Source organism: Lucilia sericata, unplaced genomic scaffold (genome assembly GCF_015586225.1).
Source record: "Lucilia sericata isolate MDLA Ls3-8-SP2 unplaced genomic scaffold, ASM1558622v1 Contig000616F_arrow, whole genome shotgun sequence".
Classification (NCBI taxonomy): Eukaryota; Metazoa; Arthropoda; class Insecta; order Diptera; family Calliphoridae; genus Lucilia; species Lucilia sericata.
Genome location: NW_023994622.1, coordinates 79,323 through 138,953, shown reverse-complemented (window position 1 = coordinate 138,953; position 59,631 = coordinate 79,323). Strand labels below are relative to the sequence as shown.

The window sequence follows — 59,631 nt, the reverse complement described above, 5'->3', positions numbered from 1 at the left end:
ACTAGTCTATAGTCTAGTCTATAGTCTAGTCTATAGTCTAGACTATAGACTTGACTATAGACTAGACTATAAACTAGACTATAGACTAGACTATAGACTAGACTATAAACTAGACTATAGACTAGACTATAGACTAGACTATACTAGACTATAGACTAGACTATAGACTAGACTATAGACTAGACTATAGACTAGACTATGGACTAGACTATAGACTAGACTATAGACTAGACTATAGACTAGACTATAGACTAGACTATAGACTAGACTATAGACTAGACTATAGACTAGACTATAGACTAGACTATAGACTAGACTATAGACTAGACTATAGACTAGACTATAGACTAGACTATAGACTAGACTATAGACTAGACTATAGACTAGACTATAGACTAGACTATAGACTAAACTATAGACTAGACTATACTGACATAGACTAGACTAGACTAAACTATAGACTAGACTATAGACTAGACTATAGACTAGACTATAGACTAGACTATAGACTAGACTATAGACTAAACTATAGACTAGACTATAGACTAGACTATAGACTAGACTATAGACTAAACTATAGACTAGACTATAGACTAGACTATAGACTAGACTATAGACTAGACTATAGACTAGACTATAGACTAAGACTATAGACTAGACTATAGACTAGACTATAGACTAGACTATAGACTAGACTAGACTAGACTATAGACTAGACTATAGACTAGACTATAGACTAGACTAGACTAAACTATAGACTAAACTATAGACTAAACTATAGACTAGACTATAAATTTGAGTGAAATATTAGAAAACCTTAATAAAAGGACCTTTTTATCCTTTGATCAGTTTCTTATTTTTCTCCATACAAACGGGGCCATCCTAATGTACAGATGTACGTAGTAAAAATAAAAATATTGCTGTTTTAATTTAGCTTATTTTACTAAACTATGTATTTCTTGTTATTTTTTGTACTAATTCTGCCTAATTCCCTTTAATCTGTCTAAGTACGGCAACACCTCTGTTATTACTATGGAATTTATGTTTTTTATATTTTTCTATTCATAAAAATAAAAAAATTGTTACTGTTTTTCTATATGTTTTTCTTTAGCAATTGGTAATCGCTGTTTTGGTATATTTGAAAAAAAAAAACAACAAAAATATTTTGATTGAAATTAAATCTTCCTTCCAGTTACACCTTTTTAGTAAAAGAAAAGTACTGAATGAAGATAATAAAACAAAATTAATAGTTCTAAGTTATTTTAGAATTTACACTTACTAGTTTTTGGCCTTATTTGTGCAAATACTACATTATTTATAAAATTTTTTTGTATCATCTGAAAGTCTAATCCAAGTCAACTCCAAAATACCGGTTTAACCTCTATTATACATTCTTTCTTCCTTAGTAACTTATCTTAAAGTCACGTTTACTCGAAACAGATTCAGATTTTGCTCAGTTCAATAATTTGCAAAAGTATAGATTGATTTCTGGGTTCAAAATTAGTTGGTTTGTGTAACTTATGAACAAAATATATGACTTTAACAACATCATAAAAACACTCGATTTTTTTCAAGTACTGTTTCTGATTCAGTCTTTGTTTTATGAATGAACAAAATACTCACAACTCAAAGGAATATATCGTCACCTAAAACGCAAACGGCCCTATCTAACATTTTTAAAATTTTACAGGAGAAGCAAAAAACTATTGATTGAAATTGAAAAGTTTGTTTCTATCAACGCGATTTATTTGTAGTAAATAAACAAATGGTTTAATAGTGAAACTTATCATTTGTTATGATAGTTGACAATGGCGTATATAGAAATGGATAAATTGGACTTTTTTTACCATTAATATTTAAATGTTTTTGTAGATAGGGCCTTTTGTTTTTTGTCAATAAAATCGCTAATTTTGGTCGGAGGAGCCCAATTTTTTGTGTGGACATTTGTAATCAACAATAAAATCGCTTTTAAATTTTTCGTTAGTTAGGGCCGTTTGCGTTTCCGGTGACGATATTTATGTATGTAGTAATTAGTGTTTTTCTGCTAGTAATTCGAACGAATCGTTTTCACGACAATTAGACCTCCTTTAGAAAAGAGCTAAAACAAATTTGAAAATATTACTTCCATATTCAAACATAATATTGCATTGTCATCAGCACTCAAGACTGCCAAATATCAGCTACGGCAACTCAAGCTTTTAAAAATTTTCTCCTATGACGCTCGTTTTTATGTTATAAACTTTTGCTTAATAGTCCATAGGCAAGTTAGTAGATTATCTTATATAGACTAATCAATTGGCTGGTTCATAAACATATTAATTACCCCTATTCTGCATTTCGATTACGTTTACGCATTCATTCAAAAACTGAATCGTAAAAAATAAGAAGCAATTCCACTTCGTTTCAATGCTTTACGATTGTGTGCAAGTTGTCGAATCTAAATGCAGAATATCAAAGTTGTAAAACGGAAAAAATTTCGATTCGAATTGAAATGCAGAATAGGAGTGCATAGACCATCCAAGAGATTAGTGTAGACTAATCTTTACAGTAATCCATAGATTAGTCAATAGAACCGTCAGCAGACTATTTAATGAACTAGACTAGTACATAGACTATTAAATAAACTAGTCAATATAATAATTTATAGACTAATGCGTTGACTATCAAAAAATTCGTCCACACACTATTTCATAGACTAGTTCTTACACTAGAATAATAAGACTAGTCCGTAGTCAGTCAGTATATTAGACTGTGGACTAGATAATCAATTAAAAAGAATTGAAAAGCAATTAGTACTTTAAAATTACTACCTACCTACCTGGAAATAGTTAGTAACACTTCAGAATTCCAATTTTGCATGGCTGTATAATTCTACGCTAAACAAAAAATAGTTGAGCTTAATCCAGTGTATTACTAGTCTAGCATTAGTCTCGTAATAGAAAACGATACAAAACTTACAAATTTCAGCTTTCCATTGGGAACTCTCTCCCTTAATGAATACACGACCATACATATTTGCAAATTCAAACTTTGAACCCATTTTCAAAGATGTTCCATTTTTTACAAATAAATTCAAACTATTAAAACTACAAAATTTAATGAATAATGCAGACTACACAAAATCGTAAAGCATTGTAACCGAAGTGAATTGCTTCTTATTTTTCTTACGACTCCATTTTTTGTTGAAATACCTTTTTTTCTGACTGATAATTCTGTATCACTATGATATTAATAACTTTCTAGACTTCTATGAAACCTATAACGATCTAACATCATTATGTTCTTGTACAACCCCTCTCAAGCTATATAATTTTTTAAAAATTTTAATATTTTCTCTTGAAATCATTATTTATATAACTTCTATGTAATTTCTTTTTATATGTATCACTAATAGTGTTCAAAAATATATCAACACCTCTAACTAAACACTTTTGCCATTTGCTTTAAGTATTTTTTCTGTTATATTTTATTTCTATTTTAATTCTGTTATTCTTTCCATTTTAAATTTAAATGTAAACGCCTTTAAACTTGTGTCTTCTTTTTCTTTTTGCTAAATATTATAATTGTTATTGTAAAAATCCTTAAGATTATAAATCTTATATTATTTTTTTTCTTATAAGTAATTATTATTTTCATTATTATTGTTTATTTTGTTAAAATATAATCTAAATTTATAACGAATTTAAAAAAAAAGAAGAAAATTAAAAAAAGCTACTTAAAAAAAATTACAATAATTTTTTTGTTTATAACAAACTGCATTATTAGTATAATGTTTATAAGATAAAATGTAATAAAAAAATTGTTTTCCTAAAAAAAAAAATATTAAAAACCATACAACAAGTCGCAAATAATATTAGTTAAAGTAACATGCAGCTTTAAAACTAAATAACGAACAAATGCTGAACATGGTTTTAATTTTTTTTCGTTACATTTAATTAAACATTTTTTAATGTATTTTAAATAAGATTTAATAAAAAAGAAAATAAAAACTAATAGATATTTGTTGCCTGCGTTAAGTATATTTAATATTAATTTAAATAAAAAAACAATGTTTAATTCACAATGAAACTATGACTTTTATTTAACACTAGTGGTGCGTTGCAGACTTATGATTAGCCATGTGGATTCTACATATTAAATTTTAAAATAACCGATTTAGCGGTTTCGGTGTGATTGAATAAAAATTCGGCGCTATCTATCAGACAAATATAAAACTTTACAGGAAAACTCCTAACAATCCTGGAACATATATTTGAAATTTTGTTCTTTCAGGTGCCTTAGTTCCTGAGTTTATCGATTTCGAACAAACATTACTCTTTTATTTAGATAGATAAATAGATAGATAGATAGATAGATAGATAGATAGATAGATAGATAGATAGATAGATAAATAGATAGATAGATAGATAGATAGATAGATAGATAGATAGATAGATAGATAGATAGATAGATAGATAGATAGATAGATAGATAGATAGATAGATAGATAGATAGAAAGATCGATAGATCGATAGATCGATAGATCGATAGATCGATAGATAGATAGATAGATAGATAGATAGATAGATAGATAGATAGATAGATAGATAGATAGATAGATAGATAGATAGATAGATAGATAGATAGATAGATAGATAGATAGATAGATAGATAGATAGATAGATAGATAGATAGATAGATAGATAGATAGATAGATAGATAGATAGATAGATAGATGGATAGATATAGAAGTAGATAGATAGATAGATAGATAGATAGATAGATAGATAGATAGATAGATAGATAGATAGATAGATAGATAGATAGATAGATAGATAGATAGATAGATAGATAGATAGATAGATAGACAGAGATAGATAGATAGATAGATAGATAGATAGATAGATAGATAGATAGATAGATAGATAGATAGATAGATAGATAGATAGATAGATAGATAGATAGATAGATAGATAGATAGATAGATAGATAGATAGATAGATAGATAGATAGATAGATAGATAGATAGATATCTGATAATACTTGATATTCCATGATATTTTGAGCAAAATTTATATGAAGTTTTGTATTATCAGAGATATATCTATCTATCTATCTATCTATCTATCTATCTATCTATCTATCTATCTATCTATCTATCTACGATCTATCTATCTATCTATCTATCTATCTATCTATCCTATCTATCTATCTATCTATCTATCTATCTATCTATCTATCTATCTATCTATCTATCTATCTATCTATCTATCTATCTATCTATCTATCTATCTATCTATCTATCTATCTATCTATCTATCTATCTATCTATCGATAGAACACTAAACCGGAGCCCACACTCATTCTTCCTAAAAAGCATAATAAAAAATCGTATGGAAAATTATTATTGGTTTGTAATTTTATTTTATTATTTTTTTATTTCTATTAAGTGGTTGACATAAACATTAATAAATCGAAATATGTATTCGAAAAGTAATCTAATGTATTAAAATTGTTTGCAATTGCAGTTTTTGATGTACTTTATATTTATCTATACATCATTGTTTTTTTTTTAAGATGTTTTTGTTTGTAATTTGTTAATATTTTTTCTGTTTTGATATATTATTACATATATTATTTATATGTATACAAATATTTAATTCAGGATGTAAACTTTGCAGTCCAACAACTCGGTTATTACTTTTTTTGTTTAAACCAAATGAATACACACAATGGACTTTGCAGTTTAAGGTTTATTTCAATTAATTTGCTGAATTTGCTGGTTGATGGATGATTTAGCGTAGTATAGAAGGCTGCTGTTGAGAATTTATAGAATATAAGTGTGTCCCAGCGTTAACGAGGCAACATAGGTCGTGACAAACGTGGCTGTTAGATTTTTAGATAAGGTTGGCAGATCGGGTTATTTTTATATGTGGAGGATGCTAGAAAAGTTCTTAAGATCAATTTTTTTAATAAAAGAAAAACAAAAAATATTAAAAACAAAACACATTTTTAAATAAATGTAAATTAAAATAATATACTACAAAAATTGTAAAGAAAAAAGGAATTCTTTTTTTTTTAAATTAGAAAACCTAATATTTGTTAGAGCGCAACAATAAGAAAATATTAATTGAAATATTTTTAACGTAATGTAAGTATACAAAGAAAATTTTGAAAAATTTTTTGTTTCTATATAAAATAGAAAATATTTCAAAAAATATTAATTATTGTTTAATTTTTAAAAACGAAATTTGTAAAGAATTTGCTTAAAGTTCTCAAATAATAAGCAAAATGTTTAAATTGTTTATACATGTGTATAATAATTGTTGATTTTTTAACATCTCGCAATTATTATTCTTTCCTATTGAGAGGTTTGGACTATGTATGTTTTCTTCTAAAAAAAAATGGGAGAAAAACGAACGATGTTACGGTATATGTGTGTGCATCAGCCTAAAAAACCATATTTGATAATTATCATAAACATCAAGTAGAAATTTTGATGATAAAATGTGATCTGCAATAAAAATATATACCGCCACCTTAATAACGACGTCGATCACGGCTACGTGAACGTCGTCTATCACTGGATCTGTTGCTGCGACGATGATCTCTATCCCTATCACGATCACTTTGTCGATTGCGTTCTCTTTCACGCTCTTTTTCACGTTCCATTTCCCGTTGCTTAAGACGTTGTTTTTGTTCTTCTAAACGTTTTTGACGGAATGCTTCCTTTTCAGCAATCTAGTTAAAACAAACGAAAATTAAAGTAAATATTGAATACGTTTCAAGTTTTTGTAACTTACCTGTTCTGGTGTTAATGGGAGCCAATAAATACAGGGTGTGGCTTTAGTCTTACGGAATAGATCGTCTAATAGTCTTAATGGGGGATCTTCCTTTTTCTTCTGTTTACGTACTAAAATTGTAAATTATTTTAAATTTACTTCAAAGTTTATGGTAAACATTTTAGATCAATATACCTGGTGATAGACTGCTACTTCGAACATCTCTTTCACGTCTTTGTCTACGTTCCTTTTCCCGGTCAATTCTTTCGTTTTCACGATTTCTTGACATATTACGATCTCTGCTACGGTCCCGACTACGATCCCGACTGCGATCATGGCTACGGTCACGGCTGCGTTCCCGACGTCTATCCGCATCCCTAGTTACCTTCTCACGATCCAAGTTCTCCTTCTTACCAACATCCCATTCGCGCACTGGACGAGAGCCCTTTATGAAAATGATGAAATACAAGTTTTTTAAATACAGTTTTTATTTTTTCTCTAAATATTCTGAATCTGTTTTGATTTTAAATTGATTTATTATATTTGTTTTTGTATATACCTTTTTATCATCTTCCTGACGCTCCCTACTCCAGCCCGATCCAACCAAAAGATTGTCTTTATTGGTTTCTTGTCCAAATTTAGGTGCATCTTCCTTTGTTAAATCTATAGCTTTAAGCATATCATTTTTAATACCAAAATCAACGTTTAAGCATTTTGGATTTGATGCTGGCCAGCGTACACCATGTAATGCATGACGGGTTTCAATGGCTTGGCTAAAAAGATAAATTTTTTATTAATATTATGCAAAATTTTAATTATAAAAAATTCCCCTTGATTTATTATCTAAACTGAACTAGAACAGGACTAAAACTAAACTAAACTGAACTAGAACTGAACTAGAACTGAACTAGAACTGAACTAGAACTGAACTAGAACTGAACTAGAACTGAACTAGAACTGAACTAGAACTGAACTAGAACTGAACTAGAACTGAACTAGAACTGAACTAGAACTGAACTAGAACTGAACTAGAACTGAACTAGAACTGAACTAGAACTAGAACTGAACTAGAACTGAACTAGAACTGAACTAGAACTGAACTAGAACTGAACTAGAACTGAACTAGAACTGAACTAGAACTGAACTAGAACTGAACTAGAACTGAACTAGAACTGAACTAGAACTGAACTAGAACTGAACTAGAACTGAACTAGAACTGAACTAGAACTGAACTAGAACTGAACTAGAACTGAACTAGAACTAGAACTGAACTAGAACTGAACTAGAACTGAACTAGAACTGAACTAGAACTGAACTAGAACTAGAACTGAACTAGAACTGAACTAGAACTAGAACTGAACTAGAACTGAACTAGAACTGAACTAGAACTGAACTAGAACTGAACTAGAACTGAACTAGAACTGAACTAGAACTGAACTAGAACTGAACTAGAACTGAACTAGAACTGAACTAGAACTGAACTAGAACTGAACTAGAACTGAACTAGAACTGAACTAGAACTGAACTAGAACTGAACTAGAACTGAACTAGAACTGAACTAGAACTGAACTAGAACTGAACTAGAACTGAACTAGAACTGAACTAAAACGGAACTAGAACTGAACTGAACTAGAACTAAACTAGAATTGAACTAGAAATGAACTAGAACTGAACTGAATTTCATTGGTTGCTGTCCTATTTTCAACGGATTTAGATTAAAATATTTTAATAAAAGCCAATTAAATTATCTGAGATAATAAGTATACTCAACGGTATTTCCTTTAACCATAACAATCTTGATAATTATTTAGTTTCTTGTTTAAAATATAGAAAACTGTTAATTAATGAATTTGAATATTATGAATATTAAACAGTTTTATGTATTAATTACTACTAGTAATATATTTAATTTCCCTCATAAAATGAATCTTTAATTCTTATTGCCAATCTGGATAACAAATTATTAGTTAAGCCATATTTAGATAATTATTATTTTTTATGATTAAGTTTTTGTAATCATTTCATTATCTATTAAATAAATAAATAATAAAAATAAAATTATTTTAAGTCCAGTTTTTTTTAATACAAAGTTTGTATTACAAACTATATTTTTAAAATCGTTGTTTTCGATCAATTAAACTTGCTTTTAAAAATGTATCTGATTACGACATGTGTGAGGTGTGTTATTGTCCACCAAAACGTGTAGTTTTTTAAATTTAATGCAAATATACAAACCACAGTTTCGAAAATACTAAAAATATTTTTAGCGGTAATTTACTAAAGCATAAAGAGAATAAAAATGGAGGAAACTGGGAAAACTAATACAAATAAGTATAAAATTAAAGGAATAATTTAAAAAGTGTCTCAGATTTGCTTGACTGAATAATCATTTAGTTTCGCCAGCAACACGGAACGGATAGTTTATAACTAGTTTACAACAAGGCTTTAGGGGAGTTTATATTATTATAAATAAATAAATAAATAAATATAGGTACTTACTCCTCCGTTTCGTATTCTACATAACATTTGGATTTAATGCGATCGATCCAAAAACCATTCTCAACAATTTTACCCGTACGAGCAAGTAAACCCTTTAACTGTAAAACAGTAAAAGGACGTACTAGATTTGTTATGAATAAAACACTGCTGGCCTGATTTCGGGCCGGACTAGGTGAACGTTGTATGGAGGCGGGTACAGCACCAACAACTGGAACCACTTGATTAACTTGACGACTATTTTCTTTTAAAGACTTTGTAATTAGTTTGGAGGTTTTTTCCAGTTTATCAATGGAATCACGACGTCGTTCCGGCTCCGGTGTTGGTGACTGTTCGCCTTCTTCGCGTTCTGATGCCAATTCTTCAACTTCCGAAGAAGACTCTAACTGCACATCGCTCAACGGCACAGGATGAACGTCGGCAATAAGAGTCTTCAACGAATCTGTGGAAATGGCCAGAATCTGTTCTTTGCTCTCAGTGGCTTTCTTAGTAATCCAACGGCGTTTGCGGGTTGTTGTTGTTGATGCTGCTGTATTTGCGTTGATATTGTGGCGACCTGTATCAGCTGCTGCAGTAGTATTAGAGGATTCATTAGTTTTACCGTCTTGAGTGTTGTTTACCTCCTCCGACTTGTGATGATCCTTGGTGTCCTTCGAAGCTGCTGTTGAACCTTCTAACGAGTGTCGTTTCAAAATGCGTTCCCTCACCTGAGTTCTCGTATTGTTTTCGTCATCAGATTTATTGGCTTTCTCAACAACTTCACCCTCTTCCGTTTCGTCCTCATCATCATTATTTTCGCATTTCTTTGCGGCTTCATGTTGTTCCTTTCGCTCACTACTATTGCTACGTGATCTTGGTGAATTATCACGAGTATGAAGTTTTACTTCATCTTGGTCATCCTTGTCATGAATTTCATTCTTGTCACTTTTAACAGAAGAATGAGATTCATCATCGTCATCAACATGCTTTTCCTTGTTATTTGTGTTAACTTTGTTGATTTCAATGACATTTTCCTTGGTATCTTTCGGTTCCTCCTCTACCTTTGTAGGACTGTTATCATTAGCCGTTTCATGTGAATTTGTTTGGTTACTTTCTTCCTCCTTAGCAATATCTTTGTTGCTCTTTTGTGGCGAGGCTTCTGCCGCTACATTTTCTTCTTCCTGTTTGGCGTTTTCATTACCTGCCTTCTTTCTGGGTTGACTGTCGTCAACGCCCTCTATATTGGATTCATTTTCATTATTAACCGCACCATTTTCTTCTTCGATAATTGTATTTATTTTATTTTCCGGTGTAATTTCACGTCTGGTACGCCGCTTAGCCGGACTAGTACGCATCTCTTTAACCGGAGTTCTCATTCGCGAGCTACGCCTACGTTTAGTTTCTGAACGATCCTCACTAGAATCTCGTTCTCTTTCACCACCACTCTCCTCTGCATCGTCGTCCAAAGGTTTTTCATTTTTTAATTCATTATTCGATTCGGCACTCTTGTCCTCCTCTGATACGGAGTGAGACTTGCGGCGACGATTTGTACGACGCGATGCCGGGGCTGGTGAAGAGACATCTGTAGATTTTTTTCTTTCACTCCGTCTACGCATTATTTTAATCAAAAATTAAACCACAAACTACAAATATTACCAACAATGTTTCAGTTCTAAATATGCGAAAACTATATTAATTATTTACTTCACGTTTAATAAACAAAACTTTAGTTTATTTTTCGTTTTTTTCTTGTGAAAATTCAATTAATGCTTTCACAAGCGGGGAACCATCTTTTTTTGCTCGGTACGTTCAGTGTAGGAAAAAACGATTATTTCATAGTGTTGCCACATTGCACGAAAACTACATTTGTCATTTTGTACTAAAAAAATAATAATAGTTACCAGATAATATGTGTGCAAAATCGTCAAATATTGAGAAAAGAAGATAAACACTTCCGAGTTTAATCAATCTATAGTAACATGAATACTTTTGATTTTTATATTTCGATATTTATATGTATTTCTTTACATACAACTTAGTTCCACAAATAAAAGGGAGCATCAGAGGATTTAAGATTCAGCGAGGTACGTAAAATGGTGAAATGATTCATAATTTATGTAATACTATATTAATAAAATTAAAAAATATATATCTTAAAATATTAATAAATTGTGTTTTATTATAAATTGGTATAGCCGCCGGATATATTCATCAAGTATGATTAGTCAACAATAACCGATTAATACATAATTTTTTATTTGTTAACAGTGATGGATACATCCATCAAGCATGATTAGTCAACCCTGACTAATATTTCCATCATCATTGATTAGTATACAACAAAAGAGTGAGCGGCTAAATTATAAAAATGTCATGGTATACTTAACAAGGTACCCACCCACCTTGTATTCAGTACACCCTGATATGTAGATGTTTTAAAGTCGATAGAATTTATAAGTGCGAGGGAGAAGGAAAATCACATGTACACAAATGTTTCCATCAGTTTTGTCCATTTGCCTTAAGATACTGATAGAAACTTTGTTCTACGCTATGATAGAAATAATACATCAGTAGTGTCAGTCAAATGACCTCACCAATGACTGCCACTGTTCTTGTAGGGTTGTTATAAACAATATATTTGTTTCAAAATATTTGTCGGCGCAGGTCTCTGAGAACCGGCGTAATGTCAACGGCTTTTAGGCACTGTGTTTACCAACATTGGTTAAGAAACCGTAATTTAAGTAAATTTATAAGAAAACAAAATTATTGTTCCACAAAAACGGTGACTATAGATGCCGGGGAGACCGTGGAGGACCTTAAATACTATGCAGACTTTAAGAAGTTGATAAAATCCTCGAACATAGACCATAAAGATGGACACACGTGCTTGCAAGTACCATGTAAGCTTTGCAAAAATTCCACCGTAGATAAATGGGCTTATGTAAATAAACGTACTGGAAGTTTTAATTGTCCAAGCTGTGATGTAAGAGTGTCTTTATTGCAAGCCAAAAACGCTTATGAAAAATCTAAACATGTTATAGATTATCAAAAAGAAACTTCTAAAGTTTATAAGACAAAATGCCGCCAACTAACTGCTGTACCCAGCAATATATGTGAAAGTTTGCAAATAAAGGGTTTAAAATTGGTGGATTTTGAAATGTTAAACTCGTGTTATGATGCCGAACTAAATGTTTTACAGTTCCCATTAACAAATGCTGGTCAAAGAATAGTGGGCGAGAAATGGTTGCATTTAGAAGATGGTAGAGAGGAATGTTTTCAAAACAACAATTCATCGGGAGTCTTGATATATGGTTCATCGAACAAGCAAAAAGCCATAGTAGTGGCCAACTTACTGGACTTTTTGGTTTTAATAGCTCAGCGTATTGATACATGTAACTATTTTCTTTTGATCAAATTTAAATAGAGTTTTATTATGTTTAATATTTTCCAGATGCTGTTGTCTGTTTACCGTATGGTTTAAAAAGTCTGCCACAAGAATGTTTACCTGCTTTGGAACATTTTAAGGAATTGGTATTATGGTTTAAGTGTGATTCTACGGGTTGGGATGTTGCCAAAACGTTTGCCAATAAAATGGATGAAAAACGTTGTCTTCTCATACGGCCCACCGTTGCTGAACCCTGTCCGTTTGAGGCACAAAGAAAACGTCTAAATATACGTAGTATTTTGCAAAGAGCTACACCAGTGCGGCACAAATCAATTACCACCTTTAATTCTCTTAGAAATGACGTCCTAAGCGAGTTGCAAAATATAGAAAAAGTGAATGGTGTTAAATGGAAACGGTTTCCCATACTTAATAAACTACTTAAAGGACATCGCAAGGGAGAATTGACTATTATAACTGGTCCTACTGGTAGTGGTAAAACTACATTTATGAGTGAATATTCATTGGATTTGGCATTACAAGGCGTTTCAACACTATGGGGTTCTTTTGAAATTAGAAATGCCCGTTTAGCTTCTACTCTGTTAAGGCAATTTGTGGGCTACTCGCTAGAAAAGAAATTACATGAATTCGATCATTGGGCTACAGAATTTGAAAAGTATCCCATGTACTTTATGACTTTTCACGGACAACAACCGCTGAAAATCGTAATGGAAGCAATAGAACATGCTCACTATGTCCACGATATAAGTCACGTTATAATAGATAATTTACAATTTATGATGGGTATTTCAAATACCTATCGTACGGATAAATTTTGGGAACAAGATAATATAATTGCGGCATTTCGTGCTCTTGCTACTAAACACAATGTTCATGTCACCTTAGTAATGCATCCACGCAAAGAAAGGGAAGAAGATGATTTGACTACTAGTTCTATATTTGGTTCGGCCAAGGCTAGCCAAGAAGCGGATAATGTTTTAATTATCCAGGATAAACGTTTGACCAGTTTAAAGGGTAAAAAATATTTACAAATTGTTAAAAATCGTTATAGTGGCGATTTAGGAATAATGCCACTGGAATTTAACAAGGAAGCTTTAAGTTATGCCTACTCGGGACAAAAGAAAAAGGCTAAGGAAAAGGATCCGGAAACACAAACCCAAACATTGTCATGAGAGTCATAGTATTTATATTTTGTTAAACATTACACATTACTATTAATAATTGTTATTGCTAATTTTTACTAAGATTTAAGAACACTGTTAAAAGTATAAAAAATAATTTTGATATTGAATACAACAACTTTTTGTATTTTACGTTGAACTTTGTTTATAATTTTTGGTACTCATTAGCTTTTTACCACACATGGCACATATAGCTTTTTTATAGGCACATGCTTGACAATAGTGCGATCCAGCTTGGTGAACTTTTTGGCGGCAAATTCTGCAACGAAAAAAATACAACGTTTGTGATTAGAAATGCAAGTTAAATTGGGTAGACAGCCAAAAGGAAGGTCATTAAACAAATTTTTTTAATTATTTTAACGAATCGAACGGTGGAGTATGCTAAAAATATTTTATTTAAACTCAATTATATACACATTTTTGTATTAAAAATGTTTCCAACTTTAACATATTTGAACATAACCAATTATTTAAACAACATACCGGCATGGAGGAAGTGTTTTTCCAATGGGGTTAAATCTATCCTTGGCAGAAGACAATGCTTTGTTTTCATTAATTTTTCGAGCGGGTCCTGTTTTCCAGGGATCTGGCGTTGCAATTTTAGCCAGTTTTGCTTCACATTTTTCACAAACCATTTTATAAAGGTTTTAAAATTTTTTTTTTTTTTTGAAAAATAAGTTTTTGTTTGTTTACAATTTATTAATTTTGGTACAAACATTCAAAACAGATTGATAGCCAGAGCCCTGCGCCGACAAATATTAACGGCGGCGGCGACTGACACTAAATATGTCGGCGGCGGCTTAAAATCGACTGTAAGCCGGCTAAGTTTTCAACTACGTTTAGTTTTTAATTTTTCAACGATTTTAAATAAAAACGGAATCCGAGAGATCAGAAGTAGGATTTTGGAAGCAAATATATTGTTTATAACAACAAAACAGAGCAAACTCAAAAGTTGCATGAGAAATTATGCAGGGATGAATAAAAAATTCTTAAAAATTAAAAACAAATCCTTTCTCCAAGTTTTACTAGGATCTGCCTATATATAAAACTATCTTCCATATAAAACATCTTGCAGAAAATCAGTTTCTAAAAAATTTTGCATTAAGAAAATGATCAATAACGTAAAAACAAAGATATTTTATTTGTTTATTTACTAGCTATACCCAGTGTGCTGTGCTACCCTAAAAGCAATATAAATAAGAAGCCTACTTAACAATTTTGATGATTCTAACTACAATGGTTTTCCAGATATACAATTTGTTACATATGGGAGATTCCACGCAAATTATTGCAATTTCGCCAATTATTCCGAACGTTAATTAAGATTTTAATTTAATCTATGAAAAATTTTAATAATCTAATAGTTTCCAGATATACAAAATTTTGTATTTAATTCATATGGGAAGTGCCAAGCCCCCCATTGAAAGTCCGCCCGTTATTCTCTAAATGTTCTTCAGTAAAATTTGAAGATTCTAGCTCTAATAGTTTCTCAGATATACGAATTTTTATATTTAATTCATATGGGAGCTCCAAGCCCCCCAGATGAAAGTCCGCCCTTTTTTCTCCAAAATGTTCAGATGAATATTAAAGTTGTTCGTGCAAAATTTGAAGAATTTAGTTATATTAGTTTCCCAGATAAACGAATTTTTGTATTTAATTCATATGGGAGGTTCCGCTCCCCTCATTGGTAGTCCCCCAGTTTATTACCCAAAATGTTTACATGGATGTTAAAGTTCTTCCAGAACAACATCATTTAAAGGGATCACAAAGAGATTGAAAAATATTCCAAAAGTTTCACTTTGAAAACATTATTAGAATGTATGAAAACTCGCAACTCTTAAGGAAGACTATTCCTATTTTAGTGGACGTAAGCGAGATAAATTTTCGTTCAGTTAGGATACTGCGTGTTTAATTTTATGTTTATATATTCAATATTTTAGAAAATTCAAAAAGTACCAGTTAAAGAACGAAAAATTACCAGAAATACTCCAGTTTAAATTTTCATTCACTCAAGTCCCTGATTGCTTAGTTTTATGTTTTATGTTTTTAGGTTCATTATAAAAGAAAATCCAAATAGTACAAGTTGAAGAACGAAAAAGTACCAAAAAGTCCCGTTTTATATGTTCTCACTTACTCCATGTTCAATATTATAGAAAATTCAAAAAATACCTTTTGAAGAACGAAAAAGTACCAAAAAGTTCCCTTTTATATGTTATTACTTAATCCGGGCTGTACATTCCTAAATTCATGGTTCTAGGTTCAATATTATAAAAAATTCAAAAAGTACCAGTCGAAGAACGAAAAACAGAAAACTCAAAAAATACCTTTTGAAGAACGAAAAAGTACCAAAAAGTCCACTTTTATAGATTCTCAAGTGCTTAATTACATGTTTCTAAGTTCTAAGTCAAAAAAGTACCAGTTGCAACATCGTATTGGGAGCCCGTTATTATGTATTCATATGTATAAGTTAATAAACCAAAAACAATGTTTTATAAAAAAGTACCAAAAATAGGTACAATTTTCACCCCTTAAACGTTCGAATATCCAAAAAGTACTAAATTTATATTTTTATTTGTTCGTCAAGTTATGAAGGATTCAAAAATATTTTTTGAATGTTCTCTGGTTTAAAAGATACATGGGGTGCAAAAGAAGTACCAAATTACAGTTTCTACCCGTTTATTCCCCAAAGGGGCCGAATTTGAAAAAAAGTACCAGACAACTGTCCGCTTATTTTTTAAATGAACGACGATAAGCTTTAAACTGTTTTTGTATCTTTTATAGTTTAGGAGATATGAGGTTACCGAATTTACCCGTTTTTACCATTTTTAACCCCCTAATCATTCGAATTTCCAAAAATCCCGTCTAAGTGGATCTATTTGGTGGAAGACCAACCTCTTGTCTAAATTTCAGCTCTTTAACTAAAACCGTTTAGGCTCTACGATGATGAATCAGTCAGTCAGTCAGTAACGTTAGAATTTTATATATGTATGTATTATGTATATAGATTTCGTGCATTGAATTATACTGTAAAAACATTGTAATGTTCGACTTGAATTCAAGTTTCGTTTTCACAGGAGAATGCTATTGAATTAAGGTGTATTTCAACACTTGAAATTTGAATGTTTGACTGGAATTAAACTTGTTTTAAACTTTAATTCTAGCAAGAATGCTTATTTGGTATAGTGTGACAACTATAAGGGACCTAAAGTCGACATAAAGCCCACAATGGTTAGTACCAATATTTGGCCAAACAACATCTACATACCTAGCCAGGTTATATCCTTTAGGTCCGTGAAGACATTCTCTACAAAGCTATAAATTTTTATAAAAGGCGGCTTAACAATTGTTTCTTGTAAATATTCGGCCACCATAGTGTTTGGAGACAACAAGAGCTTCACTGAAAGGCACACCAGACAGACATCGCGCTCTATTATGGGTGTATGGTAGTGATTCTGCTGAGATTAATGGTATAATAATAAGTATGTATCCCAAGGATACCCCCTGAATACGGCAATCAGCTTCCGTCCATTGCCTCTAGGTGATAATATACCATGTCACCACTAGCCGACCGACCACCACTAGCCGACCGACCACCACCCGCCTAGGTGACTAGGGAGGTATATATGTGGGCATTCTTCCAGGAGACCATCATGATGCTTCCTCTTTCTTGAAAAGAAAGACGTTCTTTATAGACAAATAAATAATTAATTAACACCATTACTTACATTTTTTAATCTTCTAGATCTCACAAATATGCCAAATATAGATTTCGATAAACACTTTTGGGTATTAAACGAAAACAAACCCCGCCTTAAAACAAGTAAGAAATTATAGTCGGGCGAGGCCGACCATATAATACCCTACACCTGTTACAAAAATAAAATGTGATTTAGTTTTCATAATAGAGCATTTAAGTTGAATTTCTCCTTGCCTTGAATTATACTTAAGCCATTTATTGCTGAATAAAATTGTGGACATTTAAGTCAAATTTTGAAGGGGGATTTGTATAGGAGCTATGGTCAAATGAGACCCTATAATTATAAAATTCACGAGAGTCATCAAGGCTAGTATAGAACTTGGTTTTGCAGCTTTTTGTCGAGATACGAGTATATTAAACATAAACAAGGTTTATAAGCCCTATTCGGGGGTTCAGTTGTATGGGTGCTAGGTGAAATAATGAACCGATGTTAACCATTTTCAATAGACTTCGTCCCTGGGACAATAGAAGATCGTGTGCCAAATTTCATTGAATTATCTTCAAAATTGCGACCTGTAGTTTGATTACAAGGTTTACAAGCCCTATTCGGGGGTTCAGTTGTATGGGGGCTAGGTGAAATAATGGACCGATATTAACCATTTTCAATAGGCTTCGTCCCTGGGACAATAGAAGATCATGTGCCAAATTTCATTGAATTATCTTCAAAATTGCGACCTGTAGTTTGATTACAAGGTTTACATGGACGGACAGACGGACGGACATAGCTAAATCGACTCAGAAAATGATTCTAAGCCGATTGGTATACTTTAAGGTGGGTATAGGACCAATATTATTGTGCGTTACAAACATCAGCACAAATCCAATATACCCTCCCCACTAAAGTGGTGTAGGGTATAAAAATTTCATCATAATTATTAACAATTTATCTAAATTCAAACACTTGCTGTTTCTTTGTACAATGACCCTCGGTATAGTAGTATAGCATACAATCTTATTAATTTCAATTTTTAGTAAAAAATTATTTTTTTATCATTTCTGTTATTTTAGATTTTCGCACACACACAACAACAGATTTTTTTCAAATAAAAAATGCAGAAAACAGTTTGGCGCGAAAAATTCTAGCAGAATTTCTTTTCGCAGTCGGCAGAATTGACATCAACTGCACTTCCCATTTAAAATACACATGTTTGATACCCTAGCCCATTACGGTATGACATACCAGCAATGTAAAAAGGTGTAGCTCCGTTGACGTCAACGAAGCTGGTTTGAAGTCAAAGCAGCGACTCGAATTAGGCGCGAAAATATCTGAGGCGAAGCATGTACATCGAACGTTGAGCAAAGTTCTACACCGGCCAAATTTCAATGAGCGGCTTATTATTAGATAAAAGAAAACTTGCTTAAATGAAAACAAATTAATTTTATATTATAAAATTCCACAAATTTAGCGAAAGTATTCTGTAAATTGTACAAAATATTGGCGAAACTTTCAAGCCGTATTAAGCTGAAAAATTTTCGGCGGCGGCGGCTTTGACATTTTGTTCGGCGGCTAGGCTTAGTCGGCTTAAGCCGAATCGGCGCAAGTCTCACTTTTAGTACACTTTAATAAATAAATGTCCCTATAAGAACAGTGACAGTCATTTGACCGGTCAATTGACTGTCACTACTGAGAATATACCCATCATTGCGTAGAACAAAGCTCCCATCACTTTCTTAAGGGCAATATGTAAAAAGTGATGGAAACATTTGTGTACATGTGATGTTGCATCACCCTCGCACTTATGAATTCTATCGACTTTAAAACATATATTTGAGCTGCTCACTCTTTTGTTGTTTACTAATCATGGATGATATAAATATTAGTCATGATTGACTAATCATGCTTGATGGATATATCCATCACAGTTAACAAATAAAAAAATGATGCATTAATCGGTCATTGTTGACTAATCACACTTGATGAATATATCCGTCAAATCTGACGGCTATACCAATTTATAATAAAACACAATTTATTGATATTTTAATATATATATATATATATTTATATATTGTTAATTTTATTAATATAGTAATCATATACATAAATTACCAGTCTTTTCACCATTTTACATATCTCGCAGAATCTTAAGTCCTCTGATGCTCCTATTAATTTGTGGAAATAAGTTGTCTGTAAAGAAATACATAAGTATTCATAAATATCGAAATACAAAAATCATAAGTACATATTTATGTTACCATTGATTGATTAAACTCCGAATTGTTTATCTTCTGATCCACTTCCTGAACTTTTTTCAAATTTAGTTTATAATAATTCTCTTTATTTTTAATAATTTAAAGACTTTGTAATTTTTTTATTTTTTCGCTTCTTGATCTTTGGCTTTCGCAGAAACAATTAATTTGTAACGACGAAAAATACAACTCTGTAACACAGTGACAGTCATTTGATCGGTCATTTGGCTGTCATTGTTGATCAAAATATAAATTTTAATACATTTTAATCAAAATGTAGTTGTTTCATTCTTTCATATGCAAATTCAACCCTATACCACACATTGGGTCAAGTAACGGTCATTTTACCGGTCATTTGACTGTCATTGTTGATGGAATCATCCATTAAATTTTTTTTTCGACAATTCTATAAAAAAAATGTTGCGTGTGTGTTAGTAAAATCATTTTGTATGTGTTAGTTTCGGTCATTCATTTCTTATAGGGGTTTTTACTAAAGATTTCTTGAATGTGGCAATACTATGTTTTGCAGCTTTCCAACGTAATGAAAATATGCTGTTTTTTTTTTTTTGGAAATTTTGCCAAATTACAGATAATTTAAAATATCACAGTTTAAATCAAGGCGAATTCATATAAGGTGGAGTATTTGGTACGCACTGATGTCAAAAACTCTGAGTACGACGATTTCATTAATAAAGTTTGTGAAATTTTTATATTTTATAAAAAATTTAAGAAAATATCCTGAATGGAATAAAGTTTGTTTGAAATGAAAAACATTTTTTCGGCAGATTAATTAATTTTTTTGTGGAAAATATACATAGAAATGTAAAAATTTATGAACAAATTAAATTCCGAATGAAAAAATCTTTGTTGCAAAGATCTACTTCGGCGTATTAATTTTCAAAATTTGGCCATAACGTAAATACATCATATGGGTTTCGCTTTATAGAGATTGTCTACACAATGTAAATATAAAATATAAAACAATATTGTTTAATTAGTTAACATTTAATAGAAAAAATATTTGTCTTATATATATTTAAATATTTATTATTTATTTAAATATTTATTATTTATTTAAATAAAATGCAAGTTTTTCTCTGTTTTAACTGAAATTTTTAACTATAAATGTGTGTAATACCGCTTATGTGAAGTCGCCTTGCATGCCATTTTTATAGCGATTTCTTTAGTGTTGCCAGAAGAAAGAAAGAAAAAGTAGAAGAGAAGAATGTTTAAATTATCTAAATTATCATTATTGTTTCTGCTATTTTATTCGCATTCGGTTTTTTGCGCGTTGTTGCAGCAGAAGAAGAAAAGAAAAAAGCAGAACAGAACAAGATTTTCATTTTCCGATTTTTTCATTTGTGAGCATGTTTTAAGAATTTATTAATTTAGATAATAAAATAAACATAAAATAACTATTACATTAAAACTCTATAAAAATATAATTTTTTGAAAATGGTAAGTGAAAAACTTTCAAAGAATTTAATGCATTAAAAAAGGAATCGATTTTTTATCATTTTCTTTTTAACCCTTGTAAATTTTATACAGGGGGTATTGGCTGCAGACAAAAGAATAGATAAAAATTTTGTGTTTACTCGTTTTGTTTTACTTCCAAAATGAAAACTATGCATTCAAAATTGGCTTGCATATTTGTCTCATTTTTTGTTCTCATTTTAGTCGAAGAAAATGTCTCGTTATCCCAGTGATCGTAAAGTTTATATTGGCGATCTGGGAAATAGTGCTCGAAAGAATGAATTGGAATATGCATTTGGTGCGTACGGTCCATTGCGTAGTGTTTGGATTGCACGCTCTCCACCAGGATTTGCATTTGTAGAATTTGAAGATGCACGTGATGCGGCCGATGCCGTAAAGGGTTTAGATGGTCGTACTATATGTGGCCGCAGAGCTCGTGTAGAATTGTCTACCGGCAAGAGCACAAAAACTGGTGGCGGCCGTAGTGGTGGTGGAGGTGACCGTAGAGGTGGTGGTGACCGTTACGGTGGCAGTGGCGGCAGAGGTATTGGTGGCGGTAGAAATGGAGGAGGTGGTGGCGGTGCTGGTGGAGGCGGTGGTGATAGCAAGTGTTATGACTGTGGAGACCGGGGACACTATGCACGTGATTGTCATCGTCATGGTCGTAGCAGAAGGCGGTAAGTAGTTTTCTTTATGTTTTATGAATTTATTTTAATAGTTTATATACGCTATTTATTATTAGTTTGTTCAAATTCTTAGTTGTCGTTTATTTAGGCAACTATTTCTTTACATATGTCCTATTTTTGGAATTACTCTATAAAATTTTATGTTAAAAGAAGTTTTAAGTTGACCTACATACATACACACTATTCACAAATGGTAAAAAAGGTTACAAATTAAATATTTATTATCAAATAATAGTTCGGTATTTTTTTATGCAAAATGCTCTAAAACAAAAACTCAACTCTAAAATTTCCGAAAGATACCTATCAAACACTTGGTAATGAATAATTCTCACTCGAAAACTTTCTTTTTAATCACTATTTTATACCATCTAATATTACTTTTAAATAATTAATACTTCATATGAAATAGTGATTAAATAGATGCTGACATGTAATCTGTTATGTAAGTGCTTATTTAAGTTTTTTTTTTTACACAAACAGAAAAAACAGTATTTCTGTGTTAAAATCATAAAATACGACACCCATGTTCATATTCCTGCTGATTATTTTTATAACTTTCAAATTCAGTACACAAAAATATAGGTTCCCAGCAAAAAATAATTGATGTCATACTTTACAAACGACATCTTATTCACATCCAAAAATGCGATTACATATGTTTCACTTTTATAAATCAAATATTTCCTTACAAATGAAAACCAAGTTAAAAGTGAGATGTAGTTCAAAGTTGTGAAAATTAAATGAAAACCAAGTTAAAAGTGAGATGTAGTTCAAAGTTGTTAAAATTGAACATCATCCCTCCAATGACACGCTAATGTAAAATTCATAGGGTTTTCATCAAAATTGGAAGTACTTCAAGTACTCAGCAAAAAAAAGTGTGGAAAAAGATGTATTTTCGTCACAATTAGTAACCCGAAGTGCTTCAAATTCGGATGAAAAACCTAAGAAATTGTGAGCAGTACTAGAAGCGAAATTTAATAAATTAGCATTTTGTCTGCATTATTGTCCCTTTCCCGCAGAATTTCGATTCAATGTCGCATTTCCACACAAATTTATTTCAGTACAAAATAACTAACACTCTATTTATTTAAAATTTATGTTCTGAAATCGTATGAAAATCGTACTAAAATTTATTCTAAATATCAATAAAATCTATATCAATGAAAAATTCGAAGAAAAATAACGGTACATAATAAATTTACACTTGAAATGTGCCAAAAACTAACATGTACAAAAGTGTTCGAATAGACCAGAGACCAATATTTTTTTATTAATTCATTACACTATAACGTAGTCTACTAAATATAGAATAAACATGTGAATTTTCTTGAAAATATTTTAGATAGAAACAATTATATGGCCATTTTATTAGAAAATTTACCAATATGAATACACTTTATGTCTCTCTGCAAAATATTTTTCGGATTGGTCCATAATAGGACAAAGCTCCCATATAAGGTCCCCTTCCGAAAATCACTTAAATGCACACAATTAATTAAAAAATATAGATATTGGAATAACATCCCTCTGAAAAATATTTTTCGGATCGGTTAAAGTACATATAAAACACCCTGCGTAATTTGTTCCGGGTCGGTGCATATTTGGTCACAGCTCCCATATAAGGTCCACTTCCGAAAACCACTTATAAGCACATAACTAATTAAGAAATAAAGATATTGACATAAATATGTTTTGTGTATACATATGTATATGACCCTACCAAATGTTTTCCGGATCGGTCAGCAATTGGTCATAGCTACCATATAATGGCCCACTTACAATAACCCCTTAAACGGATATATTTAATTACTGAATGAAGATATCGGTATAAATTTCGTAATTAATGTGTTTAAAGTAGATATAAACTACCCTAAGAAATGTTTTCCTTATCGATCCATAATTGGTCATAGCTCCCATATAAGATCCTTTTCCAAAAATCGCATATTTCATTGATTAATAAAGATCCCGGACTAAAATTTCTTATAAATAAGTTTTTGATATATTCAAATCACTCCGAAATTTTTTTCTGTATGGGCTTTAAAATTTGACATGAGTATTTTTTGTATATATAAATCATTCTGAAAAATGTTAGGATCAGTCCATCATTGGTCAAAGCTCTCATATAAGATCCATTTCCTTAAGTCACTTTACCCCATATATTTCATTAACATACCAAGCATTTTAACAAAATCCGATATGTGTATCTGTAAATCATTCTATTGGACAAATTTAAAACTTCACTGGAACACTTCTCACGATTCCTGAGACATATATTTGAAATATTGTCCATTCAGGCGACGTAATTCATTAGTTTACCGATTACGAAGAAACATTACTCATTTATTTATATAGATAGATTTACATTTTATGTAATTTAATTTTTCTAAAATTATTTGCATTATACTAAAATATTTCGCACAATTTCGTATATATTACGACACAATTTCGTGGTGCGAAATAACGAAGCATTCTTACAAGCTAACGAAAATGAGTTTTTAGATTTTGTAAAAATTTTAATATATCCACTCCAGGAAAATGAATGTGGTACAAAGGTCGTTCCCCGAAATATTTTATTGTATTGGATAATTTGAAAGGAACCTTTGTCATCTAAAAATTTGATTTTTTACGCCGTAGGAATGCTGAAACAAAATTAGACAATTTTTTCAAAATTCAGATGATTCATATCTCGGCAGTTTTGTTCAAAAACTAACAAGTGGACTGAAAAATATATTCACAGATTTTAAAAAGTCGCATGTCCTAACAAATAGCTGGATCATCAGCTACGTGCGCTTTTAAAATACCCAATATTCTATATTTTAAACTGTACCGTATTTCGTCCCACTTTATGCTATTCGGCATTGGTTAAAAATTTAGGAATACAATAAAAGGTCAATTCAAAATGTATAGAAGAAATTTTTCAAATTTCGTTGTAAAACCAACTAAATGTGTAAAAAAAACTGAAAAGAATCGAAACTGAATTTTACGTTAAAAATTGGTATAAAATCAACAAAAAGATATTTGTTGATAATAAATTTAAAATGATTCACTTCTTAGTTTTAATTTTATTACAATAAACACACGCACCAATTTTTTCGAACCCACTCCTTATTAGGTATGGATTACACTTTTTAAATAATTTTCACTAATCCCAGTGTTATTTGGTGTGCTGATTCCGAATATGAAAAAAAACGTTTCACCCACCAATTTTTCACAATTTTATATTTTAATCTTTCTGACTGTATACTTGAGTCCCAAATATAAAATTCTCTAATTTTATAGAAGTTGCGAAGAGTGGTCGTCTCTGCCTCAAGACTTATACGTAAAGTTATAGAAATGTATTTTGGAAAAATTAAATGCGATAGGACCTCGTTAACAGGTGGCACCACCAGATAGATAAAACAATTATCTTTGTGGATTTTAATAGTAAATCATTGGAATATATAATCGATTATCGTTCCAATAAGATATAAAACACAAAAATCGGTCAAAAATTATTAAAAATTTCTAAAAAATCGCTTAAATGAGAAATAAAAAAAACAAGTTAGAGTGCTATATTCGGCTATGCCGATTCTTAAATACCCTCCACCAGCAAGCTACTTTTTATTAAAACCCATTTAACTATCTAATTTGTAGATAACTTGACAACATTTTTGTTTCCGTAGTAAGGGTACTAACATTTATGCATATGTGGAACTAATTTTGATTAGGTTCATAAAATTTTATACTAATAGTCCAGTTGCAAACACTTTATTATAATGATTTATCTATACATAAACATACTCATGTCGAATATTATCTGGATATAATCATTTAATAATGAATTAAGTGGTATTAAGTGATTTTCAGAAGTAAAATTCCGTATAACGATTGATATATACAAAATACACATTTATGTCGAATTTTATACCGATGTTTTTGATTGTCAATGTGCGTTTAAGTAATTTTCAGGAATTATCCTTATATGGGAGTTGTGACCAATTATGGACCGATCAAGAAAAAATTTCGTTAATGATTTATATGAAAAAAAAATTAAGTCGAATATTACTCCAATAGATTTATTAATTAATTAAATATGTGAGTTTAAGTGTTTTTCGAAAGTTGACTTTATATAGGAGCTATGATCAATTACGGGCCTCTCCAGGAAAATTTCGTAGAGTAATTCATATGTATGTACACAAAACATATTTGTGTCAAAATAGCTTTATTTGACAAAAAATATGTGAGTTTAAATGATTTTCGGAAGAGGGCCTTATATGGCAGCTGTGACCAATAATGGACCGATCCGGAGAAAAATTGGTAGAATGATTTATATGTATACAAAACATATTCAAGTTTTTTTTATCAATGTTATAGCTTTATTTATCAATGAAACATATGAGTTTAAGTGATTTTCGGAAGTTGACCTTATATGGGAGCTATGACCAATAATGGTCCTATCCGAAAAAATTTCGTAGAGTGATTCATATATAGACAAAACATATTTGTATTAAATTTTATCAAGATACCTTTATTTGACAATCAAATATGTGCATTTAAGTGATTTTCGGAAGTGGGCCTTATATGGGAGCTATGACTAATAATGGACCGATCCGTAAAGAAATTTGGTAGAATGATTTGTATGTACACAAAACATATTCAGCTCGAATTTTATCACAAAAGCTTTATTTATCAATGAAATATATGCGTTTAGGTGATTTTTGGAAGTGGACTTTATATGGGAGCTATGAGCAGTTGTGGACCCACATAGATCTACGTTGGTAGTATGATTTCTATTCATATTATATTTGTATGTACAAAATTTTGTGCTGATACCGATATATTTGAGGGAGTTATTAACGATAAACTAATTTACGGGAATATACACCCTTTTTATGGGGGCTATGGGAAATATTGGATCAATTGTTATGAGTTTGAACATACTTGATCCCTGCCACAAAATAACGTGCGACAAAATTCATCGAAATATCTTTGTTAGTTTCTGAGAAAACTACTTAAGAATTAGAAAAAAACGTTATTTTTTTCGAGGTAGTCTGAAATTTTTACTCATAACTTTTTACGTCGTGAACCCATTTTACTGATATTCAATACCAAACTGTACCGTATAATAAAGAATATTTTGGGCGAATTTCGTGAGCGTGATTTACACAGACAGATAGACAGACAGACAGCTAAATCGACTCAGAATTTCATAAGGATCAAGAATATATGTATGTATATACTTAGTTGGTCTGAATATTTCTTGGTGTTACACACGGAATGACAAAGTTATATATACCCTATATCACCACTGATGGTGGTGGAGGGTATAAAAATTTGGGAAATATTCTAATAAAACTACGTCATTACGTTTAATATACATATTCGTATTAATGTGAGTTTTTATCCTCATTACACAGCGTAGACGGCTGTTTCAAAAATCCAGTTTCAAACTTTTAGCGATTTTGTTAAGCTAATTTTAAAGAGAATCTCCGCGTGACTCATGGACAATAAAGAAATTAGGACGATATCTCTCACAGATTAGCGGTACCTGGGATTTGAATTTTGAGGATTTCGGAGTAAACAATTTTTGTTTAAAATTTTTGAAAAACAGGCGTTATTCTTTACTGTTATGCATTTTATATAAAACTTTAAAAGAAAATATATTTCAAGATAATAGGAAACATACATCTGAAGTTTTAGTAAAATCCAATAATGTTAACCCATAAACTGTGAGGTCAAACTCAAGCTATGTAATATTGGAAAATTCTCTTGAAACCATAGTGAAATATTATTATGTTTTCAACTGATTTAAATGAAACATATGAAAAATATATAATAAAAAATTTAAATTAACCGTTAAACGTAAACATGTTATTAAAATTATGTATATAAAATGTCCGTAATATATGAACGAAATAAATCTTTTTGCGAGTGTAAAATCATATATGAATGTAAAATTTAAATTAATAATTATTTTAACGTTTAAATGGTATTAAGTATGGTAACATCGAGTGCCTGACATTTTCACAAGCAAATGCTTGTGCTACTGTCACATTAACAGAAATGACAACCAGGGGGCGCTAGTGAGCTTAGTAAAAATTCATCTACACACGTGTTTTCTCTATATCTGCCTTCATTTTGGATTTTCAACGAAAGCGCGTGGACTTATATTTTTCCACGACTGCATGTTGGAATAAAAAAAGTTAATTTTTAAAAGTGTTGAATTAAAAAAAATAAATAAAATTTATTAAAAGTGTAATTAATTAAAAGAAAAACACAAAAATGTTTGTGCTTTATGAAACGCCGGCGGGCTACGCAATTTTCAAATTAATGGATGAGAAGAAAATGCAAGAAGTAGATAACCTATATTTGGAATTCCAAACGCCCGAAAAAGCCAACAAATTGTTAAAACTGAAGCATTTTGAAAAATTCAACGACACTACAGAAGCTTTGGCCGCTGCCACTGCAGCCGTGGAGGGCAAAGTCTCAAAACCATTGAAGAAGACTTTGAAGAAGTTGCTCGGCGATGAAGTACAGGAATCATTGTTGGTCGCCGATGCCAAGTTAGGTAATGCCATCAAAGATAAGTTGTCTGTGCAATGTGTCTACAATACTGGAGTCCAAGAACTGATGAGATGTATTAGACAACAAGCCGATAGTCTTTTGGGTGGATTACCTAAAAAGGAAATGACCGCTATGGCCCTAGGTTTGGCTCATTCACTGTCACGCTATAAGTTGAAATTTTCACCTGATAAAATTGATACTATGATTGTGCAGGCACAATGTTTGTTGGATGATTTGGATAAGGAATTAAACAACTACATGATGAGAGCACGTGAATGGTACGGATGGCATTTTCCCGAGTTGGGTAAGATTATAACAGATAATATAGCCTTCGCAAAAACTATTAAACTCGTGGGTACCAGAGATAACATGGCGGCCGCCGATTTGTCTGACATTTTACCCGAAGATGTAGAGGAGAAAGTCAAAGAAGCTGCTGAAATTTCTATGGGTACTGAAATTTCCGAAGAAGATATTATGAATATTCAATGTTTGTGTGATGAAATTTTATCCATTAATGACTACCGAACACATTTGTATGACTACCTCAAGACACGTATGATGGCTATGGCACCAAATCTAACAGTTTTGGTTGGTGAAACTGTAGGAGCCCGCTTAATTGCTCATGCTGGTTCTTTAATAAATCTCGCCAAACACCCCTCATCGACTGTACAAATTCTCGGTGCTGAAAAGGCTTTGTTCCGTGCTCTTAAGACTAAGAAAGACACACCTAAGTATGGTTTAATCTTCAACGCTCAGCTAGTCGGTCAAGCCAGTTTAAAGAACAAAGGAAAAATGTCACGTTCTCTTGCTGCTAAAGCATCGCTGGCGACACGTGTTGACGCTTTTGGTGAAGAAGCCACCTTCGAATTGGGTGCTGCCCATAAAGTCAAATTGGAATCTAGACTGCGATTACTCGAAGAAGGAAACCTACGCAAACTTTCGGGAACTGGCAAAGCTAAAGCTAAATTTGAGAAATATCAAGCTAAAAGGTTAGTATTCGAAAGAATTAAGTTGATTTATTGTATTGTTACTTTTCAAAATGATGATACCACAAAGGTTTCGCATTTGTCTGAAGATAAAAATAGCAATGATGATAAACCTTGGCTGTCTGAAGAAAAGAAAACAATAAATAAATCTTACTTGATTTTTAGATATTTTTGAGAATTGATTTCAAATATTAACATATTTTTGTTGTCTTGATCAACAGCGAGGTATTTACTTATCAACCTGAGGCTGACAGTACTCTATCTGTGAAGAAACGAAAACACTCTGAATCGGCGGCTGACGTTTCCACCCCAGTTAAGAAGGAAAAGGTTGAAGAGGTACAAGAACAGGTAGAAGAAACACCCACTACTTCCGAAAAGAAAAAGAAGAAGAAGAAGAATAAAAATAAGGACCAAGAAGCCCCAGAAGCACCCACAGAAGAAACGCCCGCTAAGAAAAAATCAAAAAAAGTTAAAGAAGAAACTGTTGATTCAGATTAAATAGAATTAGAGTTTCACTAATTTAACTTTAAACCACTGTTAGCCATTAGTGTTTTTATTTTAATATACAACTTCCCGTAGCTTTAAGTTATTGAGTCTTTTTTTTTTATTAATCCTATTATACATTAAGTTAATGTATTATTTTTATAAATATACATACAATTGTAAAAAAACCACACAAGTTGAAAAAAAGAAAATATAAAAATGTAACCATATGATTTTTATGATGTAATTTAAGGGGATGTCTTTGAAAAGCCATTCAAGAGGGTTTTTGAAGGTGCATTAATGTTGAAATTTACAAACTATGAACAGACTTCTTTCGGAATACAATAAGTTTTTAACATACATGTGCAGTATTAATTGACATTTCGACTGCTATGAGGACTGCAAAACCCTTGAGGCAATGGATGACTATCACTAAGGGCGGTTTTTTCTAATAAATATAATCTACATTCTTTGTTTAAACCTAGTTTAATCCATATTTTGTGTTTTGCAATAATCAGTTAAGTTACTTGTTATCTTATTTTAACTGAGTTTTATTGGCCAATGAAGCCTACGTTATAAGTGAGAAAACATAATCAACAAAAACAATAAAATGATCAATTCGGAAGAAGAAAAACTTATTTATTTTAAGTAAATAGTAATTTTTGATTTGTTTTATCAATATTATTATTGTTTTAAATGTTTTTTATTTTTTTTTTTTCTAAAAATGTACATTTTACAAAAGAAATATTTGCGAAAAAAAACAGCTGAGCATTGTTTATGTTTTTGACTGAAAACTCATCGGTTAAAGTCCGCCTAAATTTGTTCCGAGTTTTGTTCAAATTGTTTTTGATTTAATGTAAAATCACCTACATATAACTATAAAATGACACTCGGTCAACTTTTCAATCAGTATTCTGCATTTCGATTCGACTCTCCGCCACAAATACACACATTCGTAAAGCATTGAAATGGAATTGCTTCTTCTTTTTCATATGATTCAGTTTTTTTTTTTGAAATATCTTTTTTCGATCGTTGCGTAACTAAATGCGTAAACGTAATCGAAATGCAGAATAGGGGTGAATATTTTCGCCACTCGATAATAATTTATTATTTACAGGATATTGAGAAAACGACGTATAAAACGTAAAGATTGTAATGAAAATTAATTAAATTCGTTAATTCTGTGGTAAAAAGGCAAAAGTAGAAGTTGTTTTTTTGTATTTTTCAGGAGAACGTTTTTTTTTTTTAATTAAAATCCAGTACAAAACTTAGTAAAATACATTTAAAAATTTTGATGTTTTCAAAAGTTCTGAACCGATATCTATGAAAAATTGACACAATATAGAGTTGAGTATGGAGATTTCAAAAATGCGAAAACATGATTTTTGCATATCTTGAGATATGTACTTTTTCATTTCTGCCACAGAATTGTTTTTCGTTAAAAACAAATATTTAAAATTGTTTGTGTTTTTAATAAGCCGCCAACATTTGTATGCAAAAAAGGTTAAAAAAGTAAGAAAAGGGAACGCAAGTGCACAAATAATCTCATACCATTGTTGTTAATCTATGGAAGATAGACTGCTAAATTTCTTTAACTTTATCCATTAATTTTGGACACTGAATATTATCTCCTTTTTCATAGATTATAATAGATTTGAAACGACCGATAGTCTTAATGATTGTTAAACTCTGGGAACAAGACTCAACTCCTTATGACACTTACATCCCGAAAAAATTTAAGGTGCCCTAAGGAATATTTGTACAAGGCGATCTAGCAATGATCCAAACAGCTGCTTAAGTTAAAGAACCAGCAGTAAAAATATTGAAGAGCAAATTGAAACAAATTCATACATACATACATAGTTCGCGAAATATTCACTCCTATTCTGCATTTCGATTACGTTTCTGCATTCAGTTACGCTGCGATCGAAAAATGGTATTCCAACAAAAAACGGAATCGTAAGAAAAAGAAGAAGCAATACCATTTTATTTCAATGCTTTACGATTGTATGTATTCTGCATTACGATCGTAACTACGTTTTTCTAAGTTGTTATTTTAGTGACGGAGCTTCGAATCGATATGCAGAATACTAAAGATGCCAAACGGAGAAAATATCGATTCGAATTGAAATGCAGAATAGTGGTAATTAAAAATAACTTTTAAACAGATTATATGATTTGAAATATGAAATCAAGGGACATAAAAACCGTTTATTATCAAGTAAAGACTATCATAATTTTTAATAATTATGGCATTCTGATATCTAACAAGATATATAGTATATTTTAACTAGAATTTCGAAATCGAAATGTGTATTCCATACGAAAGCTAATTCGATAAATTTTAACTTATCAAATATTCGTGAAAACATTAGTTTTTATTTTTACGTTTACAATAAAATTTAGCTTTTACAAGGTTTAAGTAATAACTTTTATTAAAGTTTTAAGAAAAACTAAACTGAATAAATTCTTAAAAATTATAGTAATTTTTCCTTTTTTTTTCTATCTCTTTTAACTTACAGTCATACACGCAGTCGTTCACGTAGTGCATCGCGAGGTCGCAACAGGTCTCACTCACGATCAGCATCAAGATCCCATAGTCGTTCTGTGTCTGCAACTAGAGAAACATCACGCAAAGCTAGAGAAACTTACGGTCGTACTAGAGAAAATGGACGTGGTGAAAATGGTGATTCTTATCGATACAGTGATGATGAACGTAACGGAGGAGCTGGCGCCGCTGCTGTAGATTCACCATCGCCTAAGCGACGTTACGAAGATGATTCACCATCACCGAAACGAAGCACTCATTCAAAACGTAGTCGCACAGAATCTCGTAGACATGGCGGAGGCGGTGGTTCTTCAATTTCTCGTTCGCGCTCAAACTCACATAGAGATTAGCAATTACTGAGCAAAAATCAATTAGCAGCTTATATAAAGTAAAAATTTTATAAAATCCCAAAAAGAGTACATTTTTCGATTTTCAAATTTTTACTTATTTAAGGTTATAAATAATACATATTATATTAAACATAAACAGCTGCTAAAGAATAAAAGAACCTAGAATATAGATGTTACACTACTAAACATTTTTTAGAAAAAAAAAAAAAACACAAAAAACAAAAACAAGAAGAAAAGAAACATTTTTTGAAATACACTGTATAGAAGTGTTGAAACTTTTATGCCAGTATTTAGTGAAAAGACTTTAAATTTGCAAAATAACATTTTTTATTTTATTTTAATGAGTTTTCTTTTATAAGTTTATTCCTTATTTATATATACTATATATTTTAAATTATGTATTTTCGGACAAAGCTGCTTTTATTAGTTTTATTTATTTAAAGCAAACACCAACTAGAATAGCAGCAGCCAAAAACTAAGTCATACATTAAAGTCATTAACCAACAAACAAAAAATAATAATCTTCAAATCTTATAATTTTTACTTGAATCATTTTACTTCTGCCATATTTAGTCATCTATTCTTGAAATTTAGTTTAAAATTTAGAAGACTAAATATAAAGTCGAACTTCCTACTTTTACCACTTCCATGTAAGCAAAAATCAATATTTAACTATTCATGATTTGAATCGTATTGTATTATAAAACATTATATATAAAAAACTAAATGAATTTGTATTTCCAAATATATACTTCAAAATATTATAAAACATATACAACATTCATCATCCATGATATACATACATGTTTTTACACATCCTTACACATGCTATGTTGATTGATTGAACGAAAGCAAATAAATTGTAATTATAACAATATAAATTATATTTCATATACTTTTTTATTTTTCTTTAAAATTAAGTCCCTCTTTTAAGTATGAAAATTTAAGAAAAATAAAATCACCTTAAGAATTAATAGAAATAAACAGTTAAATCAACCCATACACTTCCTAATAAAATGTCATTTTGATTTGTACCATTAAGCATAATTTTTGATCAATAAATGATAAAGAGTAAAATCCATTAACAACGTTTTTTTTACTATTCCTTCCACACTTTATTTACTAGTGTCATTGCCGTAGTCTTAAGTCAATGGTGTCTCCGTTTTGAAGTGTTATTCCATTAGCAATCATCAGATGCAGTTTCCTACATATGTTGCTTACATTATTTTGCAATGTTTTCATTACATATGTCCATAGACTTCGTTAAATTCAAATAAAATTCGATCTAGATTGAATTTTGACAAACGAAAAAAACGCTTTGGTAAAATTTGATGAGGATTATTATATACATACGTTTGTAATAACTAAATTATGTTATGTTAAAAATTTCCAGAAAATATAAAACTTTAATTGCTTTTGCTGCTACACAAAAATCTGATATGTAATTGAAAGCGTCTTTCGAAAACCTTTCTTATGATACTAAAATTTCACATCTTTCTTTGGAAAAATATGAAAAAATTATGAAAAACTCAAAAAAGACCTTTTTATTCTTTGGTTCAGCTCACCAAATATTGACAGCAGGACAAATGGTATCTTAGAGTGAACTAAATTTTCACTTCCGCCGGGAACATCAGTCGATTTACATACATACATATATAGCAATCCTGCCTGTCTGTGCAAAACATGCTCATGTTAAAACGAAATCTCTTAGAGCATTGGATTGTCACACGGTACACTCGCACCTAGTTGTAGATTGCAGAAATGCCCTTAGGGACATTATGAGACTGTTTGTCATTAGATTGTGTTGGGTGCCAGGGCACTGTAATGTGCATGGTAATGAGGTTGCGGACGAACTAGCTAGATTAGGTTCGGACCTTGATATAGATGACAGGGAAAGGATGGTTAAACCACCCATTTGTCACTATAATAGGTTGATATTCGAAAGAATACGTGATATCATTAACCAGTCCTGGAATAGTAGATTGGATTGCAAAATATCAAAGGCCCTGTGGCCAAAACTTGATATGGGTGCTACCAAAATACTTATAAGACTGGACAGACGCAGTCTAAGGGTTCTGATAGGGATTCTAACTGGACACTGCTCAGTTAGAACCTTTGTTAGTAAGTGGGACAGTAGTGTACCGGACTATTGCAGGTTATGCGAGGATGAGGAGGAAGTAGAGACGATCGAGCATATTATTTGCCAGTGTCCTAGGATACAGAACCTCAGGTTGAAATGGCTAGGGAATAGGTTCCATGGCGAACTGGAGGAAATTGCGGGACTTAACCCTCGCAGTCTACTAGGTTTTGTCAAGGGAATTAGTCACTTCTTTAACTGGGCTTTATAGGGGGACATGGATTTTTTTTCTTGTGTTATGGTAGTGTTTTGGCTTCTCTGTTTTTGAATCTTCACTTCTTGAAGGGAATCACAATGGACCTTATGGTCTCCGAGTGGATATACACCGTTTTTACGGTGTATAACCCTTCCTAACCTAACCTAAAACGAAATAATATAAATTAATGAGATTCAGTCAATTTGTCTGTTGCAAGGTTGCAAGGTTTACAATAAGCCATTCCCGTCCGTTTCAATGTATTTTGTTGTTTTTCTGATTTCTGACTAAAACCTGCAAAACTGACAAATATGGAAACAGACATATTATAATGTGTAGAAATGTATTTCTATGTTGAAAGATTTATTTCAGAATGAAAAATTTTTAAATATTTTTTCATACAATATTTCAAAAACCTACTTATACAAAATTTACAAACTTCAATCAATATTTAACAAAGTATATAAAAACAAGTTTGTATTAACAATATTCCAATATAATGTTGCATTTCATAGCATACCTTAAGGCATTATTAAAATGTATTGAATGTTAAGGACGCGATAAATTTAAAATAACTTATTGTTTGTTAAGTTTTTACAGCAGTCGTGATTCAGGTGTAAGTTGGGGAACAACTCTTATTTTATAAGGACGGTCAGGGTTGTCTTTGTTGCCAAGCTTTCGAAATAATTGCGTCTCACTCGCTCTAATTTAATGGATTACTTCGTATAAATGTTTCCAAGTTGTGCGTTGTTTGCATTAAACGCGTGCTTTCATTTTACCTCAGAGTGAGGTTATGTGGAGATCACTTAAATCTGGAGGAGACCATATAATACCTTTGATTCAACTAAGTTTGGTGCTATATAAAAGTATAGGTTGTTTTATGGGGTTTCTCCGGACACACTTGTAATAACCTAGCAATATGAGTGCTTGATGCATCGACATCCTAATTATCATCCAAATACAGGCCTGTCACAGAATTTCATTCCGATCGAAAGTGGAATTGTCTTCTATAATTTTCTTCTTCAAAAAAGGAAAATTACAACTTTTTCAGAATGAAACCACTTCACATTTTCAACGTGGACTTGACAATAGTTTTAATGTATATGACGGCCACACATTTGGTCAATGCAATTTATCTATCATCCGTCGTCACCAAATAAAATACACCACCTTATCATTGTTAATTTTTTTTTATTTTTAATAATATAAAAAATAGCTTAACAAATAATTATTAATAAATTTAATTTTAACACAAAAAAATTAATTCAAATATAACATACAAAATAAGGAGATGGGGGACAAGAGGAAAATTAATACAGAAGACAAAAAATGATTCGTTACGAATAAAGTAGTGCAACATTTTTATTATTAAAAGTGTTAACAGTAAACAAAGTGTAGCATAAAGAAATAAATATAAATACTGTATTAATTACTATTAAAAAATATTATATATTTTCTTATTTACAGGATGTTTTTCATTGAAATTAAATTTTATTTTGATAATAAAAAAAGCGAAAAAAAGGAAATGTTACAAAAAAAACATAATAATACTTCGAATACAAAAATTCAAAGTGCATAAAGAGGGGGCACTTATATTTTAAATAATAATAAAAGCGGTTCTTGTATTAAGGACTGCTGCGCGAGAGATTGGAATAACGTTTGTTAGACAAATTTCACAATTTATATTATTTAATGAAATTAAATGATTTAAAACATATAAACTAATAAAGCAAAATAATAATAATAATAAAATAAAAAAGAAAACACACACATAATTATAATGAAATAACAAATTAATATTTTAGATTATTAATAACATTTTTGTTGCGATCACGAAGACTTTCCATCTTGGAATTCAGACAGGGCGTACGCTTTTTGCGTGTACATGAACGAAGGCAACGCTGATCAGCCATCACTTGAGGACTATTAAAACTGGAATGATTGCCTATAATAAATAGAGTTAAATATTATAGGAGACAGATATTTTTTTTATTTACCTTTTGCATTATGTTCATAAGCTTTAATGGTTTTCCGCGCTTCCCTTAGTTTTCGTAATAATATTTCATTTTTACGTTTTTCTATAGTTAATTCTTGGCTTAACTGAGCTTTGCTCTTTGATTCCAATGAATTTAAAACGCTAAAATGAAAAAAATATAAATATATATTACATGTAGTTTTTTTGAATAAAATATTTATAACTTAAGAAAACTTCGAGAGAAAATCTCTTAAATACTTACGAATGATTAAAAATCGATGTAGATGATGGTCTCTTCTGAGGATCTGGATGAGTCATCACTTTAATTAGATCATTAAATTCTCGACTTAATGTTGGTATATCTGGTACTTTGCCATCTCTTAGGTCATGCCATTCGGGTCCATTTTTTGGTAGCGGTCCTCCACCAGCCGCTTCATATAACGTTAGACCCAATGAAAATATATCAGCCTTAAACAGATCTGAAAAGTCATCATCTAAGATTTCCTTAGGTAAATAGCGGCAATCTCCCTCCTCCACACACGGTTCATTGACCGACGTCACATGTCCCAGATCACCAATTTTGTAAGTTATCAACCATTCGGAATTGCTTAGTTCTTCATAGATGCCATCCATGCCTGTTTCGTAGCACTCTTTGGTCAATGGGGGCATTGATGTTTTATGTACTGATGGTACTTTTGTTAGAAATATATTGCCCGATTTCAGATCCATATGTACCAAATCGTTGGAGTGTATATAACGTAAGCCTTCGGCAACATGTAACAATAAGATTCTTAATTCTGATTCCACCAGAGATCGCTTTTGTAGGAGAGACTGTAGGCTGCCGCCATTACAATATTCATTTTGTATAAGCATATGATTATCTTCCGCCCAGGCGGAATAATAACGCACAACATTATCGTGTTTACCCAATACTGCATGTGCCCAAACCTCATTAAGAGCTTGTTTTCTGGAATTGTAAAAACATCATTGATTTATAAATAAAAATTAGAATATTCAAAAAATTTTAATTGATTGTCTTTGAAATACTTACTCAAAAGAACTACCTGCTACTGGTTTAATGCTCTTTTTAATGGCATAAATACAACCATCTAGGCGGTTGAGACATTGATACACCATACCAAATTCTCCAATGCCAATCACTGATAACTCAACAAATTCCTTTTTATAGCGACTAATGTTTGTATCCTGCAAAGCTAAACGCTTTGGTGCTTGATGCATTTCTGGCGCTTGTTCACAATCGTTGACTAAGTCCTCGTCACTGTTGAGAAACAATTGCAATGATCTATTACTTAGATTCTCCCGTCCAAATTGTGTACGACAACGTTTCTTATTGTGAGCCATTAAACCTTTAATAAGAATATGAAAAGGAAGAAACCTGTTTAAACTATTCCAGTTTATATTCATAACAAATACTTACTATCTGGTGTAAAGGGATTCACATTAGCCGTTTGCTGTTGCATGACATGATCCAAAGTTCTGTTATGCAAAGGCAGAGAACGCGGCCTTTCTACTGTCTTTAGGAATAAGGATTCTTGTCTTTTTGTCACATCTGCTGCAGCCACCGCTGAGAGATGATTTAAACATTTACCAGATGATTTTTCCAAAATTGTTTTAGGTGTAGCAGGAGTATCGAACAATCTTAATGCTCTTACTTTACGGTAGGGTGGTGATATAGACATTGTTGTTGGTGTCTCAGACTTTTGTGTGGTTTTTATTGTTGTATCACTTTCAAGTATATTTCTTCTTAAATTAAATTTTTGTTTGACAATTACTTTCGATGATTCTTCCGCTTCTTCGTCTTCATCTTTGCTAGGTGAAGCAAAGCGTAGTTTTCTTGGCAATATAGCACATACAGGCGAAGAGGGAGAACGCATTTCGATACTTGAATCCATTTGCTCAATTGAGCCACTGTTGCGAAATGCCATTATAAAAAGGCTTTCTTTTAAGTTTTTTACACAAATTCTTTCCAGTTTTTCACTTATGCAGGCACAATATTTATTTTTATTTCAATAAGAACAATTAAATTGCTGAAATAAATGATAAAATGCTTAAATAAAACAAATCACAAAGAAATTGAAATTAAAACTCAAAAAATTGGTTAATAATGTGAAGTTGGCTGCAGTTAATTGGACTAATAAATAGCAAAAATACAACCCTGTTAGTGTGGTGAGTTTTAATTAATCAGCAGGGTGTGTCAAGTATACATTTATATTTATAGCAATTAATCGTTGAAATTTGAAGTCAAAATGAAAATAATCGATTACATATACATACATATTAACAAATTCGAAAGGGGATAAAGTCGACTTTATAAATAAATGTCGAAATAAGTCGAAGAGTGATAAGTCAAAAATGTCGATAATATAAAATTATTAAATACTAGGATTTTACAAAACGAACAATCAATTTTTATTGAAAAAGTCGACTATTTTGTTCAAAAAGTTGGAAAGCCGATTATCTTGTAGAAAAAGTTAAAAGGTCGTCATTGTAAATAAAAGCCGAATTAGAAAAGTAAAACCATATTGCCAGATATACAATTTTAAAGCTAAATTCAAAAAATCAATTTTGTTTGAACTTTTATGGTTTGTGCTCAAACTAAATCAATTTTGCCCCTATAGATAGTCGATTAATGTCGATATATGTATGTATGCCAGCCTGTCAGTCTGTCTGTATGTTAGTTAAAATCAGTTTTTTGAAGACAGCAGATATCTTCGGGATACAAATTATTAGCAATTGTGCCAGACATGCTTTCGAGAAGTTTTCTATTTAAAATCAGCAAAATTGGGCAGTAACTAACGGACATATCCGAAAGAAATCTGAGACAATCTCTGAAATGCCATGAAAAATTAGACTTTTGCATGCATGCTTAGACAAAAAGAAATATCAACTTCATCATATGGAAAAGTATAATTTGCTCTCTGGGTTAAAAATTGTTTGAACTACATTGTTACGTAACCTTGTCTTTCTCTTCGGTGACCAACGATGCCGCCTCTTGCCAGCTCAGACTTCGGCGTGGGAACTCAACCCGCATCTACATCACCTATGGCTCGTCACAACAAAAAAAAATATTTCACTCTAAACATACAAATCCCTAACTATACATATTATTTTACAACACCAACATATTAACAATGGGTTTAGATGTTAATCCCATCCTCGTCGCCCACCCTACCTAGGTCATTTTCATGAATTATGACCCCTTCTCAAATTCGTTAACACATTCAACCACTCACCATTTAACGCAACTCACACATCTTCGGCCCACTGTACCTGTAACAATTAAACTTTAAGGACACATTTTGTAACAATTAATCTTTTCAAAAATCACATTTATTAACTAATTTAAACAATAAACATAAATAAAAGCTTAATACTAAATTTTGTGTTAAATTATCTATTAGCAAATAAAGGTCTTTATCAATTTCATTAAAATTGGTCAATCCTAAGTAATTTGTTTCTCTTTTAATTTTCGTTTATAATATTATTTTTATAGTGAAGAATAAAAAAAATCTTTTTCTTTTTAATTAATAATAATATAAATTAACCGAACGGTCTTTTCAACCTTATTTCGTTTCGTTTTCTCTTTTTTTTTTTTATAATCTTTCTTGTAAATCAAAAAAATTAAACAATGTGGAATTTTTTTATATAATAATTTTCTGATCTTTATAAATACCAAAAGACTGAAAAATTCCTACAATATATATTGGTTTTTCATAGGATGAGAAACTATAATATTGTGGCTTTCATTAACATCATTTAGTTGTTAAACAACGATAAAATTGAATGAAACTATTAAAAAGGAAATAAAACTTAATCTCTAAGGAAATGAAACTTAAACTAAACAAATTCACTTAATCTACACTATAATAAAAAAAAAATCAAAATTATAACAATAGGCCTACGGAAGGATCACTAAAAGAACGTTATTAAGAGTTTCACTTGTACTCAAATCTTATCCGTTTTAATTTTTGCTAGTACTCTCTTTGATATCCCTAAAGGAGCTCCCTGAAAGATATATATATGTCAAGAATACGATAATCTACTTCTTGATTCTTTTTCCTTTTTTTTTTTTATCTTTAACGATCTTTTTCTACACTATTCTTTTAGATAAATCCCTTCACAAACATTAAATGACAACAAATTTATCTATAATAAATCTTAACAATAAAAAAAAACAACATATCTTAATAAAAACATAAATAAATTAACCTACCCTAACTAGTATTGCCCTAATGCCTTTTTGCTATAAACGTCTAATTATGGATTTTAATTGTATGGATCCTATTTAGGTTTAGGTTCTCAACCAAGGTTCTTGCCCCGACTTATTTATCTTGTGGATAGAATTTATCCTCGGATTTTCACAACTAGGTGGCGTATTCCATTCAGAAATTACCGGGCTACCAATATATTTTCTACTTAGACATATACGGTATTATCTTTCTGTATTACCTTTCTTTTTCTTTAAAATTTGAATATTCTAATTCCAATTGTGTGTCTGTCCTGTGGGATGATATGGCCGAGTATTCGCAAGCTTCTGGAGAATTATCCTTGCTGCTTGGCTTTCTATTTCAGTGGCACAAATCTATTTGAATAAAATATTCATTTTCTTCAAAACTATTTCTGTTTTTGTTTTAGATTTTTTTTTTTTTTTTTTATACTCACTGGTTTTTCTTTTATTCTATAACTTAGTAATGAAAGATAAACTGTCTTTAAAATTGCACCATATATAATATGTAATTTGAATTTGAATTTTCGCACAAACATACAATTTAAAGTTTGTCTTATTATTTTTTTAGTGATCTAATGTTATCTCGGTAGCAAGTATTTGTTAACTGTCTGTTTATTTAGGCTTATGATTTTCGTAATCTTGATTTTTCCTTAAAAAGTTCACACAAGAAAAGTAACTGAAGTTTTGTAAAAACAAATACTATTAAGAAAAAAAATAACGTATTTTCTACCAAAAAAAATATAATGTACATCAAGAGAGTTTCAGGTCAATGTACTTTCTGTTGTAGCCTTGAAAAGTTGCCTTTTTTCTTAATAGAATATAATGTTTAATATAATTTTTTTAAATTTCTCTTCCTTGTCTTAATTTCGACATGGTAACTCTAATTGCGTAGTGATTTTGATTAATCTTGAATCACCCTGTTAGGTTTACATTCCACATTTTGACGTTTATGACTGATAAACCAAAACCATGCACATTTAGACATCGAAAGACAAAACATAATGCTGGCAAATCAAAACAATGAACAACAAATCACAGACCACAAGAATTAAAAAAAAACTACATACAATCAACAAGAAAAACTTAACAAACCTAAGCAAAACAAAAACAAATAAAATAAACTGGAAACAAAAAAATCTATGCAAGCAAAACAAAGCAAGGAACAACAAAAACGAAAGTGCAAGACGAGCCACTAATGCTTGGAACATCCAGGAAGAACACGCCAACTCCCCCGCTATCAGACCTACAATCTCAACAAAACTCTATATTTCCCAGACTTGGTGCAGGAAAGATAGTGTGAGATTACAAATTAAGGTAAGTTATTTTGCTTGTCTTTTGATCATGAGTGCCCAACGTAGGCTACACCCACGGATACTCCGCACTAGTTAGCCGGGCAATCAACATTCAGAGCATTAGTTAAGTAACTTCACCCCTTTTTCCTAGCGTTGCTCTTCTGTCCGATATGTATATTCCCTATTTCACTTCTACTCTCATAGATCTAAGTTCACGGAAATATCAAATAGTTTCTATCATATTTTATTGTAAACATTGTACGACAGGACATAGGTGTATAAATTTCAGAATAAATTTCACATTGAAGACAGGACACAAATCTTATACTAATATTGCACATATAATAGAAGATCTGTTAACGTATCCTCAATATTGCATCTATCCCTAATTTATTTTCCTAAAATTCGTAGAACATATCACGGACAACTTTGTGTAAATTCAGACAAACAGTTAACACATATAAGACTACAAGATACATAAACTTAACTTATTATTGCAAATTATATTTGTCAAACATAAGTCAAATCTATTAAACTTATCTCTCATATTGTACTGCTTTCCTTTACTACACTGTACAACACTTTATATAGGTATAATTTTGAAATATAATTGAACACTTAGACCAACAAAACACATCTTAACTTATTTTTCTATGTATGTACTCTTATAACTATTCTATTTCGTCAAGATAGTGGTTTTGTTTATCCTAATTATAACTACATATTCAAAATCAAACCATATTGCACTGTTATCATTTTCTATTGTTTTATGTCCTTTGCATGATAAATTCCAAGAGGAGTTCCTGACAGACTTTCCAACTCGTACATATTGTTTCCAATAACACTACGAATTCTACATTTCACGAACTTCCTGCAGAATTTCGCATTTATGTTGTTTTTGAAGTCACTCAAGACAAAGTTTCTTTTATAAACTTCCTGGCCTGGCACAAATCGTACTACACGAGCACCTCTATTAAATCTCAGAGAACTTCGTTCATATGCTTTATGTATGTTTTCCTTTATTCTTTCTCTAATAAGTCTAATCTTATCTGACCTATCCATCATGATTTCGTTGTCTTCTAATGCTCTTAATTGTTTTGCCAATTTGTAGTCAGAGCCACAAGTGAACATATTGTGTCCAAACAAAGCAAAGAATGGAGTAACACCAGTGGTTGTATGGACCGATGTTCTTAAGGCTAGTTCAATTGAAGGTAAATTTATATCCCAATCCCTATGGTCCTTTTCCAAATACGCTCTTATCGCTGATAAGACACTTTGGTTGACCCTTTCGGAAGCGTTCGATTGAGGAGCATATACAGCTGTTCTCATGTGGTTTATTTTATATGTTTCGACCATTTTCCCGAACTCTTTGGACGTAAATTGTTGTCCATTATCGGAGTGTATAGTTTCCGGGACACCAAATTGATGAAAAACTTCTTCCGAGAGAAATTTTATCACATTAGATGCAGTTGCCTCCCTCATCGCTTTTAGAAAAACAAATTTGGTCATATGGTCCACAACTATAAAGATGTAGGCATTACCTTTTTTTGACCTGGGATATTTTCCTAAAAAATCTATGTAAAGTTTCTGAAATGGCCTTACTGTGACTACTTCAGATCCTATTTCCGGCATTAGATTTACATTTGCTGATTTAGATTCCTTACAAATTGTGCATTTCTGTATATAATTCCTAATTTGAATAATCATATTCGGCCAGTAATATTTCGTTCGGAGACGGTGTAATGTTTTATGAATTCCGCCATGGGCTTTATCCACTGGATTATGAGCTTCTTCTATAAGTGCATTTGTCACACTACTGGGGACCCACAATTTCCATTGAAATTCGTCCAAATCATCTAACTCTATGCTTGAACTGGTTCTTTTATAAATCATACCGTTTACAACCTTGAGATCCGGTAGTTTCGCCTGGTTTTCTTTTATGGATTCTATCAATTCCAGATATTCTTCGGACTCGAATTCTGTTGTATCAAAACCTAGTATATCATTTCCATCTAACATAACCTCTTCCACTAACCTCGACAAAGTATCGGCTACTACATTCTCTGAACCTTTTCTATGCTCTATTTGAAAATCGTAAGATTGAAGCTTTAATGCCCATCTCGCCAGTCTTCCACTTAAATCCCTTAAAGACATGAGCCATTTCAAGCTAGCGTGATCTGTGATAACTGTGAAAGGCATCAATTCCACATATTGTCGGAATCTTTTGATCGCCATTACAGCCGCATAGCATTCTTTTTCAGTAACACTGTAGTTAATTTGGGCCCGGTTAAGTTTCTGAGAGAAGAATGAAATCGGTCTTTCATTATTCTCTTCATCTTTTTGAAATAATACCGCGCCTATGCCATAATTCGATGCATCGCATTGAATGTAAAATCGTTTTCTAAAGTTTGGATGTGCTAGGACTGGAGCTGTCGTTAGGGCTTGCTTGAGTTTATTAAAACTTTCTATAGCCTCTTCTGTTAACTCGAATTTCGTCCCTTTCCTAATCAAGTTCGTTAGGGGAGCCGTTAACGTTGAAAAGTTTTGTATGAAACGGCGATACCATCCCGCTGTGCCTAGAAAACTCCTTATCTCTCGGACTGATTTTGGCAACGGTATATTCTTGATGGCTTCGATTTTGACTGGATCTGTTTTCATGCAACCTCCTCCCACAATGAATCCTAAGTATCTAATCTCCTTAAAACAAAACTTAGACTTTTTTAATCCTATCGTAAGGTTAGCATTTCTGAGACATTCAGCTACTTTACTTAATAACTTCAAGTGATCTTCAAAATTTGATGAAATGACTAGTAAATCATCCAGATAGACGAATACATTGGATTTTAATTCCTGAGGAATCACTTTGTCCATGAGTCTACACAGCCTTTGCGCAGCGTTGCACAAGCCAAAAGGCATTACAACATATTGATACAACGGACGCCCTGGTATTGTAAAAGCTGTGTAGGCTCTGGACTTTTGCTCTAATTCAATCTGCCAGAATGCAAATTTTAAATCTACGCTACTAATATAGTGTGTCTCGTCTAACCTGCTCAGTATTCCCTCTATATTCTGTATTGGGTATGCATCTTTGGTTGTCCTTTCATTGAGTTTTCTTGCATCCAAGCAGAGTCTGTTTTTACCGGGTTTTCTTACTAATGTGGAGCGGTTACTCCAAGGACTTTGACTAACTTCGATTACTCCTAATTTCAACATTTCATCCACTTCAGCGTATATGAGTTCCTGTATTGCAGGTGAAACAGGATAATATCTGTCCTTTATTGGTACCGTACCCTCAATTAATTCTATTGTATGGATTTCCATCTGAGTTCGCCCTAATCCATGTTCCTCATAGGTCCGGAATGAAGATTTTACTTCATCCAATTTCTTTTGTTGTTCCAAAGTGAGTTTGTGTTCATCAACATTGTCAACATTCAGGGGAAAATTACTTTCTAACACTTCCGGTTCAATGGCATCTAATTCAAAAATTTCCGGTGCAATTTGAAATTCCCTCCAGAAATTTATCCCTAAATAAACCTTTTGTATCAAATCTGGAACTAAATAAAATTCTACCCTTCCGGATTTGCCTTTGTAGTCAACATTTAAAGAAGTTTTTCCTATTACATTATACTCCTTTCCACCTGCTGTTCTTACTTCAGCCAGAATCGGACTAACATTCAAACCTAATTTATCAACTAATTCTAAACAGTCTTTACCCAGTATGCTAATTGATGCTCCACTATCGAGTAATCCTTCCAATCTACTTTCTCCTATTTGTATTGTAGTGAATGCTCTTGGATCATTATTATTATTATTATTTATAGCACAACATTTTTGGACGGATTGAGTTATATTCTTAAATAAATTCTTCTTGCCTTTAAACCTATTTCTTGTTCTTTTAACTTTTATCAACTTTTCTATATCCGGTTCTGATTCAAATATCCTTTTCCTTATCTTCATATAGTTCTCTAATCTTTCTTCATAGGTGTTACTACTATTATTGTCTTTCAATTTACTATCTGTTCTCACATTCATTCTTTTCAAACTTGTGATTTTATTCTCGTTTGATACCCTATTTTCAGTTTGAGTACCTACACTTTTGAATCTCCGGTTGTTGTCTGAGTCGAGCGTGATTCGACCGGTTTCCTCACGCTCGCCTGAAGGTTTTCCGAGCAATTAGGACATGTGGTAGTCACTACCCCATTTAAACCGCATTTGTAACAAAACAAATTTCGCTGCATCGATGGACATTCTTTGAATACGTGACCAGATAAGTGACAATTCCAGCATATAATGTTATCTACTTTATTAATCTTTGGTTTGTTTCTAGGGTATATTTCTTCTATTATCTCCCCTTGTTCATTCTCTACGATTTCCTCTATCTGTCTCCTCTGTCCATACCTTATCTGCGGTTGCATCGAAGCTCCTAACTCTCTTCTTCCGTAATTTTTTTCTATTTCCTTGCACTCGTCTCTTAAATGTTCTACTGTAAAAACTTGCATAGGATAAACTATTTGGGATATATTCTGCCTGATATTCCTCTTGATAATCCTTATTACTTCATATTCAGGTAATGGTGTTCTCAATCGAGATCTTAGTTTTCTCATTACCAGAAAATAAGCATCTATAGATTCCCCTGTCCTCTGCTTACGCTCTTCAAAATCACGCATGAACTCGTATTCGCTACGATTCGAGCCATACTGTACCCTCAGAGCCTTCTTTAAATCATCCCAAGTTTCAATAGTTTTCTGTTGTACTAACAACCAGTACCAATCCTTAGCATCTCCTTTTAACAACTTATGAAATTCACCACATAATTCCCTCCATGGACAAGCATGATATTTTTGCAAATACTCAATTCTGAAGATGAAATCTTCGATATTGAGTTTATCTGTATCGCCGTCAAAACTTATGTCCCATTTGTCGACTCTGACATACATGTTATGGGAATATCTCTGCGAATCAGGGTTTACATTAGTTGTAATATTGGTAAATGCCTCATTGCGCACGCTATTCTCACTTACATTCATACCATCATCAGACATTTGAGGAAAATCCAATCTTCTTCGAGGAGGATGAACAGTGTCATTTCTCTTCTTCTCCGGAGCTCTTGTGATGCAATCTACTGGTGGTTCAATGTCTTCACTAATTAGAGAATCTACGCCTTCAGAAGATTTTTCATTCAAACTAATCTTCCTCATTTCTTTTATTATTTCAGCAAAACCTTCCTGTAAGCTATTTTGTATTCTCCTATCTAATTTATTTTCTAGCTCATCCCTATATTCCTTATTTGTTTCAATAATGAGTTCGCGGATTAAACCCGCGTATGCTCTTGGACTATGTCCTATAGAGATACCTCTCTGCAATTGTGGAATTGGTGGCGGTGGCATACTATAATTGGCTGGTGGTTGAGGATTCTGTACTTTTGGAATTGCTCCTGATGATTGCCCTGAAACTACTTTAACAGATTCTGTACGCTTCATCTCGTGAGTATTGGGTGTTCTAATGGTTTCAGACATATCTATAATGTCTCCTACTTCTACGTTTTCAGATCTTGGAGGAGTTCTTTGAATTGGCATAGTGGTAAAATATGATTAAAAAAAATATCAATTTGTTCACATATAACACTAAACAATACTATACTTGCTAGAACTAAGAACAATACAACACAATAAACATATATCACTATACTAATTTACAAATTTTTTTCTTAAATAAGATTTCACAAAACACAGGTAATATTAAAGTTATAACAATGACAACACAAAATACATATAACATAAGATTTCACAATACAAATATACTATATAAGTTAAAAAAAAAAAATAATTTTACAATGTACGATTACACAATTGACAAATAATATATACAAGATACAGGAACAGTGGTTTTCCAGAAGATAGATGAGTTTTTTTTTTTTTATGGTGGTTGATATTACGAGGTTGAATATGTTTTTAAGACGATTTCCAACAAAAGATGTGGTGTTATAAAATAATATATTTTCCTTTAATTTTCCTAATATAATTTGAAACAGAAAACATAAAAAGAAACACGAATCAAATACGCAAACTAAACATATATTTTACTTATTTTAGGACGATATTTGATTCGTAATTTTGTTTCCGGTTTCCTGTTAAAACAAAAGCATCAACTCAAAACATGCTAACTTTATTCATTCATTATAATATAGGTCAGGTCTTGATTGATCCTTTATATATTGTCATCAATATAACATGCAAACTGTATCTTACAAAACAGGACATTTATATCAAACAAAAAAAAAAAAAAAAAACTAACAAATTCAATACGCAACTTAATTATATTCAATTTAAGGACGATTTTGAATGTTTAATTAATTTCTCCTAAAAAAAATATGAATGTATGATTTTGATTTTATTCCAAAACACGCAAACTAACATCTTTTCAATGGTTAGGACGGTTTTGAATCAAAACGAAATCATAATATCTCAATAAAACTGTTTTCCTACAACGCGTTTCGATGGTATACGTGTCTTACTTCTGATACTACTTTCATATTGGGCGCCATTTATTGTTACGTAACCTTGTCTTTCTCTTCGGTGACCAACGATGCCGCCTCTTGCCAGCTCAGACTTCGGCGTGGGAACTCAACCCGCATCTACATCACCTATGGCTCGTCACAACAAAAAAAAATATTTCACTCTAAACATACAAATCCCTAACTATACATATTATTTTACAACACCAACATATTAACAATGGGTTTAGATGTTAATCCCATCCTCGTCGCCCACCCTACCTAGGTCATTTTCATGAATTATGACCCCTTCTCAAATTCGTTAACACATTCAACCACTCACCATTTAACGCAACTCACACATCTTCGGCCCACTGTACCTGTAACAATTAAACTTTAAGGACACATTTTGTAACAATTAATCTTTTCAAAAATCACATTTATTAACTAATTTAAACAATAAACATAAATAAAAGCTTAATACTAAATTTTGTGTTAAATTATCTATTAGCAAATAAAGGTCTTTATCAATTTCATTAAAATTGGTCAATCCTAAGTAATTTGTTTCTCTTTTAATTTTCGTTTATAATATTATTTTTATAGTGAAGAATAAAAAAAATCTTTTTCTTTTTAATTAATAATAATATAAATTAACCGAACGGTCTTTTCAACCTTATTTCGTTTCGTTTTCTCTTTTTTTTTTTTTATAATCTTTCTTGTAAATCAAAAAAATTAAACAATGTGGAATTTTTTTATATAATAATTTTCTGATCTTTATAAATACCAAAAGACTGAAAAATTCCTACAATATATATTGGTTTTTCATAGGATGAGAAACTATAATATTGTGGCTTTCATTAACATCATTTAGTTGTTAAACAACGATAAAATTGAATGAAACTATTAAAAAGGAAATAAAACTTAATCTCTAAGGAAATGAAACTTAAACTAAACAAATTCACTTAATCTACACTATAATAAAAAAAAAATCAAAATTATAACAATAGGCCTACGGAAGGATCACTAAAAGAACGTTATTAAGAGTTTCACTTGTACTCAAATCTTATCCGTTTTAATTTTTGCTAGTACTCTCTTTGATATCCCTAAAGGAGCTCCCTGAAAGATATATATATGTCAAGAATACGATAATCTACTTCTTGATTCTTTTTCCTTTTTTTTTTTTATCTTTAACGATCTTTTTCTACACTATTCTTTTAGATAAATCCCTTCACAAACATTAAATGACAACAAATTTATCTATAATAAATCTTAACAATAAAAAAAAACAACATATCTTAATAAAAACATAAATAAATTAACCTACCCTAACTAGTATTGCCCTAATGCCTTTTTGCTATAAACGTCTAATTATGGATTTTAATTGTATGGATCCTATTTAGGTTTAGGTTCTCAACCAAGGTTCTTGCCCCGACTTATTTATCTTGTGGATAGAATTTATCCTCGGATTTTCACAACTAGGTGGCGTATTCCATTCAGAAATTACCGGGCTACCAATATATTTTCTACTTAGACATATACGGTATTATCTTTCTGTATTACCTTTCTTTTTCTTTAAAATTTGAATATTCTAATTCCAATTGTGTGTCTGTCCTGTGGGATGATATGGCCGAGTATTCGCAAGCTTCTGGAGAATTATCCTTGCTGCTTGGCTTTCTATTTCAGTGGCACAAATCTATTTGAATAAAATATTCATTTTCTTCAAAACTATTTCTGTTTTTGTTTTAGATTTTTTTTTTTTTTTTTTATACTCACTGGTTTTTCTTTTATTCTATAACTTAGTAATGAAAGATAAACTGTCTTTAAAATTGCACCATATATAATATGTAATTTGAATTTGAATTTTCGCACAAACATACAATTTAAAGTTTGTCTTATTATTTTTTTTAGTGATCTAATGTTATCTCGGTAGCAAGTATTTGTTAACTGTCTGTTTATTTAGGCTTATGATTTTCGTAATCTTGATTTTTCCTTAAAAAGTTCACACAAGAAAAGTAACTGAAGTTTTGTAAAAACAAATACTATTAAGAAAAAAAATAACGTATTTTCTACCAAAAAAAAATATAATGTACATCAAGAGAGTTTCAGGTCAATGTACTTTCTGTTGTAGCCTTGAAAAGTTGCCTTTTTTCTTAAGAGAATATAATGTTTAATATAATTTTTTTAAATTTCTCTTCCTTGTCTTAATTTCGACATGGTAACTCTAATTGCGTAGTGATTTTGATTAATCTTGAATCACCCTGTTAGGTTTACATTCCACATTTTGACGTTTATGACTGATAAACCAAAACCATGCACATTTAGACATCGAAAGACAAAACATAATGCTGGCAAATCAAAACAATGAACAACAAATCACAGACCACAAGAATTAAAAAAAAACTACATACAATCAACAAGAAAAACTTAACAAACCTAAGCAAAACAAAAACAAATAAAATAAACTGGAAACAAAAAAATCTATGCAAGCAAAACAAAGCAAGGAACAACAAAAACGAAAGTGCAAGACGAGCCACTAATGCTTGGAACATCCAGGAAGAACACGCCAACTCCCCCGCTATCAGACCTACAATCTCAACAACATACATATGCCCATCAAAAAAAGAACATCCAAAGAAGCGAAAAAGAAGTAGAATTTACTCCATGGAAGTACTGAGAAAGACCTGCAGATGTGGTGATTTTAACACAGACTTGTCATAGGAGAAATGTCCTTTTTATTTGATTCCAAATTCACTACGTCTGAAGTAATTCTCAAGAAGTACTTTTTATGTTCTTTTTTTGGAAGTTATTTGGATGCGAAATTGTATTATAGAATACAACTAATTTGACTTAAATAATATTAACATTAATAAGGGAAGTATTAATACAAAATCCCAAAAATAAAATTTTTTAACTCATAAAAATGTAAGAACAACAAAAATATGTCTTCAGCATTGAAAAAATTGTATTATTTTCGCTTCTTCGGAAGTCATTAAACATAACTTCCACAGAAGATAAAAAAAAAATCACATAATGCTTCTTTAGAAGTGGTGATAATGTTCTTCTTTTGGAAGTATGTACTTCGTTTTGTTGGGTGTAAGTAATTTTTCGGTATGGTAATAAATAATTAAATTGGAGATTGTTTTTTAATAATTTCTGTGTATTATCGTGAAATTTTACATTGTTTTTTTTTATAATTATTTAATATTAATTGTTATTCCGCTATTTTGTTTGTTATAATTACTGCTCTAAACACTTAAATATTTTTGTTTTTTTTTTTTTGTAATGTTATATAAATATTTATTTTTTTGTTTACGACGACATTAATACTATTATTTTTATTGAATTAAATTTAGCTGTAAGATAATTTAAATATAAATTTATATTTTTGTTCTTTATTTTTTAGGGGAGTTTTTGTATTTTCTAATTTTTTTTATTTGTTGATTTGTATTATAAGTAAATTTAACAAAACTCTGCTGAAGAGTATACATAAATACATTACACACTTATTACATGGTTAAGTTCTTGTTGTTTTGGTTTAATTTATTTAAATATTAAAGAAATTAATTATAAGTAATATTATTGTTATTATTATTTTAATCAATCATTATTTTTGTTTGTCTATAGAGAGTATGTTGTTGTAAGTCAATTAATATTTTAGCTTTTTGTTTATAATTTTGAATTTCTTTGTTTTGTTTAAGATTTTTATTATTATTATTTTTTTTTCAATTTTTAATAAACATTCACTTCTTTAATAGATTTCTCATTATTGTATTTATTTATTTAAATTTGTTTTATTTTTATAATGTTTTACAAGTAACAATGTCCTTTTTGAGAGATATTTTTGTTTGTTTATTTTCCTTTCTTACTTTTTTGTTTGTTTGTTTGTTTATTTTTGATTACTTAGGCACTGTGTTCAATTTATTACAACTAAAGATTAATAAATTTAATATATTGTAAATTTTAAATGTATTATAATTATAATTATTATTTTTGTTCTTATTGATGTCTTTACTTTCTATAATATGGTGAAGCTTAATCGATCTTTGTTTAAACATATTTTCATTTATGTAAAATTCTCATTCAAAAAGTTTTTTTATATCATTTTTAATCCATATTTAACAACTTAATCAATGAAATTTAAATTTTTGTTTAAAACCTAGAAATGCTATAAAACAGACCGTCATTATGTATATAATTTATTTTTATTTTAATAATAAATGGCTTTGCTACCTGATTTTTTTTTTGAGTTCTTACTACAATAACAGCTTATTTTAAAATATGTGTAAAAATATTATTATTTATAATATTATTTTTGTGGTTTTTTAAATAGTTACCGTCGAAAAATTTAAAAAGTGATATTTTCTGAAGTGTTATGTATGATTGAAGTTAATTAAATACTAATTATTGAAGCCTAAAAGTCAAAGTTAAAGCTCAGTTTTAAATAAAATAATAACGGCAAGGATTTGTAATTATTCTACTTGCCTTTCACTGTATCTACACAGCAATTCAGGGTTACCAATAGCTATCGGCTACCCATATGTCTTGCATATATATATAGCCACACGTAAATACATACATACATACATGTATTTACATGTAAAGTGTCACCGAACTCGCTTGCAAAGGGAACACTCTATTCACTCTAGTTTACAAATAGTATACATATTCGTGATGAAAGACCAGTCATAGCCAACCAGCTGCTTATGTCTTTGTTGCATTGCATTGAGTCAAACTGCTGGATATTATTAAAAATTTATAGACTACACTATTCGTAGCCAAAATAGAAAATATATCGGGTAGTGACATAACGTTTAAAACAAAGTACATATTGAACCCGTAAATCGACAAAGTCTAAAAATTCTTCAAAAATACAAAGCAATATAATTTTCGTAGTTTTCGATCTTTAGTGTTTGGTTGTATAAGGGATCCTTATAGGTATGGTTTGCAGTTAAAACAATTCTAAATGAATTGCAATTATGCTTATCCAGCAAAAACTTTAATCATCAAGATTATAATGTAAAAATTTACTTAGGGCCAATCTTTAGGTGAAAGATTAGCGATTAAATTAAAATTAATCCTCGAAAGATGTTTTTGAGTACTCAATTAGTTAATTTTGTTTGCAAGTTTAAGCGCCCAATGGAGGTGGTTTAATCTTAAGCACGAAATGCAAAAGTGTAAACAGCTGATGCAAAAAAATTAATACAATTTTTATAAATATAAACATTAAAATGTTCTTTTTTTATTAGTATAAATTATGGACACTTCAAAATACATTTTTTTGTTTTTAATTTAAGTTTTCATTAATTTTCATATTAAATTTACAATTGTCTTTTTCTTTTTTATAAAATATGCATTGTTTTGATAACAAACAGTGAAGTTTTCTGTTGTTTTGTATGTCAACACTGCGAAGTTTAATCTTGTACTCAAAAACATAAAAGGGGATTAACATAATATCTGATTATTAATTGGCATTTGATTATCATCTCAAAAACCCGCTCTTGTACTATCACTATTTTAACCCGATGATGACATTGAACTCAAACACTTACTACGATCGCTTACAAAGAGGGATTTCCGTTTGTTTAAAAAATAAAATTCTAAAACAAAATTTAAAGGCAAAACAAACAGCAACCTCTAGTCTCTTTAATCCCTGATATCATTCCAAGTGGAATTATTTCAACTTCGTGCTATCGTTTTACCTCGAAGTGAGAATATGTTGTGACAGTTGAGAAAACGTTAATTCATTGTAGAGATTTTAAGAATCTTTAATTTTACTATAGGTCGACTTGGAGATTTTCTTTCGAATCCTAGCTTTTTGGTTATGCGCCTTAATTATATAATAAGTCAACTATGTATTGTGAAAGAAATATTCACGGAACTTTCAAGGTAGCAATTTTTCCTTCAAGGGGAATGAAAATTTCAGTGTAACATAAATTTCACTTTTGTTGGCGATGGGGTGATCAAACTTTTACTGATATTGGAGCTGCGATTAAACCCCTAATATGTATTTATACTTCAGTCCAGGACTGCTTGGCATCCTTAAACACGATGTCGAGACATTCAACAGTCGTACTTGTGTGAAAGGACACGGAGATTTATGGAAAGTGTGCAGAAACAACAATGCAGTCATTACTGGTCATAAAAATCTTATTTTTATTTTTAATTTTGTTATAACTCCAAAGAATTAATAACTTTTAGAATTTACAAACACTTCATTTTATCACTTAAAATAATGTAACATTTAATTAAAAAATTCCGGTGTTAAAATTAAAATAAGCTTATATTTAGAAAATTAAAATGAAGTTTTATTTTAAACTTGTTTCTTTTATATACGCATTTTTTTTATATTTATAAGTTAGTATTATATAGTAAGATATTATTATGCCTAAAGTATTAACAAGGAAATTTATTATATGTATGTATATTTCAAAGGTCTACTGAACGATTATTCAAATACTCTGATTATAGCGCACAAAAAAAGTAAAATGTTGATATATTTCGGTGTGTGATAGAATTCGGCCGATTTGAAAGGCTGAGACAACAATACTTATACCTTCTATTTAAGGCAATTAATTGAGAAAATCTTATAAAATTGCATGAAAAACTGTAACAATTCAATCTTAAATAACACAAGCCAACAAAATTTGAAAAAAGTATATTTCCAAAAGGATTCGGCAGCGCTAAATACTAATCTCACCTGTGTCATGAATTTCAAAAAAAGTTTTTTGTCATATTTAAGACGCTATAACAGTGCGAAGAAAGCTTTATTTATGAAATCTGTTATGTCATCTAAAAGTCTAATTTATCGACTTTAAAATAAAGGTTTAAACTCTCTTACATATTCTTCTTTCTTAGAGATATCTTAGCTTAACGTTTGAAACTACTATAAATTCCAAAAAATGTATGTATGTATCTCAGTATATACAAGATATTTTTAAACAATTCAAAATATCGAGGGACTATATTCAATAGTCTCTATCTAAAATAATACAAGTTTTCAGGAGAGCAAAAAACTGTTTATTTCGCTAGTTCGTGAAGATTTTTTAATTTTTTCTTTTACAATATATTTTTAAGACCATATTCTAAACCATTATATAAAAAGAATTTTAATTTTTGCATTATTTACAATATTATTCACAAATTTATATCAGATAGAGCTTATTTTTCTACGAAAATGTTCATTCAACCAACAGATAGAGAGTTTTTCATGGAAACATAAAATTTTTATTTGAATTAAAATCAATAAATATTATATTTTATACAATTTAATGGAGGAAAAGAAACCAAATTGCTGAAAAAGCAACAGATTATAATGTTTTGGTCCAAAATCAATGTTATATGGTTAAACACGACAATAAAATTGATTTAATTAGTATCATAATGAGCGATATCTCAAAAACTATTAGACCAATTTTAAATATTTTGACGGATTTGTGTTCAGCATGTCCAAATTATTAAGAAGACTTGTTTTGCAACAGAAAGTTATCCAAAGGGATCGAGTTTGAAGCAATTTTTGGATAAGATAGAGAGTTTTGCATTCAGAATTTTTCTTTTTTTAAGATAGAGAAATTTAAAAAATGCTATAAAATTGCCAAAAAATATTTTTTTTCTTTGAAATTTATATCACTGATGCGCGATAGTTTGCTGAATATTTTGCCATCAAAATCTCATTTTCATAAAAATGAGAGATAGCGACTATTGAATATAGTCCCTCGATATATTATTATGGTGAACAAATTATGACATATAAGTTTCTTATAAAGCAAAGACGAAATGAAGTAAACAATTTGGATCTTGTAAAGTCGATAGATTGACCTTTAAGACGACATAACAAGTTTTATAAATAAAGGCGTCTTCCCGCTGGAGAAGGCCAGATTCGGATTGAGCGCAGCTTAATCCTTTAGTAAAAAAAACTTTGGTCTCTGGGTTTTTTGTTGGCCTGTGTAATAAAAAAATAGTTTTTATCGATTCGTTTTTATAAATTAATTTCATAACATACCTGATTGTTTATAAATTTAAAAATTGTATAAATTGTTTACAGGAAAATCAATAATATATGTCTGTAGGTAAACAAAATACTTGGCTAATAGTCCAATAGCCCCAATTAGTTCAGTTATTATCGCTTACTATGGATAATTAATAATATTGGGTATCCAGTGTGTTTGAAAGTATTGTATGTACCCAAACTGGGAGATTTTTTGTTTGTTTCATTCCTTATTTGTTTGTTAAGACTGTATGTATGTATAGCTCGTTTGGTAAAAAAGTACTTAAAATATATTCGATAATTAATTAATAAAAATCAGTCCATATCATTAAAACTTAGAAACAAAATGATTTTTTATACTCTTTACGAAGTTAATTAAATATTTTTGTTAGTTTTTTACTTATACTGTTGTTAGAATAATTATGTTCTTTTTTTTGTAATTAAATGACTTACTGTTTATTATTTTTGTTTACATTATTTTAATTATTTATATTATTATTATTTAATAAATTAACATTCATTATGTTGCTCAGCATCAGATTTTGTTAAATTTACATTACAGTTGGTAAAACAGCGGAAAAATAAAATATTAAAAAAAAAACAAACTGAAAATTAAAGAAAATATATTAATATGATTTCATCATTAATTGATGTAAGTTTAGATATTTTATAGAAAATTATCGAATAAAGACCTGCCACAGATTAAAAGGTTAATTATTTTTTCGACTTTAAACTAAATTTAATCCCACTTTGATAATAAAATATTCGGTGATTATGAACGTAGTCAACTAATCAATCCAAGTTAAGCCTGTTGTCATCTCGTGAATGTCTAAACTTGATGTAAATCGTAATCCGCTTGCAAGATCACTAACAATAACTCAAAGTCGAAGAGGGCTACAAAGAGACTTCTTCATTGTTGCAAGAAAATAATTAAATAAATTAAAATAGTTGTTAGCAATAAGCAACCAGTGCTCTAATGATCAATGTTGTGAATGAATACGGCAGCTAGCTTAGAAGTCAGTATTGGTCATGCATATATTTTGTGAAATATGTCTTATATTCCCTTGCTCCTCCGCGCCCGAAATCTATACTGATTAATCCAGGTGTTTAACAGATATTGGGGCGGATTTTATATTCCCCATTATAATAAACGGATGAGCTTTAGGCTACACAATAGATGTATCATCTTGCAGGCTGTAATTTCATCCATAAAAAGAGCGGTAAACTGGACAAGATACCTACTATAGCATATACTACATCCGAATCTGTACTGACAGTAAAACTGCTATTAAATCTATCTAGGGTCTAATTGTAAAATGAGTAAATTGATCGTACTTTTCCTTTTTGAGATGATGGCATTCGATATCTAGCATATCTTAGCTTATTTTCTATGTTGAAATGTGTTTTCAACTTCAACATTTTCAACACTTCTGGTTACCTTGACATTCAAATTTTACTGAGAACAATATAGAGGACGAAGTAGGAAAAATGGTCTTCCGCCAATATTCAAGAGATATTAACACAACTGTAGATTTTCAACTGTGATAACTGTGGATGTTATCACAACAAGGATAAGAGCATTGAATATTTCATTGTCTTTGGACTGTTGTCGGGAATTATCGATGTGACCTTGGACAATGCATCACTGCACGGTATAGAGGATCTATTTATGATTAATATCAATATGATAGAATCATACGGACATGTAATGTCCTTTTGGGGGGGAAACATATTCCATGTTTGGTTAACACAAAAGCACCAACTATGGTTCCAAGTGTGTGGGCTTTTTAGGTCGACTGTTCATTTATCCAACCTTTTTAAACCTAAGAAGGCATGAACATATCCATTTCTCATTCCGGTTGCCATTTTATATCACTTCATGAATTTTTAATAATGTAAAATTAAAAAAAAAAAAATAAATAAACTAATTAAACTAAAGAAAACAATAAAAAAGGTTTTTGATTTAAAATGAATTGTTTCTTTATATATTTCTTAAAAAAATAAGAGTAGAAATTAAGAAGGGGTGTTTACAAAAAATAATCCATATATTTATGAATTCTTTTTTGCATACTTTATATTAGTTGATAAATATTTATACGTGTAATAATGTATATGTATATATAGTATATGAAAGTTTTGTTAAAGAAAGAAATGTTAAAATAAAAAAAAATAAAAAATAATAAAAATGAAATAATAATAAATCTTGGAACAAGTAAAAGTTCTTTTATAATATGGTTAATTGGTTGTTGTTGTTGTGTTTGTTGTGGTATATTTAATTATTTGTTTTATGTATATATATATAGTACTTTTTTTTTATATATGTATATTATATATTTCATTAAATTTTAACTTTAAATTTAAATCATATAGTTATATAGAATAAATTTTTAATTAATTTAAAGAAATTGTTTTACAATTAACAGTCAGTGTTTTTGTTTTCATTTAAATTTAATTAATTCTGATTAATTTTAA

General features: G+C 30.6%; 6 protein-coding genes across 8 annotated transcripts; 3 read left to right on the top strand and 3 right to left on the bottom strand.

Annotated features, from left to right (window-relative positions):
- Positions 1–5,540: 5,540 nt before the first annotated feature.
- Positions 5,541–11,064, bottom strand: LOC119606720 (apoptotic chromatin condensation inducer in the nucleus). 3 transcript variants are annotated; one of them, XM_037960283.1, is made up of 6 exons: positions 9,261–11,059; positions 7,321–7,534; positions 6,957–7,206; positions 6,783–6,892; positions 6,519–6,720; positions 5,541–5,921 (listed from the first exon to the last, which is right to left on the bottom strand). In XM_037960283.1, exons 1-5 carry the CDS (start codon positions 10,850–10,852, stop codon positions 6,520–6,522), a joined length of 2,367 nt encoding a protein of 788 aa, XP_037816211.1. In that variant the 5' UTR covers positions 10,853–11,059; the 3' UTR covers positions 5,541–5,921; position 6,519. The 3 variants fall into 3 exon arrangements, with proteins under 3 accessions (XP_037816211.1, XP_037816212.1, XP_037816210.1); XM_037960284.1 differs by having other exon boundaries at positions 5,541–5,865; XM_037960282.1 differs by having other exon boundaries at positions 5,541–6,720; positions 9,261–11,064.
- Positions 11,065–11,705: 641 nt separating this feature from the next.
- Positions 11,706–13,959, top strand: LOC119606729 (twinkle protein, mitochondrial). The gene is made up of 2 exons (XM_037960300.1): positions 11,706–12,628; positions 12,688–13,959. The coding sequence occupies exons 1-2, from the start codon at positions 11,920–11,922 to the stop codon at positions 13,809–13,811; spliced, it is 1,833 nt and encodes a 610-aa protein (XP_037816228.1). The 5' UTR covers positions 11,706–11,919; the 3' UTR covers positions 13,812–13,959.
- On the bottom strand, positions 13,803–14,577 carry LOC119606730 (cysteine-rich PDZ-binding protein). Its single transcript, XM_037960301.1, has 2 exons — positions 14,304–14,577; positions 13,803–14,079 (listed from the first exon to the last, which is right to left on the bottom strand). The coding sequence occupies exons 1-2, from the start codon at positions 14,453–14,455 to the stop codon at positions 13,950–13,952; spliced, it is 282 nt and encodes a 93-aa protein (XP_037816229.1). The 5' UTR covers positions 14,456–14,577; the 3' UTR covers positions 13,803–13,949.
- Positions 14,578–21,034: 6,457 nt separating this feature from the next.
- Positions 21,035–33,917, top strand: LOC119606718 (serine/arginine-rich splicing factor 3). The gene is made up of 3 exons (XM_037960280.1): positions 21,035–21,225; positions 21,445–21,917; positions 32,461–33,917. Exons 1-3 carry the CDS (start codon positions 21,223–21,225, stop codon positions 32,834–32,836), a joined length of 852 nt encoding a protein of 283 aa, XP_037816208.1. The 5' UTR covers positions 21,035–21,222; the 3' UTR covers positions 32,837–33,917.
- Positions 28,026–30,168, top strand: LOC119606717 (nucleolar protein 58). The gene is made up of 2 exons (XM_037960279.1): positions 28,026–29,458; positions 29,677–30,168. Exons 1-2 carry the CDS (start codon positions 28,188–28,190, stop codon positions 29,951–29,953), a joined length of 1,548 nt encoding a protein of 515 aa, XP_037816207.1. The 5' UTR covers positions 28,026–28,187; the 3' UTR covers positions 29,954–30,168.
- Positions 33,918–36,440: 2,523 nt separating the features above from the next.
- LOC119606731 (wee1-like protein kinase) lies at positions 36,441–39,272 on the bottom strand. Its single transcript, XM_037960302.1, has 5 exons — positions 38,580–39,272; positions 38,193–38,508; positions 37,404–38,108; positions 37,164–37,303; positions 36,441–37,111 (listed from the first exon to the last, which is right to left on the bottom strand). The coding sequence occupies exons 1-5, from the start codon at positions 39,085–39,087 to the stop codon at positions 36,960–36,962; spliced, it is 1,821 nt and encodes a 606-aa protein (XP_037816230.1). The 5' UTR covers positions 39,088–39,272; the 3' UTR covers positions 36,441–36,959.
- Positions 39,273–59,631: the final 20,359 nt, after the last annotated feature.

Bases quoted from the DNA above. Each gene is read 5' to 3' on its own strand.
- LOC119606720 (XM_037960282.1), bottom strand. From the start codon at position 10,852: ATGCGTAGACGGAGTGAAAGAAAAAAATCTACAGATGTCTCTTCACCA. The intron at 7,535-9,260 runs GTAAGTACCTAT...TTATCTTTTTAG, and splicing joins GTAGAATACGAAACGGAGGA to CCAAGCCATTGAAACCCGTC. The intron at 6,721-6,782 runs GTAAGTTACAAA...TGTTTTAACTAG, and splicing joins TCCCATTAACACCAGAACAG to ATTGCTGAAAAGGAAGCATT.
- LOC119606729 (XM_037960300.1), top strand. From the start codon at position 11,920: ATGTCAACGGCTTTTAGGCACTGTGTTTACCAACATTGGTTAAGAAAC. The intron at 12,629-12,687 runs GTAACTATTTTC...AATATTTTCCAG, and splicing joins AGCTCAGCGTATTGATACAT to ATGCTGTTGTCTGTTTACCG.
- LOC119606730 (XM_037960301.1), bottom strand. From the start codon at position 14,455: ATGGTTTGTGAAAAATGTGAAGCAAAACTGGCTAAAATTGCAACGCCA. The intron at 14,080-14,303 runs GTATGTTGTTTA...TTTTCGTTGCAG, and splicing joins AAAACACTTCCTCCATGCCG to AATTTGCCGCCAAAAAGTTC.
- LOC119606718 (XM_037960280.1), top strand. The intron at 21,918-32,460 runs GTAAGTAGTTTT...TTTAACTTACAG, and splicing joins CATGGTCGTAGCAGAAGGCG to TCATACACGCAGTCGTTCAC.
- LOC119606717 (XM_037960279.1), top strand. From the start codon at position 28,188: ATGTTTGTGCTTTATGAAACGCCGGCGGGCTACGCAATTTTCAAATTA. The intron at 29,459-29,676 runs GTTAGTATTCGA...CTTGATCAACAG, and splicing joins GAGAAATATCAAGCTAAAAG to CGAGGTATTTACTTATCAAC.
- LOC119606731 (XM_037960302.1), bottom strand. From the start codon at position 39,087: ATGGCATTTCGCAACAGTGGCTCAATTGAGCAAATGGATTCAAGTATC. The intron at 37,304-37,403 runs GTAAGTATTTAA...TTTTCATTTTAG, and splicing joins ACATCGATTTTTAATCATTC to CGTTTTAAATTCATTGGAAT. The intron at 37,112-37,163 runs GTAAATAAAAAA...TATTTATTATAG, and splicing joins TTATGAACATAATGCAAAAG to GCAATCATTCCAGTTTTAAT.